Source organism: Lactuca virosa, chromosome 5, assembly GCF_052849685.1.
Source record: "Lactuca virosa cultivar CGN04683 chromosome 5, Lactuca_virosa_CGN04683_v6, whole genome shotgun sequence".
NCBI classification, from domain to species: Eukaryota; Viridiplantae; Streptophyta; class Magnoliopsida; order Asterales; family Asteraceae; genus Lactuca; species Lactuca virosa.
In genome coordinates, this window is record NC_136430.1 from 414791983 (window position 1) to 414864071 (window position 72089).

A 72089-nucleotide genomic window follows, 5' to 3' on the forward strand; every position below is an offset into this window, starting at 1 on the left:
ACCAACTGACGCTCGCAGTCTATAACAGCTCCGAATCGACTCAACCAGTCCATGCCCACAATAACACAAACATCCCCCATCGCAATCGGTACCAGATCTATCGGGAACTCAACACCGAAAATCTCAAGTATACATCCCCAAATCACATCAGTAGCAAAAATCGCGCGCTCGTCGTCTATGGAAACTCGCAGAGGTCTACTCAACGCCTCCCGTCGGATGCTGATGTGACGGCTAAATGCTAACGACACGAAAGATCGACTCGCACCCGAGTCAAATAACACTAAAGCAGGTACATAACTCACAAGAAAAGTACCTACACATATCACAATATAAGCACAACGTATCTCAACAATAGAATAAGTAAAAGAATACATACCATCCATGACATCAGGTGCTGCGCGGACCTCCTCCGCTGTCTGCTGGAAGGCTCTCCCGTGAGCCCTCGGTACCTTGGCCTTTGCTGGCCGACACTCAGCAGCTCGTGCAGTAGCAGGGCAGATCCCTGTGCTGATCCCTGTAACAGCTGCGGGCACTCGGCCTTTCGGTGGCCAGTCTCGTTGCAGTGAAAACAGACCATGAACCTCTTGGGGCAATCCTTGGCTATATGCCCCTCCTTGCCACATTTGTAGCAAGCGCCTGCTCGACAGATCCCCTCATGTCCCTTGCCGCACTTCCCACAAGTGTGGCCCTTCTGGCCTCCAGATCTCGAATCAGCGGGCTTTGCCCTCTTGGATGCCGGCTGAGACTGTGCCGGTTGCCTATCCCTCCTCTGAGACTCCGCCCCGTCCCTGGCCTGAGTCTCTAGCTCAATCTCCCTCTTACGGGCATTTGCCTGGAGCTCAGCAAATGTCCGGTATGACAAGTTCGCAAGAACTCACGAATATCCCTCCTCAGTATGCTCAAGTACCGAATCATACGTGCCTGCTCGGTAGACACGTGCTCAGGGCAAAACAACGCCCTTTCATGAAACATCCTCGTAATCACCGTCACAGACTCAGTCCCCTACTTGAGGGACAAGAACTTCTGGGCCAACCGTTCCCTCTCCACCGGGGGAACATACTCGTCTCGAAACATCGTGGTGAACCTCTCCCAAGTCACCGCGGTAAGCTCTGCAGGAGTGAAATCAGCTGTCACAAACTTCCACCAGTCCTTCGCTCCCAAGCGAAGTTGGTTCAGCGCGAACCGTACCCTCAAATGCTCCGGACAGGAACAAGTGTAGAAACATCCCTCTATGTCAGAGATCCATCTCATCGCGGCTATCGGATCCTGAGTCCCATCAAACTCTGGTGGCTTCGTGTTGCTGAACTCTCGGTACAGCAACGAGTCACCTCCCTGTGGCCTAACAGCAGCGACAGCTGCGGTGGCGGCAACAGCAACAGCCTGAGTGACAGCAGCATATCGCTCATCAAATGTCTCAATCAGGGTGGTCTTGATAGACCCAAACATCTCGGGAATCTCTGCTCGAATGGCTGCGACTACCTCCTCATGAATCATCCTCTGGATCTCATCGTCACTGGTACCACTACCCCCTGGGTTGTGGCGTGTACCCACCATGATGTCTCTGTAATACAACACAAAAGTAATCAGAGACTCACTCGAGTATACTCACACTCGATCACTTCCCCTGCTTGTTCCCTGGCATCCCAAGGATTCTTACTTGGGCTGCTCACCGATTCAGTGTTTTCAGTAGTACGGGCCCAATACTACCTTCCACACCGCATCTGTGTTCACATCAAGTTTTCCTCCTGGGATTCCAGTTCACAAGTACTCTATACATCGACAACGTCAACTACTCTCATAGTAAATCTATCGTAAGCTCCCTTCTGCTACATACTTGCACTCAAGCAAACCACAAATAGCAGAACCCCTAGGCTAAGGCATCACGAATCAGGCCACTCTAGTCCTAAATCATGAAATACCTAGCCTACTCTCTAGCATGCATAACATATCTCATATCATCTCATAATACATAAAATAAGGGTATTTTGGGAAATCACCGTTCGGGCGCTGGCTGATTGTACACACTGCTCGTCTCCGCTTTTTCTTAAAATCTCTTACTCATTTTAGAAAAATCGTTTCCTTTTGAAATCTTTTTCTTAAATCCTCAGTTTGAGTCCAAACATACCCGAAGGTGTATCCGAATCCCTCAAACCAAGGCTCTGATACCAACTTGTAACAACACGAAATTTCAAACCAAACTTTTCATTTTTAATTTGTAACGACAAGAAATCATATTCATCAATCGAGGAAGTGTACGGTCACGCCTTCGCCTTCCCGCGGTCATCCGCTGTACCTGAAACAATAATCGATAAATGTAAGCTCGAAGGCTTAGTGAGTTACCCCCAAAATATCCATACGCACAACAATACTCATATAATAACAAACAACATACTATGGGTCCAATCATCCGTCGGGATGGAATACCCCAGGCCCCTCAACCATCGAGTTGGAATGCCAACATACTATGGGTCCAATCAACCATCGGGTTGGAATACCCCAGGCCCCTCAACCATCGGGTTGGAATGCCAACGTACTACAAGTCCAATCATCCTTGGGATGGAATACTCTCGGCCCACAACCATCAGGTTGGAATGCCCACACACTACACACATAGCACATATACTATGGGTCCACTCATCCATCGGGATGGAATACCCCAGACCCCTCAACCATCGGGTTGGAATGCCCACATACTATGAGTCCAATCATCCTCAGGATGGAATACTCACGACCCACAACAAATCAAACATGTGCACCTATATAAGATAATCATGTTACGGACTATAGAGATAACATACTAGGGTCCTATCATCCTCGGGATGGAATACCCTCAACTACCAATCAATCATGTGCACACATAACAGGTAATCTCCTACCAGCATACAGACAGTCAGACCAACTACAAGTCTCTAAGCATAACCACATCCTCTCTACCAGGATACCGATCTATCATACCATACCAACATATAACCATCCTGTCTACCAGAATACTGACCTAACAGATCATACCAACATACAACCATCCTATCTACCAGGATACCGATCTAACATATCATAACAATATCAATTCCAAATACAAATCAAAGGGTCGGCCTTGGTGCCTTATACCCTTGAGTATAGTGAGGATAACTCACCTCGCAAGTAGCTCGGAAGGTAGTGTCAAACTCTTCCAAATGTAGCTCCAACTCCAACACCTATATTCACCAATGTCCTTTGCTATGAATATTCAATTTACCAAAATACCCTCAGAAAGTCAACTGGTCAACCCTTGGTCAAGGTCAACAGTCCATGTTGACCTCAACTCGCCGAGTCACTTGAGTGACTCGACGAGTTTCTAGTGTCAGTGGTCGTAAACTCCTTGGACAACTCGTCGAGTTTTCCCCTTACAACTCGCCGCATTCATACGTGTCCAAAGGTTGGGAAAACCCTAGCCGACTCGCCGAGTCACTCATCTGACTCGCCGAGCTCAAGGCAATCTTCATCGGACTCGCCGAGTTGTTCATCCAACTCGTCGAGTTCATGACCATCTTCATATGACTCGCCAAGTCCCTTCAATCCTTCAACCATACAGATGCTTTTTAGGTCATGAAAAGACTCCATACTGCAGATCTGAGTTCCTGGGGCATGTTTATCGCATAAAGTTGCAAACTTTACGTGCATGCAAGGTGATAATGGCCCAAAACAAGCTAAAGTAGTGGCTTAAGGTAAGGGAAAGGCCATAGCTCAACAAAGACTGGAACTTTATGACAAAGAGGGGCTAAAGGAGTCCAGATCTGAGATTGCAACCTCAGATCTTGACCCAAATTGGAGAACCACCACAAAAACCCTAAAATCCCAACCCATAATGAGGAGATCTAACTAAGAGAGAGCCACGGTAACAACTTGTTACCTCCAAAATGATGCCAAGACAGAGAAGAATTCGGATCTACAACAGCCCCTTGCTCCAAACTTCTTGAACTCCAAGCGTTTTACTCCAAAGATCCCTCTTCAAAGCTAAGGAGCACACAATTATAGAGAGCAACCACGAATTAGGGTTTCTGAACTCAAGGGAGGCAGTAAGAGAGGCTAAGGGGAATAAGTGGTCCTTAAATAGGGTGCAAATCCCCGGAATTTAGGGTTTCATCTTCCAGCTCCTACTCGTCGAGTCCCTTCTTGGACTCGGCGAGTAGGTCACTTAAACTTGCGGACCAACCCGCTGCTACTCGGCGAGTCAGGCCACCAACTCATCGAGTAGACCTTAAAACCATGAGAATTTATAACTATAAATTGATACTCGGGAATTGAGGCGTTACATGACTCAACTCATCAAGTCATCCCTCTGACTCGTCAAGTTCCCTTGCTACTCGTAGTCGTGATAAAGCGAGTCAACTCGTCGAGTCCCTCCTCAGACTCGTCGAGTTCTACCCTTTACAGAATCGGGACAAATCGACTCAAATCGTCGAGTTCCTCAGTCTGTTTGAGGGATCTTAATAGATTAAGCTCCTATCCTTCAAATCTAAGCTCCATACTTCATCTTCATACTGATAATGTCCTTTTAAGCGTAAAGTTTCCAACTTTACCCGTTAATAACCTTACTTAATGGGTTTGGCTCAAACCCTAACTCTTTAGGACCTAGATCTTGGTCCACAAGCCATCAATTCTCCAAGCTAAAACATACAAACTTAGATCTGGACCCTAAACACTACATGAACACGTAAAGCTTCCACCTTTCTCTCCATGCATGGCCTTTTGGAGATTAAAAGGCCAAAATGAAATCTTATAGCTTGTATGGGGCTTCAATGGTGATAATTTCATTTTATTTACTTCTTTTTATAGTTTATTTTAGCACATTTCATTCGCATTTTAGTTAATTTTCATGCATATTTTCCTTTTTGTTATTTTATGACCATTTCGGGTACTTTCTAATTTCGTGAGTATAATTGCAGATTTTAAGGAGACTAGCAGAGCGGGATCTTTGGAAAGCGATTGGACTTGGAGGACAACGAGGATTTTGGGCATGATGGCTATGGAGATGATGCATGAAGTGGGCTTGTCAATTACTTGAAGGCTTGGAAGAATTAAACTTTAAATTTGCAAGATGCGGGAGAATTTTCGAGTGTGCGGAGATTGATGATCGGGCGATTACGAGAGCTTTGGAGGATTTGGAAAAGTCAAATTGGGCTCAAATTGAAGAGAACTTGAAGAAAAATGGGCTAGAAGCTGATCGGACTCGAACTGGGCCAATGGAATAGCTGTGGGGGCCCAAGACTTGAAGAAGCCCAAAATTCGTCACACCTCACGCGGCCCGCGTAAGATTTCCATGCGGCCCCCGTGGATTCCTGCAAGGGCAAATTCGGGATTTTGTATAGAGCTCTATATTGGGAAGGTTGGTGTGCCTCTTTAGCCTGATCTTTTACATCCGATTTGGAGGCATTCTCTCTGGAGTTTTGGAGCATTTTGAAGACCAAGAACCCTCAAGAACTTCACCATTTCACCTTTTAATTCTTGCTAAATGTTTGGTACAATCTTCACTAACTTTGTTTTCTTAAGTTTAGCCATGCTTAGCTAAACAAATCTTGGTTGACTATTGTTGAATCCTTTGAACTTTTGTTGAATATTGGAGAATCCATGAATTTGTGTTTGAATCTTTATGAAAATGTTTTGTGTTTTAACATCTTATCATTGCTTGTATGTTTTTATTCATGAGTTTAAATGTGTTTGTGGTGATTAGTTGGCTAATTTCTTGATTAAGTAAAGGATCTTCAAATTAGCAAGCAACAAGTGATTTTTGTGTTAGTTTTACTTTATACAATCATAAAAACATTTTCTCCAACATGGTAGTGGAAGCTTTTGACTCCTCTTGGATTTGGTGACTTTTTAATTCTTAATGCTAGTTGACTTTCACTAATTACATGCTTATTGGAATTAGTGACTTTGACTAAGGAAATTGTTATGAGTTTCTCTAACCATTTCAACAACTAATAAAAGTCTAGGTAATCTCAAGCTCATTGGATTACTATAGCCAAATTAAGGGTTTAAATCAAGTATTGCACCATTGGATTCTAATGATATGTTCATCAAAAGTCAAAGTGAGGAAACCTTAAGTCAACCATCTTTCTCTTATTGATTTCACATCAAATTCTTATTGCTAAATTGTTCATTTAAGTTCTAGTTTAATTCTAGTTTTAATTTAAGTACTTCAAAAAGATCAAAACCCCCATTTTTATTTTTATTGTTGTTTAACAAGTATTTTCACAAAGAGATTTTCATTGAGTAACAAATTGAACCAATCTTCGTGGATTCGACCCCTTTACCACTATACACTATTTTAGTGTAAAAGATCTAGGGTTATTAATTTTGTTGGTCTCGACAACCACCAAATGGCCATAAAGTTTGCACCTTTATGCCATGAAAGCCTTCCATGGTTCCAGATCTGATGGTATACTCACTTGGAACGTCCGTATCCTAAAGATCATGCTTCTTGGACCAAAAACCCAATAAAATGATAATAAAGAGATCTAAGAAGTTACTAAGCAAGTTTGAGACTTGCTTACCAGAAAATGATGAGAATGAAATGGAGTATCTGGATCTACTAGCTTCTTATTGAATCCCCAAGCTTCTCCTTCATTCACAAGCTTCAACACACATAAAGTTTCACTAAAAATGGCTCACAAGCTCACAAATGCATTAGGGTTTCTGAATCTAGGGTTTGGGACTTGGAGGCTGGAAATGAGGCCAGCATGTGGGGATTAGGATGCTTAAATAGGGTGCAAAATCCCGGATCTAGGGTTTCCCAAACCTCATCTAACTCGTCGAGTTGGTCCCTTCCAACTCGTCAAGTTGGTCTTCCAAAACACGCGTGACAACATTCCTACTCGTCGAGTCCTCGCACTTGAACTCGACGAGTTGCCTTCTTGTTTGGAGATTTTCTTTCCTCAACTGGCCTTCTGGTTTCCGGGTGTTACACATTGGAATACGACCCACTCCCCTTCTTTTTTGTTTTGTCTCCACCCATCGGTTGGAAAATTTCTTCTAGCTCGAGTTCGTCGTCTTCATTTAAATCTAGTTCGACACAAGCATCAGAAGAAGTTGTGTATCCATGGAGCTTGTTTTGTTCTTTTTGATTGTGTTCTCCAAGTATGAAGTCAGCTTCATATTTTTTCCACCTTTACAATTTCCAAGCCTCGTTAAACTTGAATGTCTTTCCCGTTTCCTCGCGAAAAAAAATGCAAAGCCTCTTGAAGATTCTCTTCATCTTCTTGACCGTTTCTCCTATGGGTTTTTATATTGTTGTACAACTCGTTCATTTTTTAAACGACTTTTTCTATTTCTCAAAACTTTGAATTAAGTTGGTGCTTGATACAGTACTCGTCTTCTCTGAAATGTCAACCCAAGCTTGTGTCAACATTAGCTCTTCTTGGGGAGTCCATGCTTGAGGTTTCCGTTTTGTAATCTCTTGCACATGTTGTATTCCTTTGCGACGTGGTGAGGGTGAGGGGGGTTGAGTTTCTCGTACAGTTTCATCGTCCGACTCATCGAGGCTTTTGTTTTGCGGTTGAGAGTGAAAGGGCGGGGTGTTGCTTTGGGTTTGAGATTGATAGAGTGGGGTTTGGCTTTGGGTTTGATTTGGTGAAAGTTGACCCGAAAAATCGACAAAGTTGTTGAACATATTTGGACTAACATTTGGTACTTGTATGGGGTAGTATTGTCTAACATTTTGGTATTGAAATTGTGGAGGTGATTGAATGGGGGCATCAAGTTGGGGACGATAAACCGGTTGGGATGGATCGAAGACGAAAAGGTTTCGAGTTGGGTTACTTGAACTCGAAACATTAGTTTTTCTTCTATCGGATTTTGGGGATGGATTTTTGGAATTCTTGGGGTTCCTCTTTTTTTTTTAATAAAGAGAGAGGAATTGATAGAAAAATGTGTGATTTTGAAGGTGAAAGTAGTAGTTTATTTATAGGTGTGTAAAATGGTTAAAAAAATTATATATATATATATATATATATATATATATATATATATATATTCAAATTCTAACAGGGTAAAAAAACGTATTTTTATATTATAACCGTTAAGGAAGGATCTTTCAAAAAAAGGGCCAATGGGGTGAAGAGAGAGGAGGCGGGGTAGCCTCTCCTCACTTCTAAACCACACCGGTGGTGTTGTGTTTCGGTCATGGTTTCGGTCCCCACACCCTGTTTTTTGCTTCGTTTCGCTCGGCCTTAGTAGTTATCATAGTTTTCGGGTACCATTATATAAAATTCATACAAAAAAACTTTTAAGTATATAAATCTTTTATTTTTATTACCCAAATATATTTTTCATATTATATATATTCATATAAAAAACATATTTATATATGAATTTTTTTTATAATTATACATCTGTAACATCCCAAAACAATGATAAAATTTATCTTTTTAAAATCAATAGTTTCAAACATCAAGTTGTTCTAAAAGATTTACAATATACACTATCAAAATCATCAGAGTAACAATACCCAAAAAGTGCAGAAATTATGAGTGGGGCTGTTGTGCCATTACGCCGAGCTCTTCCCTTTAGTACCGGAAGTACTTAAAACCATAAGCACAAAATGTAAGCACAAAGCTTAATGAGTTCCCCCAAAGTATCACATACCAAACATACAATTGGACCTAGCCCGAGGATATATGCCAACCCAATAAACAAATATGGGCCCCGCCATGGGGTATATTTCAACCCGAACATGCCATAGTAGGCCCCGCCCTGGGGTGTATTTCAACCCGATCATACGAACAAACATATCACATGGCAGTTAGCATTCTACATAACCGAATAATGGGTTGGCATTGGTGCCTTCCATACATGAATACAATGAGGAAACTCACCTTACAATCTGATGAAAAAGCTTAAACAACACGCTGCTCCAAAAACCAACTCTACCAATCACCTTTACAAATAACAATGACCACAACTCAGACTACAACTCAACATACCCAAAATACCCCTAGGTCAAACTTGGTCAAAATCCTGGTCAACGTTAAAAGTCAACTGGGTCAACTCAGTGAGTACGTTGGGCGTACTAAACCTGTACGCGGGGCGTACTACTCGTTTGACCAAGTGATAGTTTCTTTTTATTTACTTTTTTTATAGTTTATTTTTTCATATTATATTATATTTTTAGTTAATCTTCATGCATATTTTTCCTTTTTGTTATTATATATATATATATATATATATATATATATATATATATATATATATCGGGTAATTTCGAGTTTTTGATCTTTATTGCAGATATTTGGAGAAATGGAGCGGAGCATGGAAGGAGATTCAGAAGACTAACGAAGTTCGAGCGAGTGATCGAGATTGTTGAAGGTTATCAAAAAGAGTTGGATTGAAGATTCATGTCATTGGAGCTTACTTTGAAGATTTATAGAAGAAACTTGAGCTTGGTGGATTGGAAGATGGAGTCAAATGGGTTTGAATAAGAATAAATGGAAGAAGTTTGGGCTTCATTATTTGGGCTAAATGATGTGGTATTTGAGATATTATAATCAATCAAAGCTAGAAGACAGAATTGGACCAAAGAGGAAAGGGGGACAACAAACTTTCCTTGATCAGCACATCTCACGAGGCCGCGTGAGATTTTACTTTGCAAGTCACAAGGCCGCGTGGCTCCTGCAGGGGCAATTCCGGGTTTTCAACTTTTATGGCAATTTGAAGGTAGTTTGGTGGGAGCTTTTCACACAACTTTTAGATCCGATTTTTTTTCACCTTTCTATGGAGTTTGGAGCTTGAAGAACACCAAAAACATTGTGAAGAACATCATCTTTTCACTCTAAAATATTGTTACATGTTTGGTACAATCTATTTTCATTTTAGTTTCTTGAGTTTAGCCATGCTAAACTTCTTTTGGTTGACTTGGATGTAATTTCTTGAATGATTTGGTTATTTTGAAGAACTCCATTAACTTGTGTTGAACCTTTTTGATTATATTTTCTATGAAAACTTCCTTCATGTTTATATATCTCTAGTCATGAATATTGATATGTGAATGTTATTTTTGTTGGTTAAATTCTTCGCTAAGTAATGAGTCTTCAATTTAAAAAGCAACAATTAGTTTAAATGTTTGTTTTCATTTCATTTAGACTAAGAAAATATTTTCTCCATAGTGGTAATGAAAACAATATATTACTCTTTGGATTTGGTGATTCTTAAAACCTAATGCTAAATGATTTTCACAAAATTACATGCTTCATTAGTTTTGTGACTTTGATTTAGGAAATGTGATATGAGCTTCTCTAGTCATTTTAATACAAAAGAAGAGTTGAGGCAAGTTATGCTTATAAATTGCTATAGCCAAGTTAGATTATAAACACAAGTATTGCACCTTGGTATTCTCGTGATTATTTAACCAAATGTTCAAGTAATGAAAGTCCAAAGTCAACCATCTTTCTCTTATTGATTTTACATCAAACTTTGCATTTGTTGAATTGTGTTTATTTTTAAATCTTTGTGTAATTCTACTTTTCTTTTAAACGTCTCAAAAGATCAAAATCCCCCAATTTTATTTTATTTTAGTTTCACAAGTATTTGTATAACAAGATTTTCATAGAAGTAACAAATTAAACCGATCTCCGTGGATACGATCCCTTTACCACTATACACTATTTTAGTGTGTAATATTAAGGGTATTTATTTTGTTGGCCTGGACAACCACCACCAAGGATCGTAGAGTTGACCACGTACGCGTTTGCCAACCCTCTTTTATATTAAGAGCATAATCCCTTAAGCCCTTTCGACCAAAACCTAGATCTAGTCCTCAAATGATGTCCTTAACTATAAAGTTTCCAACTTTATGATCTTGCATGACTGATAAGTGCCCAAATCTAAAAACCCTAACTTCATAACTCATTAAGACAACCTAGATCATGCATGAAAGGAAACTAGTGCCCAAGATCACATTTTTATGACTTAACACACCCTAAAACATCTGAAAGGACAACTCAAAGGTCCTGGAGTATTCCATACTCACAAGGATCAAGATTTGGGACAAAAGGTGCAACTTTTAAGCTAGAACAAGATCTAAAGGAATACTCATCAAGGTTGGAGCTTCATACCTCCAGAAGATGCACAAGGGAGAGTAGTTGTTGGATCCAAAGGCTTAAGTGAAACACCACCACACCAAGAGTCTTCCTTCACCACCAAGAGCACCAAAATGACACTCAAAAACTTCAAAACATACTCACGCACATTAGGGTTTCGAAATGGAGGCTAAGAGGGATGGATGCTGGAATTAAGAAAGGGTATGGGGCTATAATGATGCTTAAATAAGGTCCAAACCCTAAAATTTAGGGTTTGCACCCTGGCCATGTACGCCCAACGTACGCATGCATGCCTCAGTATTACAAAAATGCCACTCGGGACTAATTTTGCAAACAATACTCAAACCAAGGGTCAAAATGGAATACCTGGAAATCAAGATGTTACAACATCCTATTTACATTTTTTTAAAATATTATTTTTATATATACAGTTTTTGTTTAGCCAATTTATACGTTTTAAAACGTAAAAACTATATTTTTAATAATTTAAATGCATATTTAGAAGTATATATATATATATATATATATATATATATATATATATATATATATATATTTATGTTTTCTAAAAGTATAAATATATTTTTTATTAATATATAACTTTTTAGAATTATAAATACGGAAGTGTATCAAAAACATGCTTATATGAAGAAAGAAAATAGTGTGTATATTTCTAAAGACGTAAAAATATTTATTTATATTTTTAAATATACATATATATATATATATATATATATATATATATATATATATATATATATATATATATATATATATATATATACTTCTAAAAATGTATTTATCCTTCTAAAAATATAATTATATTTTTAAAAATATCAAAACAATAACAAACTTCGATCTTTCAAACAAACTTGAGCCCCTATCAATAAATCAAAAAAGAACTAAATCAAATGTCATATTCTCAAATACTATTAAACTTGTGACAGGGTTCTAATATGAACCAAAACAATAAACACAATTGTTATATATAAGATTTTCATAAACTCGTAATAGAAGTTCTAAAAAATAACTAACATAGAAAACTCATTTCATGTCATGCAATTACTCAAAACCATATTTATAAACATTTTTCATATTTTTCCAACTTAAAACGAGTATTATAACTCTTTTCTTGCAAATAATCATAATCATATGAAAACTAACATTTAATTCATAGAAAATAACTTGTTAGCGACCATCCCACGATAAAAATCAACATGTACTCATCTCAATAGGCAGATCACTAACTATAATATTGATATCACCATATTTCACTATAAGAAAAATCTGAAATACCTACAGAAGGTTTCTATGGAATGTATTTGCAACTGAGGATTTCGAGGATGAAATCTAGTTCAAGTGGGAGAGAATTTGTAACAACCAGTTCCAGATAAGCATTTCTTTCGAGTTATTAATTAAATATTTAAGGATTTAAACCTTGGTTACGACGTGAGCACTTGTGTGTTACGACGTGACCACACCCAAGAAAATGTGCATCCCATTTAACTGTCACGACGTGACCACATGAGGGTCATGACGTAACATCCTTTGCGTGCCAAAACTCTAATTTATGGGATTGCCCCATATTTAAGGGAAGTGAGGACTAGGGTTTTCTCACCCCAAGCCTCCATCACATCCCTTCAAACTCCAAAAACACTAATATCCCATTATTGAACTTTGAGCTCCATTTTTGGTGATTTGAAGCCTTGAAGAAGAAGAGAATGCATTTGGTGCATCATTTCAGCTTGCTAGCTACTCCATCATCATCTTGAGTTGCATTAGGACTCTTATAAGTCCTCAAGTTCCTGCATTTTTAACTTAAGCTTGCTAGATCTAGTGTTTGGCTCACTTTTCTCATAATTTACGGAAGTTTGAGTGTTGGGATCTCATAAAGTTGGCAACTTTATGAGTTCCCAAGACCCCTTTGCTACATTTTTTCCCAGATCTGAAATATTAGTGAGTTTTGGGTATCATGCATGTGATTAGAGATCATTTTCCCTGTACTTTGACCTAGCTTGTGTTTAGGACATGCATTGTACATGCATGTCTAAAAAGCTATGATTTTTATGGTATTCTATGATAGATAAGGCCTTCTCGAAGGTCTGGTTGCATGGTTTAAAGGATTAAGAGCTTAAGGGTCTAGTGTGTCCAGAGCGTTCGTCACATCGTGACACTTAGGGTCATCACGACGTAACGCGGGATTGATCCACATTTATTTTGTCTTTATTATGCCACGACGTGACCAATGGGTGGTTAATGGTCAAAGTTGACTTGCCACATCATAGCCATCCTTGGTCATGCCGTGGCCCTCAAATGACAAAACACACGCGTTTTCCCTAGTCGCCACAGTGTGGCGACCTAAGCCATGCCGTGGGTACTGGGTTTTTAGCATCTTAATAGATTAAGCTACTTTCTTCAATCCTAAGGGTTCCAAATTCCAAATCTGGTCCGAAACAAAGTCTGAAAGGATAAAGTTTCCAACTTTACCCGTCAAGACCACCCAAAAGGTCAAAATCTCAAACCCTAGATTCAAATGAGCTAAATAAGACATGACTTTCTCCATTGAGCACCTAATCCAAAAAATCCATAACTCATTCACTCTATAATAGATTCTAATTCCAAATCCAACATAAAAGTTGGTGCTTTATAGACATGCATGTCCTGAAGACATAAAGAGCCAAAAATGAGGGGTTTTCCAAGGAAATATCATGCATGGATCAAAACCCTAGTGGAATCCAGATCCAACCCAACATTTATGTCCAAAAGTCATAGAGATTCATAAAGTTGCAAACTTTATGAAATCCTAACACTCTAACTCACATGAACATGAAGAATTAGGGACAAAATATAAGATCTATCAACCTAGCATGATAAAAATCATGTCTTGGAGACTTACAAAGGTCCAGGAGATTGCCAACACAAAGGATGAGGACCAGCTTGCTGAATCTTGGATTTCTTCTTCTTCTTTCATCCTCCCAAGGCTTCAAGAACACCAAAAAGGCTTAAAATAAGAGATGGAGGGATTTAGGGCTTCGCAGATCTCAAAGAGGCTGATGGAGGCTGAGGGTAAGCAAACCCTAGGCTCTCAATTCCTTTAAATATGGAGCAAAACCCAGAAAATAGGGTTTCTCGCTTTCCAGTTGCCACGTCGTGGCCTATACTGCTACGTCGTGGCGGCTTAAAAGAAATATACGGCTTGAACTTGACTCGCCACGTCTTGACACATCCCCACCACGTCGTGACAAACCTTAAAATGCCCAAATTTGAAAAATATAAAATACCTTGGGATCCAAGTGTTACAACCCTCACCACAACGTGGAGTCCTCTTGGCCACATCGTGGGAATATCATGACAAAACAGTCGCGAAGCTGAGAACCACTACATCGTGGCAAGATCATTGCCATGTCGTGGAAGCTGGCAGAAAGTCATATTCTTCATTAAGAGCTTAAACGTTACATATCTAAACCCTTAACTTCAAATCTAGTCTATTTCAATGACTTAATGGAAAAAGTTTCCAACTTTATCCATTAGAACTCCACTACAAGCCAATATCTACTATTTTATGTTCATTAAGTCCTTAACGAGGTTATAACTTGAGCATGGACACAAGGAACTCCAAACATGACTCTTTTTCTTATTCACCAGAAGTTCATTGACCTTAGAAAGCCATCTTAAGCTCTGGAGTTCTTCAAACTACAAAAACATCCAAGGAAAGGACCCAAAATCAAGCAAAATGAACTTATAGTTGCATTAAGAAGAACAAAGGTCCAGACAAAATATTTATACCTCTAACAACTCAGAAATCTGAAGAAGATGATGGATCCAAGCCGATTCCTTGCTTCCTTGCACCAAAATGATCTTCCTCTTTCCTCAAGTTCCACCAAAATCCAAGAACGAGGTCTTCAATCAAGCAACCAAGCTCTTAATCATCAATGGAGGCTAGGGTTTCGTGGTGAAGGGTTGGAGGTTGAAGAGGATCCCATAATTCTTGAGATTAGATGCTTAAATATGGAAGAAACCTTAAAATCATGGGCTTGGGTGCAGCCGCTGCCACGACATGATGGCCATCCGGATACGCGTTTTATGCATTTGGTATGCCACGTCGTGGTGCTCCATTCACCACGTCGTGGCACAAGGTTTTTCCCAAAAACCTTACATTGATCCTTCAAATCCCTCAATCGATCTATTATGGAAAACATGTTTTTGTTTGACAGCTAGTTCTTGATCGTCTTCATACTCGAGTGAACTTGGATAAAAGAGGGATTGAGGTTGACTTAACTTTGTGTCCTATTTGTTCTAGCCATTTAAAAGATGTCGATCATTTATTCTTCACTTGTGATTTGGCTCGGAGATATGGAAAAAATGCGCATTTGGATAGACATAAATATTCCTTATTTTTCGAATGTCACATATATGATTCAATGGATTGATTTGCATATGATAGTCTAGTTTAAATGGAAAATCTTGGAATCGGGTTTTATGATACTTCTGTGGGGTTTGTGGTCTCATAGAAACGATATGGTATTCCGGAAAAAATAGTATAGAAAAGCTATTATGTTTGATAATATTATAGCTTTTGCATTTAAATGGTTTTGCCAAAGAAATACTAAGGTCAATCATAGTTGGAGTGTATGGGTAAAAAATCCGAACATTTCTACCAAACTTAAGGGCTTTAATAAATCAGAAAACCAAAATTAATGGTTCTTATGAACCAAAAAAATAGGTAAAGTCAAACATTTATGCATAACGCAAGGGCTTTAATGAACCATACACAAAAAGATAAAATTAAAAAAAGTTGCAAGTATCCCATATTAATAAACTTAAAATCCACAAATCGGTATATTTCTACCAAACTAAAAGGGGTTTTTTCGTCATTATCCCTTATTTTAATTTAAAAGTTTCTGCCGTTTAAAAAAAAGCATAAAAAACAAAAATTTCGCCTCGACATAATTAAAATAGAAGAGATAAGATAACTCAACACGATTATATTCACTTCGATACCTTTTAACATTGTAAAGCGAATTTAACACTCATTGTGGAATTGTGGTTTTGATGATTGTCCCATTTCTATTTTATTAAATAGACAAGACATAACATGCTAATTGGCAGCTATATAACACACTACCGACGCTATACTAAGAAAAAACAAATAAATCTTTTAAGTGGGTAGGGAAGCATTAAAGCCAATGTTGAATATGTATTATTAAACTTTGACCATGGTTGGCAAAAAGTCTCTAATTGAAATGTGATTAGTATAACAATTGAAATTTGCTTTCGCTTTTTGAATTTTGAATGCTTTGTACAACCACGTAGCAATGACCAAACACCAACTTTAGACCCCACATTCACCCCTTGGTCCCCTTATTGTTTCCTCAAACTCCAAAAATTGTATTAATAGAATTCTCCAAATATTGACTACCATCACATTATATACCATTTAAAAAAAATGAAATACCTCGTGTTCAATTTTGGTTGAGTTTATGTGATTTTATATATTTTAAAGTTTTATAGTTAATCTTGTCGAATATATTTTCCAGCCACTAGTTAGTTTTGTCAAATATATCATTGATCAATTAAAGTTTGACATATATATATCAAGTGTTAGGTTATCAATTGTCTGATGAAATAAACTTCTCTATTTTCATGTATTTGGTTTGGGGCCTCTATTAGCTACTTGCTATTGAGGTGTTCCCTTTATAATATCTTTCTAAAAAAAAAAAGTTGTACACTTCACTTTAATTTATTAATTATAGAGGATGAAAACCCTTTATTTATGATAAAATATCAAAAAACTAATACTTTTATTAACCACAAAAATCATAAGAAATCTGACTGCATTTATTAAGCCCTTCATGATTTTACGACCGTGCACACAGCCACTTTAATAAGCTCATTGAATGAGTACACACCTACTTTTGAATATAATCAAAAATGATTTATGCAAAAAATATTCCATTGACATGATACCCATGTATCATGGTCCATGGATGAATTGGATATTGGTGAAAAGATAAGGTTTGTTCCCCTCCCCTCGTGTGAATAATAATATGGTTGTCCTCCACCTCAAGAAATCACCTAACTTATTCCTTTGTTTGGTATGCCAAAAGGACAAGAAGCTAAAATTTCTTACAATATATACACCCATCCATAATTGCACTTATATTCTGTCCCACCCTATGTCACAAAAGTTGCATAAAATATTTGGTTATGTATGTATGTTACCATATATGAATCATGGAAAGGAAACCGAATGGATCACGTTGTGGTCCTAGCTGCATATGGTTTTTGAAGAATGGTAAATGAGGTAAGGTAGCAAAATTAGATGAACTCATGTTCTATGTGGATGGAAAAAAAGAAGCTAACGGGGCATATATTTGTAAGGATTATAAACAAGATTATAAATTTCTTTCGTATTGGTTGGTGAAATAGACGAAAATGGTAGTTTGGGGAGAATCTTTTGGAGAGACGGTGAAAGAGCTTATTGGATTTTCATATTTGTGTTTTTCTCATGCTAGTAATGAATTGTTTTTTAGATGATAGTTGAGTTTTTTTTTTTTTTTTTTTTTTTTTTTTTTTTTTTTTTTTAAATCTTGATCTCAAAATCATTTGCAAAGTAACGTAACAGAGATTGGGGTTACGGTTAATGAGGTTGAGGAGATAGCGCTCATTGTTGTTGTCTATGTACATTAGGATTTCTGTGATAAGTAATATGTCACGGTCGAAAGGGTGGAAAATCATTACTGACCGGTTAAAAAAAAATTCAATTGGATGTTAAGATGAGTCGGTAAGAGGAAGAACCCACTTTTAAGAAGTTTGAGTATCTATATATGTCTTTATTTATATAAAAAAATTTCCACCGTTCAAACAAAAATATATATCGTTATCTAAAGTCCCGAAAGTAGTGATTAATTTGGAAACCTTAAGAAGTTGCTTTTTGAAGGAGACGTGAGAGAAACCCAGTTTTCATTGACTAAATTGAAAAAAAAAAAAAAAAAAAAAACTTTGGTGAGCAAACACAAGGGTGGTCTTGGTTTAACCGGACTTCCTACATAAATAACGATGGAAATTTTGTGTTGAGCCTAATTCTTTATGGATTGTTATTATTGAGGGGGGGGGGGGGGGGGGATAATCAGTTCGGGTAGATCGTTATTGGATTTTTTAGAACGACAAAAACTTACAAAGATATAAAGACAAGCTAGACAAAATAACAAATTACATAGAAAAAATAGCAATATCAGGTTATGTAACCAACCAAACCAATATATTTTAATTTTTTTTGTTTCTATTAAACATAAAAAAACATCTGTGAAATAATGGTATCGAAAAACGATGCCTTTCTCATTTTAACTACTCCGAAAAAAGTATTGTTACGAAAATTCCAAAGAGCCCATAGAGTTGTGATAATGACCGCATCAAAACATTTTTTTTGAGTCACGTTTAAGTTTATATTTTTCGCCCCATTGATCAAATCGGCACACATAAAAAACAAAGGATGAACTAACTTCCACCACTTTCCAGTTTGACTCCATATCGCAACTTCATCCAGACAAAAAATAAAATATGGTATATATGGTCTCAATAAAAGCATCACAAAGAGGATACATACTTAATGAACATTGATACATTTGTCAACCAAGTTAACATGCATTGACACTCGGCTTAGACACAATCTCCAAGCCAACACATTCATCTTGATATGAACAAAAAGAATTTTATCGCGTACGAATATTTCCCCTCATCAAAATAGCATTTTTTTTTTTAAAAAAAAAGACCTCACCGAAGACACCAAAAACACATGTAGCATATAAATGTCACACCCATATATTCATTTGGTTTGAAAAAAAAAATATAAGATTTAAGCAAAACCTGAATTTTGTCCACTCATCTTCCTCGGTGCCACCCCTCGACACTCAATGTACAAAATGAGCCCAATAATCCACTTATCCACATGAACCCTTTTTTAACAATACAATCTTTGTATTCCTCGCGGTAGTAAACTCGAGAGAATCTTTGCTTCAATAGTATACCCCTATCAAATATCATCCAAAAACTTAGCACAATGCACATTTCCCAATTTAAGATTGCAAAACCTAATCAAATCCAAGCACAGGGCCGGTCCATTGTTTTTTGCTACCCGGGGGAGATAAAAATTTTTATGCCCTTATATAGAAAAAATTTAGAAAATCAAAAATATAGTAAATTTTATAATCAAACAAACAATACAAACAAAAACCTACAAAAATCACCCAAAACGATGTCTTCGTGCATTTTTCGAAGCAAAAACATCTCTTATTTTACAATAATCAATATTTTGTAAAAAATCACTTTCAATACTTAAAATTGATAATCCATTCAATCTTTCTTGAGTCATAGTACTCCAAAGATACGATTTCAAAAGCTTCAATTTTGAAAAACTTCTTTCCGCGGAAGCAACCGTAACTGACACTGTCAACAAGATCCTATATGCAACCAAAACATTAGGGAACATATCCATTCTTCTTACATACTCCATTATTTGAATAGATGTCCAAGCACTTTCACATTTGTATGCTTCAATCGGTAACATTTTATGCAAAAGTTGTAACTCAATAAATAAACCAATTCCATAAATATCACAATCTTCACCACTTGTCAAGTTGGACTCAAGATTTAAACAACATTTTTTTAATTCATCATCATCTAAAGAAACTAATTTGGAACCATCAAATAAGAAACCAAATATAGATTGAAAATATTGCATTTGTTCAAATCTACTTTTCAATTGAACAAGAGCCATATCTACTATAACAATAAAATAATCTCTTCTAAATGCTTCTTGAGAAGATTGATGTTCTCTTTCGGTATTTGGAATTTCATCAAAATGTTTTTTCCTTTTATAATCACGTTTTAAAAAAAATTCAGGTTTAACTTTAACAGTATTTGCTATTTCTTTAGCTTCACTAATAGCAAAGTCAAACCCATTTTCCCTATATCCTTCAAAATAATTAATTAAGCCCTCCAAATTTTTTACGGCAACATCAATAAGCATTTCTTTGGATTGTAACTTTTTACTAACCAAATTAATTTTGTACAAAACTTCATACCATATAACTAAACTTAAAATAAACTCAAAACTAGAAAATTCACCATTTACTAGTGAATCAGCATCTCTACACACTTGTCCATTATCACGTTCTTTAGATAATTTTTTTAAAGCTTTTCTTATTTGGGAAAATTGTGTTTTTATTGCTTTAACACTTTAAATATGACTTTCCCAACGAGTAGATGATAATGATTTAAGTGTTAGATCATCTATAAATTGAAGTAAAACACTCCATCTTTTTGTTGAATTAGAAAAAACATTATAAATCGTTTGACATGTACCAAAAAAAGTTTTTGCCTTATGACAAGAATTTGCCATATCACACAAAACCAAATTTAAAGTATGACATCCACAAGGCATATAAAAAGCTCTACTATTTATATCAAGCAATCGTTTTTGAACACCTCGGTGTTTTCCTTTCATATTTGCCCCATTATCATACCCTTGACCACGAATATAATTAATATCCAAATCAAGAGATTTTAGAGCATCCTGTAAAACATTAAAAAGACCAAGACCGGATGTATCTTCTACATTTAAAAACTCTAAAAAAACTCTTCTACTTTTAATGGAACACTTTCCAAATCTACACATCTTATAATCAAAGTCATTTGTTCTTGGTGACTAACATCCGGAGTGCAATCAAGAATTACAGAAAAATATTTTGCCTTTTTTATTTTTTTAATAATTGCACTTTTTACCTCGGATGCCAACATTTCAATTAATTCATTTTGAATTTTATGACTAAGATAATGATTACGTGTTTCTTTGTCTTTAATCATTCGAAAATGTTCTTTCATTATCGGATCCCACTCAGCAATTGATTCAATTACACTTAAAAAATTACCATTTGAGTTTTCATAAATTTTTTCATTTGTACCACGAAAAGCTAAGTTATTTTTTGCTAAACACTTGACAGTAGAAATAATTCTAACCATAACTTCTTTCCAATGTTCGGTATCTTTTTTAATCATTTCTTGTAGCTTTTTATCAATTGTTTCATTTTTATTTAACCTAATACGCGTTTCAGTCCAAGTTGTTAAACAAATCATATGATCAGAACTATTTTCATGTTGTTTTAATGTTTCACTAAGACGCTTCCAATCTTTAATTCCTCCGGTTGCCAAATTACTTTTAGTTCGAACGGTTTTAAAAAGCTTACAACAAAAACAAAAAACTTTATCAAGTTCTTTTGAATACACTAACCATTTTCTATCAAAACAATCACCATTTTTTAATTTTCGTATAAAAAATCACAAGAAAAATGTCTACCAAGTGCATATTTTGGAAAAATTGTGTTTGTATCAATTTCTCTATTTGGCCCTTTTTTCTATTAGTAAATCTTTCATTTCTGAATCTAAATCATCCCATACTCTAGGATCAAAAATATTAAAATCACTTGGTTTGTCTTTCTCAACAAAGTCATTTTTTTCAAAATCATTAGAAATATCAACCGAATCATTGGAAGTACTTGGTGGAATATTAAAATTATCATTTTTTTCAAAATCACTATCATTTTGATTTCTAACCAAAAATTTATTCAAAGACCCTCTTAATTCATTAGCCTCTTGTTGTTCTTTTTTTTTTCGTTTTCTATTTTGTGCACCGGATGGTTGTTTTCGGGGAATCATTTTAAAAACACAGCAAATCTAGTTATAAGCAATAAACAAGGAAAGATACAACCTGAAGAACACACAACAACAAAATTTGAACAACCTTCACAGAATCACAGTTGTCAAATATCATAACAAAGAAACCTCCTGATTCCTGATTCACATCACAAAAACAAGAAACAAAAACACAAAAAGTTTACAAAATTGAAATTACATAAATTAAAATGAAACAGTAAAATTAAAATCAGAAGAAGAGTAGTAAAGAACTCACCCAAATCAAAAAAAAATCACAATCACATTGCTTTTTCGTTTTCCAGATTTCACCTTTCAGAATTCTGATTCAATGGCTTCTGATTTCAACCTTAAACATGGGAGAAATCCAATCTTAAATCGAAATCACTCAAATCAGATAGAATGAAACACGTAATCAGAAGACAAGTAGAGAACTCACCAAAATTTAAAAAAAAAAAAAACGAAATCAGATCATGGTTTTTCGATTTCCAGCTTTCAGTATCCCTTCAAGCCTCCTGATTATATATTCACATCACAAAATCAACCATTGAATCAATCACTTAATCAAATACTGAGATACAATGAAGATATGATGGTTGATGTCGGGAATTTTAGAAAGAAATAAGAAACAGACAAAAGAAAAAAAAACTCACCGATTAAGTATACTTACGTTTTCCTCTTGCTTCAGGCAGAAAAAAATCGAAACCAAATCAAAAATCAAACCCAAATCAAGCACAGTAATTATGAATCCTTGATACAACTCAGAATGAAGGAAAAAAATTGAATGGTACTAGCAGGCAGCAGCAGTAGTCGATTTGCACAAATTGGGAATAAGATAGAGAGAGATATAGAATAAGAAATAGAGAAAGAGGAATAGAAATCGGACCACACTTCAACGATTATGACTTATGAGTCTCGATCTCCACGATTTTCAAGGGTTCCCGTTACAAATTTGACGATTGAAGTTCTCAAGAGTTATCTTGGCGCTCCATAGTTACTTTCCGCTTTCGCCTTCAGCTCCTCGTTTAGAATCCACGTTTCTTCTTGGACTGGTGGTGTTGGACTTAACTTTTGGGCCAAATGTTCCGAAATATATATATATAGCATAACTTGTTGGAGAAATATTATGCCCCCTTATTTTTGATGCTCTGGGCCTAGGCCCAACTCGCCCATGTATTGGGCCGGGCCTACCAACTTTCTCTCACCAAAATCTTCATCCCTACAATTTGATTTCTAAAGGAGTCCAATAAATTTAGAATCATATCTACGACTTTAAAGATAGACATGTAGTATATTCCCAAGCTACCTAAAGTCGTGTTTATAAGGGTGAGCCTACTTCCCAATAGATAGAGTCATAGCCTTCCAATTATAGAACTTCTTGGTGAATTTCTCCAAACATTTCTTCTAGCCTTCATCTTGTTTCACGTTTTCTCTAAGTCGTAGACAAGGAAAATAAAAGGTAATCGAATCGCAAACTAATGATCCTCGTGTAATTTTCCATCTCTTTAAAATTGACAACCACACTTATCAACTTACTTTTTTGCAAAATAATTTTCAACTCAGAAGCCAAGAAAAATTATCTAAGAATCCAAACTAAACCTCGTGTTTGATCAATGACCAATCACAAAGAAACATGACACCATCCACATGAAAATAGGAACCTCCATACTTTGTGCTTGACCCTTAAGAAACCATTTTTTGGAAACGGCTTTCACTAATTGATGCTTAAAGACCTTTGAATTAAGAACCATATGGTAGGGTGGGAATTATTTGGTCCGGAACCAAAAAACCCGAAAACCAAATCGAATCGAAATCGATTTTAGACCGAACCATATACAAATTCGGTTTTTGGTTTGGTTTGAGACCAAACCGAATTGTAAATTTGGTTTTTGTTTCGAATTTTGGTCTCATGAAGTTTAAACCAAACCGAACCAAAAAACCGAATTTCAGAAGTCAATTAATTAAAAAATATATTTTATATTTATATTAAATAAAAGTATACGTTATAAAGTAAAAATCATTTTAACCCATTTACTCTTTGGATCATTTTGTATAAAAGTTTAGATCTTTCTATTTGCAACTTTAGTTTTATTTCAGTTTATGTTTGAAATTTTTTTAAGTTAATATTTGGTTTCCTCGGTTTTCAAACCGAACCAAACCGAATTAGAATTCGGTTTTCGGTTTGGTCTAGAGAATTTGAATTTGATTTGATTCGGTTTTCAAGTTGGACTAAAAAAAATTTCAAACCGAGGAAACCGATTCGAGGAAACCGAAAAACCGGAAAACCGAACCGATTCCCACCCCTATTTATCCAACAACGTCATTTAATTTGAAACTCATTTGTCGGGGATCCATTTATCAAAATAGAATCCATGGATGAATTAAGAGCCATATTTATCCAACCACGTCATTTAATTCCAAATTTCATGTTTTCAACAGCTTCATCAAAATATTACTAAGACAACAAATCGTAGGCTTTTTTTTTGAAGTCGAACCTAAACAATACTAATTTTTTCAATGCTTTCTATACCAACAATGTAAGAATAATTTTTTCAATGGTTTCTATTTTCTAATATATTGACAATTCATAAAAGTATTTTATTTATAGTCATTAGCGGTTTGAGGCTTGACTTGAGCTTTCCGTAAGCCAGCCCATTTTACTTCAGCCCACATATTAGAAAGTTAAGCTGTCGTTTTGTCAATTCTGTATAGACATTTTGACGAAATCGGAAAGAAGAACGAGAGAGATGAGTGGGAGAGAAGTTCCTCGGAGGGAGAGTCCGTGGGGATTACCCGACGGAGACACCCGACAACCCAAGGCTCACAGATGCAACGATCGCATTGAAGATGTTGTCCAAGTTAGTTTCTAATTTTCCTTACTTCTCCTTTCTTTGATTTGCCTGCAAATCTGTCATTGCTGTTGCCTCGATGGATTTGTGAATTTGCTCCTCACCTTTTAGGGTTTATTGATGTTTTTCAAGTGATTTGTGGACTGTGGTGTTCCTTTTGTGGTTAATTGAGAAAATTGGGGTTTCGTTCTATTTGAAACTGTGGTTGCACTGTATGATTTTAGTATAAACGAACTTGTCGAATAAGAAACTTCTCAGATTCCTTTATTGTAGTTGGATAGATCTATAGGAACACCAGGTGCAATCTGTATAAATCAGTTCATTGTAGTGTAAGAAATCTATAGGAAAACTAGATGCAATTTGTATAAATCAGTTCAAATTGTAGTGTAAGAGATCTATATAGGAAACTAGGAGCAAGTGTTATCATTTCATTTGTAATCTGAGTAGCCTTAAGTGAGTGATTGCATGATCTCCAGAGCTTAATTATTCTTACATTGAGTATACATATTAGAATTAAAGCTTTGAAACTACTTTTAACTCCTATACTAATACTTTTCTAAATGACTCTTTTCATTGTTCCATTGACACAATTAGATTGGTGAACACTTCCATGGGTTTCCATATATTTTGGTACCTGAATTACTTGAACTTGTTTGGCATGTAGGCTTGTTTTGAAGGTAACCCTTTTAAGACAGTTCCTGGCCCTTTTAAGCTTTTCTGGCGTTGCATGCAATCCAAACCCGGGTAGGGAGGGTATTTGTATTCCTTCTTTTTGATTGGCTGTTTTCTTTTCTCTTTTTTTTTTGGCTAAATATGTTTGTTATATATTCGCAGTGAAGAGCCTACTGAACCATTTTACTATTTGCAATTAGCACCACCAACTAGAGAAGTCAAGCTCGAGTAAATGCAACAAGATAGATAGTTTCTATCTCTTCTCTTCTATTCTCTTTATAGGGGATAATAAAATCCTTTTGTGCTTTTGTTCTGGGATCATGAATAAAGTTTCTATCTCTTCACCTTATTCTTGTCCGATTTCATTACATGATCACAAACACATAACATCACAACCGAAAAATGTACACTTGCATGCCCTCCAAATATTACATCGAGTGGAAAAACGTTATTTATTATATGGTATACATTATATTATATGATCACAATGACCCCATTGTTTTAAAGATACAAAACAAAAAGACTAAAATGGCTCTCTTTTTTTGGAAGTGGTTATGATAACCAAACTTCGCGAAGAAGTTCATAACGTGAGTTGACTGCAACACGAGATGTTTGGTTTGTATGTTGACCGTTTCCATTAGTTTGTGATGAAGGTAGTTTATCGATAATTGAACTGAGTGGTGAATCGAGTTCTTGTAGTTCCTCATCACTTGTATAACCTTTTCTTTGAACAACGGATGCGTTTCTACTCAGTTGAGATTTTCCACCAGCTTCTGACACCTTCTGAGAGATAGCGGTGGTGGAAGGCGGTTTGTATTTGACCGGAGCCGCTGCGTATGGGAAGCTGCTTGAATCGTCTCCTGATAATCTACGCTCTATAATGGACTACACCACAAACACACACACACACAAAGGCCTTCAATGCATGTTAAATACAACACAACATGTTATGTCATGTCGTGTAAAAATGAGATGTTAAACTTGTGTTTTTGGGTTTTGAAAATGAATACAAGTTGTACCTCAGCATTTACTGCTTCCAAAACAGCACCAGGAACTGAATCTGGACAGAATTCGTCTGGAGTGAAGTTGCAGAGAATCCGTTTAAGCAATGGAAGACTAATTGATGGGCATACCTAGTAATTATGGAAGAGATGGATCAAATGAGATGGAGGTTATTTTTTATGACAGTGATTAGATGTTGCAAAATTTGGTATGTCAAACTCAGTATGCATAACAACAAAATGGCCTTGATTAACAGAGAGATAGAATTTGTAAAGTGAACCTCGGTTCTAACTGATCTGTCCATAAGCATGTCTTTAGGTAGCATTAAAAGATCACTTAATGCATTCAACAGATGAAAACATTTGAGTTCACCATCATCTTCACCATGCTCATCCTCGGTCATCCCAAACCAATCAGAAAGCCATCTAGACCAATTCCCAACCTAAATAAAAAAAAAACACATCCATATCAAAATATCATTATATCAATAAATAAATAAAAAAGAATCAGTTTTTTTATTTTGTTTGTTTGCATACTGCGTTCTTGAGTTGTGCCCCAGAACCAAAATTCAAATCCCCAGCTGGAATAGGCAAAACCCTTGGTTCAACAATAGGATCTGACACAGGATCAGTTGGGATTTCATGGACTGATTCACGAAGAATAGCATTAAACATGGCTACATCAAGTCTAGCTACACATTGTTCCATTACCTAACAAAAAAAAAATGGAGGATTATTATATAATTTGAAGAATAGAATGATACCAAATCAAGATAACACAATAATACCATTCTTGCCAAAACAGGCAGACAACCACATTCATGGCCACCTGCACGAACAGGACAAAGTCTCTTGAAAGCATCATGGAAAGCAATCCTCCATAAATTAATGGAAAAGTTTCCCTGTTGTTGGTTTCCCAAATTCCCATTACATTTATTCCTATTTGTATCAGCTGCTAGAGATTGCATATTAGGAGTCAATGTCTGCACATATCAAAACAAAAATCATATCAAAACAATAAATATTACAATAGCGTTGATATAAATTCAGATTTAATAATTAATACCTACCTGCCACCAAATAGACTCAACAATTCTTGAAAAGATCCATGACTCAACTTTCTCAAGTGCAGATGTGAAACTTCTTGTTTCTTCCCAATCATCAATAAAATCCATAAAATCAGGTTTATTGATTTCTTTACTTCCAGAATTAGCCTTCCATGCTAGTGGTGAAGGGGTAGAACCTTCCCTTTTATAACTTGATTGACATGAACTGCCAAAAGCTTGTGTTACTATTTCCCTCAACACAACAGCGTTTGACCACCAGAAAGTCAACCTGTAGTAGTTACTAAATTGTAAGAAAAGATAAAGGAGAAGATTATTGGAAATCTGATTGAAAGATTGAAATCAATTACAGTAATTAATTACCTTGGAACATCATTGCCACAAGATTTTGCTATCAAAACAAGCCCTGAAGCAGTGTTCTTAGCAATGGTGGAGCGCTTTCCTTGAGAGTAGTGTTTGGCTGCATGAATATAAAGCCTGGAAAGTCGGCGTGCAGGTGTGTGGACTTTATGGGCTGAGCTACCATGCTCTGGTACTACAGAATATAAAGAAATTTCCAGAGCAGCAACTTCTCTCAACTCCTCTTCAAGTTTCTCAATTCTCATTTCCATTTCTTCAATCTTTTCATCCAAATTCTCTTTCGTTTTTTCCACTTCCTTTGGCTCTTCGCAAGTTTGATCATCTATTCCTTCGGATGACACTGATGAAGGTGCAGATGATAGCTTTGGATGAACTTTCACACCCCCTTTTGAATCTTTTATGCCATTAGAAGAAGGTGCTCTTTTAGTTGATGATGATATTGTTTTGTTTTCAGGAGGCTTTTGTGAGACTATTGGAATGGTTTCTAGTTTTTCATCCCCACTTGTGGTGGATACAGAATCAGTGACTGTTTCAGAGTCTGATTCATCTCGTTCTTTCTCTAAGTTTATGATGTTTTGTTGGTCAACTGATGATATAACAGTTTTGGGATTTTGAGATGCTTCTTCAGACTCCATGTTTGTGTCTGGTTGTTTTACAGGCAAAGGTTTGGCATCTGTGTTTTTTGTTCTTGGTGGTTGGTTTGCCTTATTCTCTCTGATTTGTGATCTTACAGAACGTTTTGGTTGATTATTTGTTGTTGATTTCTTGTCTGTCTGCTTCATACTTGCTATGTTCTTTCTTCAACTGCAAACAGAAAAGAAATCTCCAGTTACTGAAACCCAAATCCATTAATCTACTAAATATTATTATAAGTATAAACAGGGAACATGTGATGCAATTAATTCATCCATCCAGTAAGGCATTACCAACCACACAGTCCTCTCATCAAATTACTATAATAATCTGAGCTCATATGTGAAATACCTTTTATAACCCTGAGTTGTTGGTGCTGAGGAAGTGAAGATCAACAACGAACAAACCCAAACTTATCTTTGTTCAAATCTATAGATTTGAAGAGTGTAAATCTTTGAACTGCAAAAGGTTCGAATTACAAGTTTACAACAGATCTGAAGAAGACATAAGCGGAAACAGAGCAATGGCGGAATTCTAACCAGACATTGGCTCACAACAGAGCGAAATGTATGATCTTGTTTTCAAAAAGTCGGTTTCATTAACACGAAACCAATAGGTCATTAAAGTGAAAATTTAACAAAAGCAAAAAGTTGGATTGAACTCCAGTATCTATCAACACTTTCGGCGGAATTGGTAAATCGAATCGACTAGGAAGGAGTATATAAAATCTACTGAAGCATATCGCAAGCGAAATTTCAAATGGAGAATGAGAGCAACTTTGTTAATGGACAAAAAATCATATCCGCAACAGGACAATATGAAGAAATAGTAGCAATACAGTGCTAATGGTTGTATGCGTTCAATAAAGAACTACATGCCGAAAAAGAGAATCCGAAAATGGAAGAGAAGATCTAATCCTGAAATAGAGAATTCATAACACTTTGTTGTCAAATTTCGGAACGTAAAACGTGGAAGAAGACGACGACAGACGCGACAAAATGATGTGTATCCATTTATAGATTTTAGTAGCTAGTGCAATGAGCGTTGAACTAACCAAAAACTTTTTTGTTCTCTGAATTTCCCCTTTTTGTTGAGCTTCAAGCTTTTGAGGACGATGACAGAAGAAGCATCAAATGATGAATATAAAGCTGGCCTTGTGGTCCGCCATTGAAGAAATACAGAATCTTCGGGATTGGCAGCACAGCTCCTTGGACTCCAAAAACTTTTAGATATAGTCCTTAAATTTCCTCTCTCTCTCTCTCTCTCTCTCTCTCTCTCTAATCTATATATACAGGCGTATGTATGTATAGTCTCATCCTCTCTCTCTAATCTATATATACAGGTGTATGTATGTATAGTCTCATTCTCTCTCACACATAGCAGTCCTCGATGGTTTCTCTCTCTAGAAGTACAGTGCTGTTGCTGAATAAAGTGATAGTGAAAGATGAGAAATGCAAAACCAAATAAATCGTACGGCTATCACCATCCAAACTGGTCGTAATAATGATTTTAACAAATTACAGTTTTGGTCCTATTGTTTACAACCATCTTCACTTTTAGTCTACCTTTTGAATTCTTTACATGAATCATCCATATGGTTTCCAATAGTTGCACATATAGTCCCTGAGACTAACTATGTCAATTCCTCTCCGTTAAATGCATATAAAATGTCTTGATTCTTCATCTTCTATGGTGAGGATTAGCACCTCGACAGTCTAGTAGTAGCACCTTTGTAACATCTTCTTTTATCTTCTTTTTAATAGTACATTTCTCCAAAGATTTTAAAGGGTAGCATAGGAACTCTTACTACTAGCTAGTTCCGCCCCTACCACCCACTCAGTGGCGGACGCAGACTGTTTTAGTATGGGTGTCCCTCGTACTTCAAGCGGGTGCACCTAATAGAAAAAAAAAAATTACACTGCGTGTCGGAAATTGAGCAGTGGCCTGGGACCCCAAATGCCCCACTAAGGTCCGCCACTGCACTCACTATCTCTATATTGTTTTATGACGCACCCTGTACCATGGCGTCGCGACTTTCGTCATCTACTCCTCACTAAATCTTTCTCCCTCTTCTTCTCCTCCTGCTGATTCTCCTACCACCTGACAATCGTAAGGTTTACTTCTTTCTGTCTTCTTCTTAAGTTTGCAATCTAGGGTTAATATTTATCAAGAACTTCGATAACAATTACAATGAACAATGTTTCTTCTTTATGGGTAAGTGATTTAGCGTAGAGTTTTTCAAGAACTCTTGATTAGAAAAGAGTTTGTGTGAAATTCAAACACACGAATCAAGACCGGGATTTTGTTTATGTACTTTGTTATCAGGGTGGTAGTGATGGTGGTGAGGTTGATGGTGGTAGGGTTGGTTCGGTTACAAGTTACGATATTAAGTTTGAACTGATATCTTAGTTTGGTTACAAAAATATGAATTATGACAAATATTGAAATTAAGTAAAGTTGAGAGAACATTCCAACCTTCTTTTATAAAATGAAAAAGTAACGGTTTTTATACTTATTTCTCATAGAGCCCCACCAATTTTGTAGGCTCAATCTGCAGAATAGTTATTGCGGACTACAAATTACCAAAACGATGTCATTTTTGCAATTTCGTAGGTCCCAATAGCTATTTTGCCAATTGACCTTGCAAAATTTGCAGCTAATACGAGAAATATGATGTTGCCTTCCCTCCTTGAGGTTGAGGGTTCAAGTCCCGTTGTGGATATATGTGGATTTAAGGAGTAGTTTAGGAGTAGGTTAGATTTGTCGTTTCAATATATATATATATATATATATATATATATATATATATATATATATATATATATATACACACACACGAGAAATCTTTAATTTTTTTTTTTAATTTTTGAAAAATAAAACTTAATATTCTAGCTTAACCTTTTCTTTTTTCCTTTGATCAAAATATCTTATTGATGACGAAATATCTAATGTCTTTTGCGAATAAAATACAGAAAAAACTATGAATCCTAAATTTATCCTGATTATTAAATTTTAAAGTTTATGATTAATAAAGTTAAATTGTTTTAAGATAATAATAAAAAAAGAATCATTTTGGGTGTACTACTTTGGAACTTGAAAGCAATATACTTAAAAGAGAAGAAAAAAAAATAGGAGGAATTTGAAGCTAAATGCAAAATAAAATAAAATAATGGAGTAAATGAATAAACGGGGTGTTGGGAAAGTAGAGGAGTTACCGGTATAAGTGTATAACTGTGTCGGTGGAAAATAAATTACCGGCAACTCCCGGTCACGCTACGCGTTTCTTGATTCTTACGGTTACAAATATTGGTCGCTTCTGAGTTCTGTGCATACATCTTTTTTTAAGAATGGTCGCTTCTGTGCATTTGATTCAATAAATAAACTATTTATGTTTTGCCTTTTATAGTAGAAAAAGAATATATGACGTCAGTGACAAAGTATACTATAATACAAAAATCTTTAAAATATTTTAATATGCTGCTTACGGAGTTACGGTCTTTAAAGTTTGAAATGCTATAATGTCAAAGGTGTAAATATGCAGATATGAAGGTGCAATTCAATTATTATTATATATATATTAAGATTGTGAAAGTTAGGAACAGTACTTGAGTACTTGACCAGGGTATTGTTCCTTGGGTTAGTTAGTATACCTGAGTTAGTTTAATCCCACATTCCCACCTATCCACTTTCCACCGCCTCTTTCTACCTTCCAGTTGGAAGACCTTCTACATCCAGTTTCGCCTCTTTCTACCTTCCAGGATCTTCTACATCCAGTTTCTTCCACAACTTCATTTTCCTCTCCCAGATTCTGAATGTCTCTCTCTCTCTCTCTCTCTCTCTCTCTCTCTCGGCTTCTCCATGGATGCTCTGCGTTTTCTAGGTCGTCTTTGTCATTCATCGGCAACCTACTCCACTACTCTATGCACCCATGAGCGGTCCCTCTGTTTCCTTCACTGCAATTCCTCTAAATCTACCAATGGTCGCTTCGGTAAGCATCGATTGAAATCATCTGTTCAAACGTTGGTGATGGAAGGAGTTGATTGCAAGCGCTCGTCATCTACCCACTCTAGAAATCGACGTTTGTTTGCCTCATCTATCTAAGAGAAATCAAGTTTCGCCAGGTGAAACACATACAAACACACTCCGTCTTTCAATTTTGAACAACAAATGGTAGGGCATCGTCGCTCCTGGTACGACACCATCTCCTTCTTCTTCCCCCCCCCCCCCCCTTTTTTTTTTTTTACCTTTTTGATTGTTTGTTTTTCATATTCCGTACCCTAATCTTGCATTTTTATAAAAAATGGTAGCCCTCTTGCTGTACAGATATGCCGAAATACACAACAGATCGATCAGGTAAATCCCACTGACCTCAATGTATCATCTTTTGGTTTTGGTTGTTTTCGATTCTGAATCATTTTCATGTTAGTTTCCTTCATATTTTGGTTGGGGCTGTTTTCAAGAAAAACAAACGATTACAAAACCAATTTCAGGAATTCAAGGTCATGATTTGCTACAAGAAAAACAAACCCAATTAGGTATGGACATCGGTTGTCCCTGTTTAAGGTTTACCACAAAATTTACCTATTGTAATATTGACTATAATAATTTATTGGTTATTTTACCAATTTTTTTTTTCAGCAGTGTCATTTGAAAAACACACTCAGTTTGTTCATCTGTCATATTGTGTTAATAGGCATGTTAGATTTTCATTAATATCTGTAAAATTTTCAGACACATACGTTAGGGCATCAATACAAAAGTTTATAAAGCCCAAGTACATATATGAATTCATGTTTTTAAAAAAATATTGATGGTTATATCTAATTTACAGGTGAAGAATGAAAAGAGATGACAGGATAGGAATCGAAAATGGTGCTACAAGCTCCAGATCTTCTTAAAATAGTTCACACCTCATTTCTTATTTTTCTTATCTATAAAAATATTTTTTGTTGTTAAACTACAAAAAATGAAAATATTTTACTTAAATATTGTTTTTTATTTTCTTTTTCAGGTACCCGTTATGGTGGTAGTCTGCGAAAACAGATAAAGAAAAGGGAGGTCTGTAATAACTGCACATCGCTATTGAATATCCAAAAGTATTGATTACCTTTATATAGTTCCATGTTTGATTTTTTAATAAATAAAGCTTTTAAAAAAATACTTATTTATTCATGGGTAAATTAGTTGTAAGATCCACCAAATCTCCACCATTTTATTCTAAACAGTTGACAATTCATTGATTTGGTTGTCGTTTATAAGTAATTTCACTTCAACATAAATATGGTGAAGGACAAAATTGATTGATTAATTTCATCGTGCATTTGTATTCTTGAAGCAGGTAGCTTTGGGGCTTCAACTTTGACAATGGATAGCGGCTGGTATTATCCAATCAAGTAATTTTTGTGTAACCAGCACTATATACGTACAATTCAACGTTTTTATGGGTGAACATCTCAATTGAAGGTTTGTAGACTTTATTAACATTTATTTTCTTAATTTACAGATGGTGGAATCTGTGGGCAGATTTGGGAATCACACCATCATCTCCATCTTAACCTCCACGTAACAGACCCGCTTTGGAGCTGGCCACTTCCTCCTCCATACAGGTTTGTTTTCATATTGGATAAAATCGGTAAGACCAGCAACAATTGAAATATGTCTATGTGTGTGTCTATGTATGTGTTTCTATATATATAAATATTTGTGTAATAGTGTATATATGTGTGTATCTTTATATATACATGTTTCTATTTCTGTATGTGTTTTTATGTGGGAGTGTTTGTATCTGTGTAGGTGTATATATTTGTTTATTTGTGTAGGAGTGCATACCTTTGTGTATTTGTTTGGATTTATGTGTTTGTTTGAATCTTTGTGTATTTTTGTGATTGTATGTGTCTGTAATTATGCTTCTATTTCTATATATCTATGTGTCCAGATGTGTGTATTTGTGTATTTATTTGTGTAGAGATATGTATTACTGTGTATTTATATGTTACTTTTGTGTAATAAAAAGTATATTTCTAAAAAATGTATGTATTGATATTGAAAAAAAATAGCATGCTAAAGCTGACAAATGTGCCATCATTTACAAACCGTGGTCACTACCACCGTCTTCCGGAGCTGTCTGTTACTCAGGTATACATTTGGTACTCTTCTCTTCACCGGTAGATATGTCTTCTGTGAAACTGATTACTCAATGATCCGAAGGTAAATTTGAATTTTTTATACAGATGTCCTCAAGCAAACTTCAGATGATGAATCAAGAAAGAAGAAAGATGACCACTTTCTTTGCATGAAAGACGAAACAAATTTAATGTTTCGTTATGAATTTAATATTTCAGGTTCATATTCGCATTAATTCTTTAATTTTGATCAAATTTAACAACATTTGTATCCCTTTCATCCAAGAGGAATCTGATTAATTTAATCAAAATATTTTTTTTTTCTATTTTCTATGACAGGAAATTGTTCGTATTATGTTTGAATTTAGAGATCAATGTATTCTGGAAGTTGTAAATGTAATCTCTTATTTCTATCCATAATAAACCGGTCTTAATGAGACAAAATGACCATTTTACTCTTTACCTCTGCCCTTTTTTTTCTCCCAACACTTTTCACACTAAAAAACTCATAAGTATCTTTATAATTGATGAAATACAAGGATTTTTTTTATTTCGGAGTGCAAGGGTAAAATGGTTAATGAATAGTGATTTTTGTGTTCGCACCAACATAATAGCATCAGAACACATGGTTTCATTAATTTCATAAGCGCTTTGTACGTCATCTAACACATTATCTTCACATTTTGTAGGCTGACCATTGTCAATTTCAGAGAGGTGTATGTACAATGAAACCAATTTTTCTTACAAGCTGATTTGGAAGACGGCGTGACATAGGAAAATGCAAAACTACAATATGTTTCAGGATATATATGAAGGGTATTTCGGTAAAACTATATATTTACTTTTGAAAAACATAGAGTTTTGACTGAAGATAACGTTTTGGACACATTTTTAATAATATTTGTGTGCTGGAAGGAGGTGTTTATGATCCTAAATTGTAAGTTGTTCATTTTGAGTTCGTGGGCTCTTTTTGTTTTTGTTTTTTGTTTTTTGTTTTTTTTTGATAAACAAGGATTTTATTATTTGGGTAATTGTTGTTTATTCCCAAAACCCACCACATCAGTTGCTCATCTATTTCAAATTCTTTTATGCCACATAAATGGAAGGATGTTGATATATTACTGCAATTTGAATAAATTTATATGATTTATGAGTTTATGGATTTTTTTTTTACTTTTGAGATTTTTCTATTGGAACAGGTTTTCAAGTAGATGTCGGTTCCAAAGGCTGGTGTATTTCCTTACATTAGTCTAATCAGGTAAATATTTCCTCAGTTGGACCTTAGTTCTTATTCTTGGTTACAATGATTTAGTTTTGAATCCCCTTTCACATGGAGATGTTATGTTAGAAATTGTACTATACATTCATGTGGAATACATCTTCATGTGTACTTATCAGGTAATCACTTTATGTAGTTGGATTTGTGCGTCCAACAATACCAATTTTTTAATCCAACATTCATATGAACCACTGAAACAAAATATTGTAGTTAGTTCTTGGGGATATATTGTTTCAATTTGCAAACAAGTTTCATCCATTTTCTATATTCATGAAATTTGATTATGTTTATATTTTCTTCATCTTCAGGTAACTCTGGGCAGTTTGCAGCATATATCTTTTTTATTATATATTTTGGATTCTTTTCTAAATTTCCCTTTAATATACTATCTTTATGTTAAACGCCTGATAGTTAATTATTTTCAGGAATGATAAACAACAGGGGAAAAAAAATAAAGGTTCTACACAACCAAACGGTCAGTAAAAAAATGATTTATGTAGGTTTTATTACTTTATTTTAATATTTGGTTGTAGGTTAGATAGAAAGCAGCAGATTATAGCAATTCCAGGTTGAGACATAATTATAAATTTTATTTGCATTTATGTTGTTAGCAACTGCTGCTATGTTACTATCCCCTGTTTCGCTCTGGAGGCTTAAGGTGGTTCTTTCATCATTTTTTATTATTTTCTGGTTATATGTTTTGTGTGTAATCTATATCTAATCAGACAAATCATGAGAAAATTATGGCAGATTGTGGCAGGAAGGAAAGCAAGATTAAACGAACTAATTTAAGTGGATATGTTTTGTTTCTGTGGGAGAAAGTGCCAAGAGGTGGTGGATTTGATTGTGACATGGTTAGTTGAAGTCCGGTTACTGGATTTGTGGAAGGTATGCTTTAGTTAACGCTTTTCCCCAAAAAGAAAGAAAAAGAACAGACTTTTAATTAGACCAATTACCTTTATTTTTGCTGGCTTTTTTAGTATCTTTATTCATATCCCCTAAGCAACATTGTTTTTTCTGTTGATTTCTATAGATTCAAAGTTGTAAATTGATAGCAAATAACAGATGATTACTAGATTGTTGACTCAGTCATCATCACAAAATTGTTAACACTTAATCAGAAGTTTTTCCCAAAAAAAAAGTTACATCAAATTAATCAGGTTAATTTTATTAATATAAAAAGTGTGCAGGGGCAATATGGTCCTAAAAATGTAAAAACTGTTTTTTTTTTTAATATTAAAACATTATTCAGGGGAAATATAGTCCTAAAGCTATAAAAATTGATTTTTATTTATATAAAAATAATAAAAATTTGCCATTTTTCTGACCTTTGTTGATATTGATACATTCAAATTTGTTAGTTGGGTTTTGCAGATCACAGTTTCATACGAAGGTCACTCCCTTATTTCATTAAGATGGAAACCAGAAGGAATTCAAATTTTGGAGTTGGAATCACCATACATCAGATTGATGTATGTTGATTTTTTGTTGTACTATTATGCAATTTTTTGAAATTGTTGTCATTTATGTATTTTATTAGGGACTGATCATTTCTGATGTTATTTTAAAACACGCCATCTCAACATTTTGTAAGCATGAAATATTTCTTGAAATAACTAAAAGTTTTCCTAATTATAACATTATACTTCAAAAGTATAATGCTATAACAGAAAACCGACACCTTCCGTCCCGCGCAACGCGCGGGTAACCATCTAGTTATCATTATGAAATATATACCGAAAAATAACACTCATCAACCCTCTTTCATCTACAAATTAACATCAATTGCTAAGGTGCAATTCGATTTATATTCTTGCCCAACATTTTTTTTTGTTGGTGACAAATATGTATGTCGAAATAACAAGATGAAAATTGTTTTTTTAGTGTAATCATTTATGAGGTATTGTAATCAATTCTAATGCTAATTTTGATGTCATATATTGTTGTTTCTAATATATATTAAAAAACATTAAATTTTTATAATATACTAAATAATCATAAAATATATATATTAGAAAACGAATTGTTACAGTACATTACATCAACAACCCAACAAACCAATTGAACATGTGATAAAACTTAAAAGCCATAACTGTGGGAAGTAAAAACACAAACCTCTCAACCCGGACAAAAAATTATATCTTATTTTTAATAATTATATTGCATCAATATACCCAAGTTGGGCCTCTAGCATCCTATCATAAACACTTAGGGGTCGTTTGATACTTGCCGACTGAGTTAGAAGCTGATTGGGTTAGAAATTCTGACTGAATCTACACCTGACTGAATCCATGTTGTTTGGTTATGTTTCTGACTGAATTTGCTGAATGATCAAAATGACCAATTTACCCTTACGTTATGTTTGCAACACAACATGAATCTATTTAGTTATAGCAATATCATTTAATACAAAAGCAATTCTCACAATTAGGCTCGTGTAAACTTTTGTCAAAACAATTCTCTTAATTACAAAAATTCATCAAATCATATAAAATCATTATCACAATTATATTGATTTACAAAATGATTGAATTTCTACATATACACAAACTAATTTGAGTGTTTTCCTTTATTCCAAAAACATGAGTAACAACCCAGTTGACAACTTTATATATTGCATTCTTCAAGATTCAAAGAGGGTGATGATCTCTTCTATGAAGTACCAACATACATACATAATTCTACAGAATTTCTACTTCCTCCTTAAACCAATCACCATCTAACGCCTCAAACCACTCTGCATCATTCCCATTGTCTAGAACACATGGAAGGACAATTTTGTTGATAGCTTCAGTTTCATGGCTCCCTAATAATCAATGTAGAAAAAAAAAGGGAAGAACAGCAAACAGAAACTAACAAGCTTGAACCGAAAGCATAAGATTGCATAACAGAAAAAAAAAGGAAAAACATCAAAATCTGATTCAAACACAATTCCAGATAGAGAATCAAAATCAGAAAGATGAAGTAAGGATTTTTTTTTCCACAGATTTTGCCATAATATATTTTTTTTTCCACAGATTTGCCATAATAGGAACCAAAATCAGATACAACTCGCATATTCCAGATAGATTTCACAGCAGAAAAAAGAGGGAAGAACAAAAAAAATCGATATAAACACAATTTCAGATAGAGAAGCAAAATCAGAAAAACGAACCATGGTTTTTTTCTCAGATTTCGCATATCTAGGAACAAAAATCAGTTACAAGTCACATACTTCATATAGAGATGAACAACCAATCGATCAAGTTGTTTAAAAAAAACAAGTCGAAACAGATGCTTACTGTTGACGTAGCTCTGGCCGGAGAAGGAGGAGGTCGGACTAATGCGTCGATTTGTGTTTTGTTCTCTATCTAAAAAGGGAAGCTGGAGTGAAAGAATCGTATTTTGTTGCTGCATATTTTTCTATTAGGTCACGAGGGCAGATCGGGGAAGAAGAGGGCAGCGGGCTTTTTTTTTTTTTCAGTCAGCATATATTTGGAACGGACCGAGTAAGTTCTTTGGGTCAGCAATGCTGACCGAGTCAGCAAAATTTTGGATTTACCAAACAGTCGGACTGCTGACCGAGTGAGCAGTCAGCTTTTACCGGACCCAGTAAATTCAAATCAAACAGCCCCTTAGTATTCCGAAAAATTCATTGGTCGAGTGTTGTGATATTTTTATAGAAGATCTCATAAAAATAAGGAAGATCGTGGTCGTTGAATAATATATGTAAACATAGTTACGAGCATCTTATAATTCATAGATGTTGTACCATATTTTGACTAAAAAGACATTAATCTTTGTAAGGTGCATATCCTTCTTATGCAACATAAGGATTGCTTAAACTCTTCAAATTCCTCATTATGTTCTTCTTTCCACTTTTGAGGTCCTTTAAAGTTGTTTGTTTGTTTTCTCACTATCACTAAATAAATAGATAAAAAGTAAGAGTTTGAGCATGTATAATGATGTAAAACAACAATTCGTGAATGGAAATATCCTTCACGAGTGTCTATATAGAACAAACTTTATAGATTTTAAACAACTTACTTTGGTATGCGATATTTTGGTATCATTGTCTTTACATGGTTAGTAATTTTATTTTGGTTGCTTGTTTTGTAACGCCCCGTTCCTGGTACACATTTAAACTATTAAAATATTCATTTTGTAAGAGCTACTCGACGAGTTGGTAGCCCTAACTCGTCGAGTAGATGCCTGATTGGACGCGGGGTTTAAGTGGTCTACTCGACAAGTCGAAGCCTTGACTCGACGAGTAGGTCCATCAGGAGGAAACCCTAATCTTTAGGGTTTGCACCCTATTTAAACATCATATTTGGCCTCCACCCCAGCCTCTATCACCTCGAAACCCTAATCTGCCTTGAGTGATTTTGAGCTAGTTCTTGCCATTTTGAGTGTTATTGTGCCTTTTGAAGCTTGTTGAAGAAGAAGAAGATAGAAGGCTCAAACGGGAAGAAGTAGATCCAGGAGGTACACTCCATTTTCTTCATTTTTAGGTAATCAAGTCCCTAACTTGATCCTTCTTCTCTTATATCTATTTATTTCCATCTTATGAAGGATTTGGTTCAAGAACCTTAGCCCTTGGGATTGGGACATCCCAAGTGATGTACATCTCAGATCTGGGGTCTAGGAAGGGTTCCATGGCATAAAGGTGCAAACTTTATGACCATGGAGACCCCATGCAAGTTTATATGCAAGAATATGGTCTTTTTAGCCCTAAAAGACCATGCATGGGAGGAAAGCTCGGGACTTTACTTGTTCCACAGATGATAAGAGCCTAGATCTAGTATATTGTGCCTTGGTTTAGTGTATTATGGCTTGTGGATCAAGATTTATGTCTTAAAGAAGTTAGGGTTTGGGTTAAACCCATTAGGAAGGACAAAGGACGGGTAAAGTTGGAAACTTTACCTTTAAGAGTGTATTTCCAGTATGTAGATAAGGTTTGGAACATAGATCTGTATGGTAGGAGCTTAATCCATTGAGATGGCTCAATCAGACAGGGGAACTCGGCGAAGCCCGAATCTCATAGTAGCCTAGAGTGGGCGGGGACCGATTCTCATAGTATTATTTGAGTATAGATATATGATTGTTTGGTAGATATATTTGTTGACTGTGTGATAGTTGTATGCATGTTAGTAGCGGAGTGTGGGCGGGGCCCGAATCTCCTAGACAACGGAGTGTGGGCGGGGCCCGAATCTCCTAGACAGCAGAGTGTGGGCGGGGCCTGAAATCTCGATGAGAGTGGGCAGGGCCCGAATCTCCATGAGAGTGGGCGGGGCCCGTATCTCCTAGTTGCATGTTATGTGTGTATGGTATGTGGTAGTTTGGGGAGACTCACTAAGCTTCGTGCTTACAGTTTTCAGTTTTGGTTTCAGGTACTTCCACTAGCAAGGGGAAGGGCTCGGGATGATCGCATGGCACACACCACAGTTTTAGCCTGGGATTGTTTAGACTCTGATATTTTCTCATATGGTTTGATACAGTTTTTGGACATGATGTTTGAGATACATGATTCTTGATTTTCTTCTTTATGATGATGGATGATTTATGGTTTTACTAATAGTTTTTAAAAAGAAATTTTTGGTCTGTATTTTTGGGATGTTTCAAGTTGGTATCAGAGCCTTGGTTTGAGGGATTCAGGCACGCTCTCGGGTGTGTCTGAACTCAAACTAAGGAGTTGGTATGAAAATTTTCAAAAGAAAATCATTTTTATAAAAAAGAACTGTGAGAAAAAGAAAAGAAGTTCTGAAAAGAGAAAAGAACTTTGAAAAAGATAAAAAGGGTGTGGTGCATGCAATCAGCCGAGCTCAAGTAAGTACTCCCAAATTACCCATACAAGTTTATGTTATGTTATGCTTATCAGCTTTATGAGAACAACATGCTAGATTAGGACTAAGGATCTAGGAAGGATGCCTTATTTGCCTATTATGTGTGTATCAGCTTTATGAGAATTGCATGCTAGTTTAGGACTAAGGGTCTAGGAAGGATGCCTTATGTGCCTGTTATATGTATCTCAGTTTTATGAACTGCATGCTAGTACAGATTAGTCAGGGATAACCTGAAAGAGATATGCTTGATTATGTTTACTCGATGCTCGAATGCTGCTTGCTTTGTGCTTTTAGGAGTTCTAGTTGTCTTTTACAAACTAGTAAACGAATATGTTAAGTTACATATTGCAAGAACTAAATAATTTCAGAAGGTTAGGTCTAACTCTATGTCGCAGCTGTTGTTTGAGTCCAACCGTTGTAGGGTAGGATCTCTCATTCGAAAAATTATCTAGCTTGAGTAATATGTAATTGTATTCGCAAGCTGGTTAGGGAAGGGTAGCAGGGACTTCTTATGCAGCTGATGGCGGAGAGTAGGTCGGATATTACCCTAGGGCAAGCGTAGGAAGAAATTAGCGCGTGAAGCATTAGCAGTAGAAGGGACTTGGTGGAGTCAAGGCAATTGTTGAGGAACGTACGGATAGATGTGGAAGGTAGTATGGGCCCGTACTACTGAAAGCAGAGGATCTGTACTCGAATCAACGGAGGCTGAGATGAATCCAGGAAACTTGTAGTATGTTAAATCCCTCGAGATATGATGAGTATACTGATGTTTGTTATGGTATATTTTCAGTATGGTGGTTCTACGCACTAGGCCAGTGGGCACTTCAGGCAGTGGTGAGGGATCAGGCTCGGGCTCTGGAGCCGGGCAGTTGGATGAACAAACGAGGGAGTTTATTTTGTCTGAGGTTACACGCAACATTCTAGAGCAGACTCATGTGATCTTTGGATCGGTCAAGGAGGGTATTTTAGAGCTTCTGGATGAGAAGTTGAGCGCTTTCCGCACTGAGATGGCGGCCATGATGGGGTCGCGCACACTGACTTTCAGGGAGTTCAGAGCTTGTGGAGCTCCCGACTACCATAGGGCACGGGACCCCATTGCTAGCAGCAGGTGGTTGCTGATGTCGCCAACGCGTTCCGCACCAGCAGATGTCCCGAGGGGGACAAGGTTAGGCTTGTGTCCTGTCTTCTGAAGGTCAGGGCACGTGACTGGTGGGAGGAGGTTGGGAGAGCTATTGGTGATGATACAGTGTTGGATGCGATGACCTGGGGTGATTTCACGACCAGGTTCAGGTCCGAGTTCGCACATGTTATTGAGGTGCATCAGCTTTATAGGGAGTTCCAGGATCTCCGACAGACGACTGAGACAGTGGCGGAGATTACCGCCAAGTTCAGGGAAAGGGCCCTTCTCGTTCCGAAGTACGTGGCGAACAAAGAGATGAAAAAGGCCCGATACCATGAGATGTTGAGGAGTGATATCAGACAGTTTGTGAGCCGGTCCAGCTGCAAGACGCTGGAGGATATGATAGCGAGGGCTCGTGAGAGGGAGATTGATTTGGAGATGGGAGGAAGAGGAAGCCAGAGGAAGTGTCTGGCATGGAGGGCTCGGTCAAAAAGCCCAAGGTAGATTCCCGAGGGAAGGGCCAGCAGGGCCGAGGCCACTGTGGCAAGTGCGGCAGGGTACATGAGGGGCCGTGTAGGGCGGGTAGTTCGGGCGGCTTCAAGTGCGGCCGAACTGGACATGTCAGCAAGGATTGTACTGCTACTACCACCACCACTATAGCATCTGATTTGATTTACTTTCAGTGCAATCAGAGAGGACACAAGAAGTCCCAGTGTCCGATTCTAACATCAGCAGGACAGGTGGTGGCACCCGCTCCTACCACTTTGAGGATTACAGACGGCCGTCAGGGCCGGGCAGAGGCGCCTGCGGCGAAGAGCAGAGCCTTCCAGTTGACATCAAAGGAGGCACGTGCAGCCCGTGATGTGGTTACGGGTATGTATCTTCTCCATTATCTCTTTATTATTTTTTATTATTACTCATGTTTGTGTGTTTGCCTATAGGATCGTTCTTAGTGAACGACATATCAACTATGGTACTGTTTGATTCGGGGGCTACCCGATCTTTTGTGTCGCTCGCACTTAGCAAGCGATTTAGTAGAGCTCCGGGGGAGCTAGATTGCCCACTGGATGTAGAGATAGCCGATGATAGGACCGTCAAGGTTGCGAGGGTTCATAGAGGATGTACGCTACAATTATTCGATCAGCAGTTTTCAGTGGATCTGGTTCCTATTCCCCTGCGTGGGAATAAGGTTATAGTGGGTATGGATTGGTTGAGCTCCAATAGGGTAGTGATTAACTGTGACAACCTGAAATTTACTCCGTCACTGTAACCCGTTTCCGTTAATAAAAGTTAGTTTTATTAAAATTTTCCGTTAACTTATATTTATCTAAATAATTCATTTTTGAATTATTATTATAATATATTTATTGACGGGATAAAAACAACTAAGTCGGGTTACGGTTAGTTTACCCGGTAAAAACATTTAGCTCCGTTTAAACGACAGTATAGGGTGGGTTCCCACTTGGCAGCCAACCCAAGTACTATAAAAAGGTGGAGTGACCACCTTTAGAGCCTTTTCCCACCTTGGAGCTTTCTCTCTCTACTCTCTCTCTCTAAAATCGGGTTTGGCCAAAAGATCACCTCATTCAAGCTCAAAAATCAAAGGTAATCTTCCTAACTTGTTGTTTAACTTAGTATTCATGCCATCTCAAGTTTGAATCATCCAAATGCCTCAACATGCATGTGTTTGCGGTTTGGGGAGCCTCCCAAAACCGTGAACTCCCAAAAAGGGGTTTAGAAGCCCCAAAAACACTTCCAAACCTCCCCTAATGCTTAGATATGGCTTAGATACTTGCATGTATGGACTAAGGACCCCAAGATCATGTCTTTTTGGCCATAAACATGAGTTTACGGTTCTTGAACATTCAAGAACCGTAAACCCAAAACCGTAAACACCTCAAATGGTGTTTTGGTGCCCCTAACCCCTTCCTTAGCTTGTTTGATGAACTAGAAACTAGTGTAAATGAGCTTAGGACCTTGAAACATGAAATGGTTGAAGTGGTCAAGGGTTTACGGCCGTAAACCCTAGAGTTTACGACCGTAAACTCCCAAGGAGTGGTCCAAGGACCGTAAACTCCAAGGGAGTACCCATTTGAACCCTAATCACTTCCCAAGCCTTTGAATTGATCCTAGAAGCCTTCCTTGTGATGCATGAGACCTTTAGACACCCAAACTCACCATTTCCATGAGTTTACGGCCGTAAACTCATGGGGGAAATGGTCTCCCAACCGTAAACACACTTAAGGGTGGCCATTTGAAGTGTAAACTCCATAGTGAGGCTATACACTCCTTAGATGCAACCTTTAGCACTCCTAACATTTGAAACAAAGTGTTTTCATTCATTAAAAGTGCCTTTACTCACCTAATTAGTGATTACACAACTAATTAGATACTTTATACATCACTACATGTTACATAGGATCCGTAGGTGTGTTCAAGTCCTCACTTGACGCCTAGCATCCTACCCGGCGTTTCCATCCACTTCACTCACTACAGGTGAGTTCATACCCCTAAATTAACCTTTTAAATGTTTTTAACTGTTTTATGGGGGAGAATACAAGTTGAACCAAATAAGTTATAGTAACAATCGCATGTGAATTATAACTTGCAACCAAAAAGGATTTTTCTACACTGATAACTGTTTTACCACCAAAAAGGGGTTTCTATATTTCCAACTATATTGCCAATTAAACTGTTTTCAAATGATTACCAAATTCATTTTCATGTTAAATCATTATAAAAACTATTTTCAAAACTCTTTTAAACTATTTTTATTCCCAAACCATATCTGCACCAATATATTTATATAAGTAGGACTTGAAGGACTTAGGACTAATAACTCACCTTACTTCCTGTTCTTGTTTGATTGTGGGCTTAGGGTATTTTGTTATTAGTCCGACTCTCGTTGAATTCTTAGTTATATATCTTATATATTTGTGTCAGATATAAAAGTTTTCATATCAGTTCAATGCCTTTGGATATCAAAGACATGCAACCAACAATACTATTTAACTATAATAGGTATAGTTAAGGGATACTACTCAATACTACTATTGCCATGACAACTACCAGGGTCAGTTCAGTTGTGAGTCAATATATGATATGTACTATACAAGAGAACACTATATACTATACAAGGAGAACATTATATACTATACAAAGAGAACACTACATACTATACAAGAGAACTTACTAAAATAGAATGTGACATACTATTTCTCGATACGACACGTCTTAGTGCTATCACCGCGTAACCAGAGTCTCCTGGAGGGAGAGCGGGCATTATGTGTATAGATCTATACGGGACAGACACTCCCACATCCCGACTGCTAGCTACAGTCCGAGCCGCCTAGGCCCAGGGGTGACAAAATGTCACATCACTACATATGACTTGGAGGGTCAAAGGGATTCAATCGTCAATCAGCATGGTTACGTACGAGTTCACATTCAAACCTTTAATTAATACCTTAAAAATTAAAGGCAAACAGACTCCCTAAGGTGTAATGTACATTTAATACTACCTGGAGCCTGCATTTCATTACATATGGCCGACAGTGATACTGTTGGGGTAAAACGTTTTTCTCATTACTATACATGAATAAAGTCTGAAAACTATATTTTCATACTAATAACTACTAGGAAAACTTGTACATTTTCGAAGGAACAAACAAACCATCGGGTCTTGGTAAAGGCTACTTTTCTGGAAAACATAGGGTTTTCTAGGGTTCATACTATTTTCAAACACCGAAATTTTCTTTTACAATGTATAAATGTGGATATTTTTATACGGGAAATGACACTAAATACTTATGAACTCACCAGCTTTATGCTGATAAACGTTTTCAAAATAACTTGTATTCTCAGGTCATCAGTAGACAGATACGGATGCAGCTTTTGAGAAGACGGAGCCCACATAAGACTCCACTTTATTTTGATTGTATTTTCGGTGTCTAACATTTGTACTGAACACGTTTGTATTACAATTATTATCTTAATGCAATGGATGTTGTTGCTTGTCTTTACTATTATGCTTTGTTATGATACTGTACATGACGTCCTCCACCCCGGAACGTATTTCGCCGTTCTCGGTTTTGGGGTGTGACATTAACTGCGAGCAACAGCTAGTGAGGCTTCGTACTCCTAGTGGGGAGAGCTTGTGATTCAGGGCGAGAGGCCACAACGCGAACCGATTTTATGTTCAGCGGCGAGGGCGAGGCGCCACCTTCAGCAGGGTTGCACAAGATACGTCGCCTATGTCATGGATTCCCGGGATAAGGGTAAGGTGACCGTTGATGATGTACCGGTAGTGCGAGAGTACCTGGACGTATTCCCGGGGGATTTACCTGGGGTTCCCTCGGAGAGACAGGTTGAGTTTAGGATTGACCTGGTCCCTAGTGCAGCTCCGATAGCCAAGGAACCATATCGGTTGGCTCCTCCTGAGATGCAGGAGTTGTCTACGCAGCTGCAAGAGCTGCTAGACAAGGGTTTCATCAGGCCGAGCAGTTCACCATGGGGAGCCCCGATCCTGTTTGTGAAAAAAGAAGGACGGATCACATCGTATGTGCATAGACTACCGGGAGCTGAACAAGGTAACGGTGAAGAACCGTTACCCACTTCCGAGGATAGATGATTTGTTTGACCAGCTTCAGGGAGCATCTTGGTTCTCGAAGATTGATCTACGGTCAGGATATCACCAGATGCGAGTCAGGGATGATGATGTGTAGAAGACAACTTTTAGGACTCGCTATGGTCATTATGAGTTTGTGGTGATGCCGTTTGGGCTCAATAATGCTCCAACCGTGTTCATGGGCCTCATGAACCGCGTGTGCAGACCGATGCTGGATCGGTCTATAATAGTTTTCATTGATGACATATTGGTTTACTCCAAGACTCAGGAGCAGCATGAGGAGCACCTGAGGGAGGTGCTGAAGACACTGAGGAGGGAGAGACGTTTTGCGAAGTTCTCCAAGTGTGAGTTCTGGTTGCGCGAGGTGCAGTTCCTTAGGAATCTTGTCAACCAGAAGGGTATTCTGGTCGATCCGGCCAAGATAGAGGCCGTGATGCAGTGGGAGATTCTGTCACAACTGGCATTTTTAGCTAGGAAATTCTATTTTCATGTAAACATCAGCTATTGTAAGGCTTGTACTCTAAGTGAATATCATGCTATAGACTAAAATGAAACCATCCATTTGAATCCAAACTCGTGAGTGAAATTCAAAACCTAATACAATACATCCCATATATTCAACTATGGGTTGAAAACCCTAAAAATCCCGGTTCAAGTTTATTATGGACTAGGATCCTCTTATTGGGCCTAATGAACTAGTAAACTTTCAACTTGGCTATTTTGGGCCAGGGAACCCTATTTGGGCTCTAATTGGACCCACATTCATGAAACTAAAGCATTTTGGGTCATGTGGGCCTAGAGTGATTCATCTTGTCTCTAATGGGCCATGATGGGTCGTGAATGGTTTCATAAGCCCTAATGGGCCGTAAACTATCTTCATGGGATTAATTGGGTCGTGAACCCTCATAAGGGCCCAATGGGCCGAAAATCTTCATCTTGGGCCTCATAAATTCGAACTAAATCAAGAAAGGGCCCAAACTCATTCATCATCTCTCTTCTTTTCCTTTATACTCGGCCCAACAAAAAAAAAGAGGATTAGCTAACTAATGCATGCCACCTCAAAGTAATCCACCATGTAAACATGCAATATCCAACATATCTCCATAAGGTTCACATCACTAGGGTCAAACCCTACACTCACTCCTCTTCTCCCCTCCCTCTCTCTACTTACGACCATAAGGGCCACACCACCACCATCCTTATTAATTTTCAAACACATTGTTCTCTCAACTCTCCAAAGAAAGTCCCTCTATTTTCCTCCTAGAAATCGTGAGTATTAGGTGGGTTTTCAAGAAGATCACTTCAAGCTTCACATTGTGGTAAGATCTTACAAACTCAAGTTGATATACTTCCTTTTAAACTCAATCACCCATCTTACACACATGTTTTTCGTGAATCATGTTTCCTAGAACCTCCTAAGTTCGAAAAGCTTCTCAAGAACACATCTAGGGCCAAAAGCGACATTTTTAGGAGGAAAATGTTATTTTGACAAAAGTGAGCTAAAAATGTTATTTTTACAAAAACTAGCCCTAAATACAAGTTTTGTCCAAAAAGGGGCCTAAAATGTTATTTTTACGAAAATTGGGCCTTATTGGTAAATTTTTGGCTTAATGGGCCAAGAATGTCATTTTTACAAAAAGGTGGGCCTTTTATGCGATTTTGGTAAATAATTGAACTAATACTAGCAATATAATAACAAACAAACTAATTTGCCATTCTCATATTGTTGGGCCTTAGTGGCCCGTTTATATGCTTGATAGGTCCTGAATTCTATTTATATGTTTATTGGGCCTCATTGACCCATTAACATGCTCGACGGACCTTGGATACTCTTTGCGTGCTATTTGGGCCTATAAATACCTTACATGTGAAATGGGCCTTAGTTGTCCTTTTACATATATTTTGGGCCCATGTTATATAATCTCATTCCTTTCGGGCCTGAAAATGACTTACATGTTTAGTGGGCCTTAGTTACTCACTTACATGGTTCATTGGGTTGGAATGTGTATTATATGTTTCTCTTCGCATAAATTCGATTAAGGATCTAGTGAGACGTGTCGGTTGACACCTATTGAGTGTACGATTGTAGCCTGTAGTTATAACCAAAGTCTCTTGGAGGGAGAGCGGGGATTTGTGTATAGATCTATACAGGGATGACACCCCACACCTGAGATGTTCGCTACAGTTATACTAAACCAGTCTAGGGTGACGAAAAACCTTATTCTATGTTCCGTCGGCGTTTAACAACGCCAAGACCGGCGAAATTATCATTATCTAGTATGGTTATTGTTGGAGATAGTGTCTAAGTCCATAACTATATTTGGTATGTACTTGACCCGACCCGGCATGGTCCATTTGGGTTGCACTTCACCCGAACAATTTACGGATAATCTTTTGAGAATAGTATAAGTTATGATTTATTAATATATTATAAGTTCTAATATATTAATATAAAATCATATTATTTAATTAGTGTTGATCTATAATTAATTTAGAATTAATTTAGAGATCAAAAGTATGACTAATTAAATATGGGCTCTTGTATTTATATAGTGTGGACTAATGCTTATTTGGAATGGGCTAGGCTTGCATGGAAAGTCCATGGATACTCCATGGAGCTTTAACCCATGGATCTCATATGAAAAGACATGGGTATTAGGGTTTACATGGATGTAACCCTAATCCACCACACTATATAAAGGAGGCTTTGGTTCTTGAAATTGCACTAGTTGATGTGTGTAAACTAAGAGGGCCGATTTCAAGAAGTTTGTGACTATTCTCTCAAGTTTCCAAGTTTGTGGTGATTTGTGACTTCCATTTGAGGCATCCACATTATTGGTACTAGGCTCTCAAACTCCAAGCAATCAACTTCTACTACAAGGTAAGTAATTCTACTAGTTTTATTTGATTCATGTACCCCATGCCATGCTAGTTAGGATAAGAACCTTGGAAAAATAATTATTTGCATGTATCTTAGTCAAACATAGATCCAAGGTTTCTAGGGTTGCATGTACACCATAGGAGTGTTAGAATGCTCTGAAAACTCATCAGTGGTATCAGAGTCTGGTTTGTTTATTTGATACTTGATGCAAAAAAAAAACTTGAAAATCGAAGTTGTGTTCAAAAGCTCGTATCAAAATTTCAAGTTTTGTATATGTGCTTACGATTCTTGAAATTTTTGATATGAACATTCATAAACATATGAGTTTAGAAGATCATAGAAATTATGTGCTAATAATTGATTAGATTAATTCTTGATCTTTATGTGTTTTAATGGAGTCCATAACTAGTTCTTAAGTTATGGATAACCAAAAGTCACATTTATAAATAACCATTAAATGAACACATAGGTTACAAAAAATGAAGAGTCTTCATTTTTAATAACCATTAACTCATAAGTTATGAGAAATGAAAAGTTTTGAAAGTTTACAAAACTTGCCCTCAAGTTTTGGAACATGTAAAGTCATATTAAAAACTTTAGTTCCAACCCCTAGAATTTTAAAAGTTAAAATTCAACCCATATACTTTATAATATTATAAGTTTAATAATATTTATATATGTATAAGATCAAGTCGTCTTACCGCTAGTACGCCTCATTCACGAAGTCGGTCTATAAGGGGGGTATAAGGTTGTTGCCTATAAAATGGCAACTTAATGGGTGTCCACTCTCACCCACCGCTTCCTTGATCGGTGGAGGGTCGTTAGCCGAACGGGTAGGACAAGGACTTATAAATTCTCATTAAAAGTATAATGATAATGCTAAAGTAACTAAACTTTATTAAATTCCCAATCTTAGTTATTTTAGGAAAATGTGAATAAGGTGCTAATCCATGAAATTACACTTTACACTTTGTTTAAGTCGTTAGTGGAGCGTGTGTGGTTAACCGGCACACTAACTTGAACTTAACAAGGTAGGTAAAGGGTGACTTAATGTTTATCATAGTATCGATGGAGCGTGTGTGGTTAACCGGCACATCGATTGAGGGGTAATACATTAAGGGTACCAAGTAATATGCATGGTTACTTCACACCTTGTTTTGTGATCCTCGGCATCCCAGTCACAAAACTTGAAGGGCACACTCGAGATTGAAACATGCCATTGAAGAAAGTTCAATGAATCTCAAAGAATCTAGGAGTTTCTAAACCAATTAAAACCTAATTAAATATTTCGTTTTTCATGGTGGAAATTGGTGAATCGTCATTCACCTACCTTCAAATATCTTATAGCTTAGATTACGACATCCCTCTTCTAAGTTATAAAATATTGTGTTGGGTCCTAGCCTTAATATTACATTTGGGTGTTTTGTTAAGGACTATCTCTATATCTAATCTAATCTATTCCCTCTTCTTTTCAGATGTCTTCCAATAACAATGCTTCTGGCTCAAACCCTACTAGCTCCTTCTCTCTCATGAATCTTTGTGGGAGAGTCATCTTTGATGGGTCCAACTTTACAGATTGGATCAGAAACATCAGGATGGTCACTCGGTATGAGAACAAAGAATATGTTCTCGACAAGGAGCTGAAGGTACCCGAGCCAACTGCTACTCCTGAAGAGCTTGCTGAATATGAGGTACATGAAAGAGATGCTACAAAAGTGGCATTATCATGATGGCCACCATGACAGCCGAGCTCCAAAAGTCCTATGAGGACTATTATCCTTTTGAGATGCACCAGGACTTGATGGACCGCTACCATCAAAGTGCTCGTCAAGAGCGATATGAAATAATCTCCTCCATGATAACAACCCGAATGAAGGATGGTGAACCCATCACGGGCCACATGCAGAAAATGCAAAGGTATGTGGACCGTTTACTGAAGCTGAATGTGAACTTCCCTGAGGAGTTAGCAATAGACATCATTTTGCACTCCTTGCCATCGTGTTATGATCAATTCTGCATGACATATCACATGAACAAGGAAGAAGTCACCCTCAGCAAACTTCAAGGACTCTTGAAGACCGCCGAAAGTGGTCTAAATGGTAAGTCGGTTGTTACTACTCCTACTCCTACTCCAACTGCGGCCAATGTCTTGGAAATCGGGCATGGCAAAGGGAAGAAGAGAAAGAACCCTTCTAAGGGTACCAAGGGTAAGACCCTTGAAGGCTCCTCTTCAAGCAAAACCAAGAAAGGTTTTGTCACTCCTTCTGCTAACCCTAATGAGGCTGAATGCTTCTATTGCCATGAAAAGTCGCACTGTAAGCGAAACTGCCCAAAGTACCAGCAAGATTTGAAGGATGGGAAAGTAAAACCCAACCATGCAGGTATATACACTATATTGTCAAATAACTCACCTCATTCTAAGTCTTGGGTCCTTGATACAGGTTGTGGTATTCACATATGTTGTGATTTGCAGGGACTAAAAAGAAGTGAGAATGTGGAGCAGGGAAAGATAAACTTGATCATGGGAAACAGGAAAGCTTCACCTGTCACCAAGATAGGAGTTTATTCCTTAGTGCTAAATAGTGGGTTTACATTAGATTTGAATAAATGTTATTATTCGCCAGAAATGGCAAGAAATGTTATTTCCTTTCATGCATTGTATAAACAAGGTTTTACCTTTTATTTTGATAATAATAATGGTAGTATTGATGCTTTCTTTAATAATGTTCTTTATTTTAAAGCATTACCTTGTGATGGCGTGTATGAAACTGTATCTGTTGTAGATAGTCTAGGAAATAATGTATTGTGTATTAACTCTTCCACTAGCTTAGATAAAGCATCCTTATGGCATTGTCGTCTTGGACATGTAAGCAAGAAACGCATAGGCCAACTCCAAAAGGATGGAGTCTTGAAGTCGTTTGACCTAAAGTCAGATGATAGTTGTGAATCTTGTTTGCTTGATAAAATGACAAAGTCACCTTTTACTGGCACTTGTGCTAGGGGTGAAGGTTTGTTGGACCTCATACACACGGATGTGTGTGGACCCTTCAGAACCGCCACAAGAGATGCTAATCGGTTCTATGTGACTTTTACTGATGATTTTAGTAGATATGGATATGTCTACCTAATCAAGCATAAGTCAGAAACCTTTGAGAAATTCAAAGAGTTTAAGCAAGAAGTGGAGAATCAATTGGGCAGGAACATTAAGATGCTTCGATCCGATCGTGGTGGTGAGTATCTTAGTACTGAGTTCCTTGACTATCTTAAGGAATGTGGGATTGTCTCACAATTGACACCTCCTAGGACACCACAGTTGAATGGTGTAGCTGAGAGGCACAATCGGACCTTGTTGGACATGGTTCGTTCCATGATGAGTCGAGCTTCGCTACCAATCTCATTTTGGGGGTATGCCTTAGAGACTGCCGCCCATATCCTTAATCTAGTCCCTACAAAGAAGGTTGCCAAAACACCTCACGAGGTGTGTGTTGGGTTTTGAGCATTCTAACACTCCTATGGTGTACATGCAACCCTATAAACCTTGGATCTATGTTTTCTCTATTATACATGTAAATATTAACTATTCCAAGGTTTCATCCTAACTAGCATATTATGAAGCACCTATACTACAAAGTTCTAGTTAGATGACATACCTTTTGATGTAGCTTGATGTCTTCAAGCTTTAAGAGCTTAGCCCTAATAGTGTGGAAGCCTCAAATGGAATCACAAATCACCAAAACACATTAGAAGAACTTGAGAGAATATGTATGCACACTAAAATCGGCCCACTCTTATTTTCACACGCTTGTTCCAATTTTGTGAGCCAAGGACCCCTTTATATATTATGGAGGATTAGGTTTACATCCATGTAAACCCTAATACCCATGACCTTTCATTTACATAGGATCCATGGGTTAAAAGCTCCATGGACCATCCATGAAAGCTTAGCCCAACCTAAATGAACTTGGCCCATTCCATATATATAAGAGTCCATATTTAAGTAGTTCTTTTTTATCACTTAATTAATTCTAAATTAATTCTTGATCAATACTAATTAAATAATATGATTCCATATTAATATATTAGAACTTATAATATATTAATATAAATCATAAATATACTATTCTCAAAAGACTATCCATATAAATTGTGTCGGTGAAGTGCAACCCAAATGGACCATGCCGGGTCGGGTCAAGTACATACCAAACATAGTTATGGACTTAGACATTAATCCAACAGTCTCCCACTTGGATAAGTCTAAAACTATTATTGAGTATGACTTCAAAACCTAACTGGCAATCGTAGCTCTTAAAGCCGCTGTTGAACTCTGACCTTGTCAATGACTTGTCCATTAGATAAGGGATCATATATTCCTCCATTCTAGATATCATATGGACTGAGACGTGGATTATAATCATTCTCTCTGTCCATTTGTTGTTTCCCGATTTTCGATTTATGATGACTGACTGATTGAACAAATCAAATCAGTCCTGGCTTGGCCAAGCACTCACATGTGTCATCGCTAAATCATCGAGGGGCCCACATATATCGCTTTTATCCCGAAGGTAAAAGGAATGGATAAACTTCGACTCATATGGCTTGTTCTACTACTTGTTGAATCATACACAAAGGCACGTTTTATAACATCGAGTTACCAAATGCGTTTTCGTGCAATCAATGTATAACCAACTCATAGGAACAACTCATATCTCTAGGTTTGAAGAATATAAGATATTATCGTCTCATGATCACTCGTGATAAAATCCATGAAGTGATTCAAATGAGCGCGGGTTGAATCCAATACTCAGAACTTATGAGCACTCATGAGTGTTGTAGCACCACTTTGTCCAGCAACTTGGACCTCTACAAACCAACCCATGACAGTCTTGATTCATATCTACTTCCAACATATGACCGACTGTGGATGGTTTGAATAACTTAATCATTCAGGAAGAGCGACTTAGTTATTCTGGAAGTTAAAACATGCAAAGTGAAACACAAGAATAAATGAATCAAATATGGTATCAAACCCTATGAATATAAATAAACACTTTTATTTATCACCATACTGATTACTCATTATTCATTGTTTCGGTTTTATCAACTTTATACTTGAATTAAAAACACTAGTTGTCCCATGCTCCAAGCATGTACACTATGTTTTTCTTAAACAATAGCTTTGCCATACACCAAGTATGCACTTTATGTTTGTCTATGATCCTTACTTTGTGAAATAAACCAATTGAACATAATTTCAATGATTCTAATTTCACACTCCCAAATCCTTATCGAAAAATGTGAGAATTTCAAATTCCTATCATTTATCGAAATCTGTTTAGATTTTAAACTTATATGCACTGACCCTCCTGTAATGAATATGTACAAAGTCACAAAGACTTGTCAACAGTCATTATAAGGTATGCCAATGGAGATCAACTCCATGGAAACTAAGTCTCATATTCAAAGTACATTGCTTTGGACATGCTTCTTGCATTAAGTTTTCTAATCTTACACAGATAACTTCCACCTATGGAGACAACTCCATATTCTCATTTTGACTATCACTTCTGAATAAGAGATGCCTCTTTTCAGAATATGTCAATATGGTCCTTCCAAGATTAGCACTATACTTCCAACTGTCCCTGAGCAACCAATCTTTGGTAAACCTCAGATTGTCCTCGACAATTGCTTAATCATTTTAGTCATATCCAATTCTAGACCTTTTCCCTTCTTAATGCCTCTGGGCATTTGGAAAAATTTAGAAATGATAAATATTATAGCACATGCAATCGATCCTGTACCCAAAGCAAATGGTACACGATTCATGATGTCTCACATAAAGACATGATTCTAGACCAGTCTTTTGCTACAATATTTTTATTTGCCATGTTTTCAAAATTTGACTATGAAGAGGGATGCCGTAATCATAATCGAATTTTGAGAACGCAATATATAGAATTTCCTTAAGTTGAACAATTCCAACATGAAATTCATATATATATTCTTGACTAAAGATGATTAAGGTCTCAATCTAAGCCTTTAGAACTGAAATGAAGTATATCCTCTCCCTTAATTATAGCAAAACAACTTTTTCAATCCCTGCAGCCTCACGAATTGAAACTTTTGTTTTCTATAATTAACATTGCTAACTTGCAACACTAACAATAATTATCATGCTCCCACTAACATGATGATTATTAGCATAACACTTATGCTCCCACTAGCTTTGACATGTACTCAGAAATCAGCTGGACTTCTAGAAATCAATACTTTATTGACTTTCTTACCAAAGTTCAGATTTCTGATACGAGATGCTTTGATAAAACTTTATCAAAATCATACACCTTTCCTTAGATAGCATGCATATGTGTCTAAACAATTTCAGAACTATGAAAAGGGATGCCGTAATCATAGTCTCAATTGTTTAGACCTTTTGCCATCTGCTTCAAATCTACTTGGTGGAAGTGTTTCCTCACCATCATTTTCATGAATCGGAGAGAAACCTTATGACCCTTAGATTTTATGGTGTATGTGTTCTTATCCATGTGAATCGTCAAAACCATAGTCACAAGACAAGGATAATGACAAATCCAAACTCATATGGACTGAACTTATGCAATCTTAACTTCTGGCCACCTGGCAGTACAGGGCCTGCCATTGCTTCCAAGTTGTTATGCAACCAATTGAGAACTTTCAGAACTCCTATGCAAAGCCAACTTTAACTGGAATGGGCACATAATATGTCAACACGATAGGTTATAAACCTCAAGTCGTGTGCTAGTGAAGAACCTCAGGTTTTATTCTTGATTAGTTCTTGAAATTCTTTTTAGGATCTTTAAGACTCCCACTATCCTCTTGACATATAAGACTATCTTGCCAAATATTCAAGAGATAGTGCGGATTCTTTATCAAGACAAACACTTCACACAATTGGCCTTAGTTGGTCTTTGTTTTATCCAAAACATCACAACTTACCAATTTCAAATGTACAAGAGTAGGACACTTTTACTCTTACATTTGACAAGTATTTTAAACCTTTCTTTAAGATATGTCACTCAAGTTACAATCTTGGAGTATGACTCTAAGAATTGTTTTGGAACGAAGTATGACTCATCTTCCTGATCTAACCATTTCAACTATTCATGACTCCTCTTCTTAGTCATAAGAATGCACTAAGATGACCTTTAGAGGACTAATTGTGATATGATTTCTAAATCATTAAGATGATCACAAACATGATACTAAAGTACTCTCCCATCTTTTCAGATTTGAGAAACTTTTATCTTTCTGCCTAATTTGATTCTTCCCATTCGTTCTGCCATACATTGAGACTTTTCCAATGTTTCAGAATTATACTTAAACTTGTAAGTATAACCATATTTACTAAACTTTAGTCAATCAAATAGTCTTAACGAGCTTTGTGGTGGACATGACCAGTGCACAAGAATGTGTACTCGATCCCTTTAGTCCTTCACTTGACTCACACATCCATGTGAACAAGTAATTAGTCTTGATTTTCCAATGCTTGAAAGTTCTCATTCATCATACTATTCAACTTGCATGATTCCAAGTTTCGGTCCAATTGAAACTTGGGTGATGAGGAACTTTCCTGATTTGGTAAATTTAGACACTACCACAAATGAAAGAATCAAATCCATTTTCCAATATCGCTGTCAGTGGAATCATATAAGCAACAATTTTCCACAAATGCCATTGTAAGGCTTCAAATAAACAAAATTAAACAATTTTCTTTTATTTTAAAACTTTGCAGAAAAACTTATCCTTACAATCCACATGTAAAATTGTTGTTATCTATTCCTTAGCAATATATCATAACTTCTTAAGCAACTGCTCAAAATTCTGATGCGATCGAAATCCACCTTCGCGATCAGAATCATCATATACTTCCTTTAAGATTTCTCTTTATTCTTTGATTCTTAAAACATCAACATGTGACCCAATCACATCATGTAATGATGATCTCAGAATAGAACTTAACAAAGTTAGATAATGGGCTCTACCTGATGTAGAGTCAAACTTATTGACTTAACATCCTTAGGTAAATTTGGCAGCTTTGCAATCAACGCCCCTTCCTTTGGCAAAATAAACATATGGACCCTTTGGTAATGGGACTATCTCAGACTTAGCCTTTCTCTTTACCATTTGGTCAACCGGGTTGACTATGGCCAATCCCTTTCCATTGGGAAGAGAATGTTTTTTCTGGATTTCCAGTGTCACCATTGTCACTGTCCATAAAGTTTTTAGGAAGTTGATCTTCTAATCAAATTTGCTTCACTATCGTTCCAAATCATTGTTGATTCAACAGAACCAAGCAAATAGATATGATCATTAAGGTTCATGTCATATTCTGTATCATAGTAGTCCCAAAGGAACTCACTATGTGACTTAGAAAGTGATTGAACATCCAACTTTCTCAAGACTTTGAAACCCAACTCTCCCGGCTTGTCAATATGTGACTTCATCTCTAAGATGTGATCACACATAGACCTTGCTTGCCATTAGGGCTTGAGTGACCTTGAACTTGTGGGTTAGGGAGAATAATTGGAGGAAGTAAAGTTCCAAGAGATTTGGGAAGATCATAGATGTCTGAACTCGACATCTTTTGGGAGATATTCAAGATAGTTGATTTAAAGTCCTTAATATACACCCAATATGAAATATTAAGGCTAGGATCCAACAACCTATTTATAACTGGAAGAGGGATGTCGTAATCCGAGTTATAAAATAGTTGAAGGTAGGTAAATGACGATTTACCAATTTCCACCATGAAAAACGAAATAATTTAATTAGGTTTTTTACTTGGATTTGAAACTCCTAGATCTTTTGAGATTCATTGAACTTTTCAATGGCATGTTTCAATCTCGAGTGTGCCCTTCAGGTTTTGTGACTGGGATGCCGAGGATCACAAAACAAGGTGTGAAGTAACCATGCAAATATACTTGGTACCCTTCATATTTACCCCTCAATCGATGTGCCGGTTAACCACACGAGCTCCACCGATACTATGATAAATATTAAGTTACCCTTTGCCTACTTTGTTAAATCCAGGTTAGTGTGCCGGTTAACCACACACGCTCCACTAACGGTTTAAACAAAGTGCAAAGTGTAATTTCATGGATTAGCACCTTATTCACATTTTCCTAAGTAACTAAGATTGGGAATTAATAAAAGGTTTAGTTACTTAGTATTTATCATTAATACTTTTAATGAAGGGAGAATTATAGTCCTTGTCCTACCTGTTCGGCTAACGACCCTCCACCAGTCAAGGAAGCGGTGAGTGAGAGTGGACACCCATTAAACTGCCATTTTATAGGCAGTAACCTTATACCCTCCTTATAGACCGGCTTCGTGAATGAGGCCTACTAATGGTAAGACGACTTGCTCTTATACATATAATATATTAAACTTTTAATATTATAATAGTATAAGGGTGTATTTTAGACATTTAAAATACTTGATGGTTTAATCTATTAATTAAACTAGACTTTTAATTTAATTAAACTCAAACCATATATTTATGGATTAATAATACTCTTTTAATTAAACGCTTTAATTAACTATTAATAAAGTCCATAAGATTTAATTTGAACTATTCAACAAAACATCATAATTCCAATTATTAAACTCAAAATTAAAACCATTTAATTAATTGTTTAAGTTATGAACCAAGAGTTTTAGAATTCAATTCTTTTTTTCATAAAAAACTTTTCTCAAATTCCAAAACTTGAGGGCGAGTTTTGTAATTCTTGAAAACCTTTGGATTCCATAACTTATGGAATTAATGGTGTTTTATGATGAAACTTTCCATGTTCCATAACTTAAGAACAAGTTATGGAATTCTTTAAAACATTAACACCAAATTTTGTAACTCCATAAAAACTTTGAATCAATTTTTTTTTAAAAAAAAACTTTCATATCCATAACTTATGGAAGTTTCAAAAACCCTTAAGATCACAACTTTAAAAAAAAAACTTTTGAGCTCCAAAATTTTATGACAAAATATGTAACTCCTTAAAACATTTAGATCAAACTTTTAAAACTAATAAAATAATCATATCATTTTATCTTTTACTAAATTTGACCTAATTCAACTCATATAACAAATGATTCAAATTTTACAAATAATTCGTTTTTCACAAAACAAGTAATTATCTTAAAATTTGACAAACGTCATGTTTTTTTTCCTTTTTTTTCCAACTTGAAAATAAAACATTTGCATCAATATAACTAGAAAACAATCCATGGCTCTGATACCACTGTTGGGTTTTGAGCATTCTAACACTCCTATGGTGTACATGCAACCCTATAAACCTTGGATCTATGTTTTCTCTATTATACATGTAAATATTAACTATTCCAAGGTTTCATCCTAACTAGCATATTATGAAGCATCTATACTACAAAGTTCTAGTTAGATGACATACCTTTTGATGTAGCTTGATGTCTTCAAGCTTTAAGAGCTTAGCCCCAATAGTGTAGAAGCCTCAAATGGAATCACAAATCACCAAAACACATTGGAAGAACTTGAGAGAATATGTATGCACAATAAAATCGGCCCACTCTTATTTTCACACGCTTGTTCCAATTTTGTGAGCCAAGGACCCCTTTATATATTATGGAGGATTAGGGTTACATCCATGTAAACCCTAATACCCATGACCTTTCATTTACATAGGATCCATGGGTTAAAAGCTCCATGGACCATCCATGAAAGCTTAGCCCAACCTAAATGAACTTGGCCCATTCCATATATATATATAAGAGTCCATGTTTAATTAGTTCTTTTTGATCACTCAATTAATTCTAAATTAATTCTTGATCAATACTAATTAAATAATATGATTCCATATTAATATATTAGAACTTATAATATATTAATATAAATCATAAATATACTATTCTCAAAAGACTATCCATATAAATTGTGCCGGTGAAGTGCAACCCAAATAGACCATGCCGGGTCGGGTCAAGTACATACCAAACATAGTTATGAACTTAGACATTAATCCAACAGTGTGGACTGGAAAAGTTCCCAATCTAGACCACATCAAGATTTGGGGTTGCGAGGCTTTCGTGAGACGCGAGACTCACGATAAGCTCGAACCCCGAAGCGAAAGGTGTATTTTCATCGGCTACCCATAGAAATCCTTTGGTTACATCTTCTACAGACCCAGTGATAATGTGGTCTTTGTAGCAAGAAGAGGATTCTTTCGAGAGAGAGAATTCATGAGCCAAGGAGACAGTGGGAGGCAAATTGACCTTGAGGAAATTCAAGAGTCAAGTGGTGAAGGAACCTCAAACCCTAGCCCTCAACCTGAGGAGGAAACTCCTGTTTAACCGACTGAAGAATCTATACCTCTGAGGCGTTCCACCAGAGTTAGGAATGCACCTGAGCATTATTATGGTTTTCATATTACTGCAAAAGGTGAGACACTTATCTGTGATAACACACTGGTAAATCTGGATGAGCCTAACAGCTACACGGAAGCCATGACAGGCCCTGAGGCTGCTAAATGGAAAGAGGCTATGGATAGCGAGATACAGTCCATGTATGACAATCAAGTTTGGAACTTGGTTGACAATGTACCTGATCGTAAGATAGTTGGGTGCAAATGGATCTTCAAGAAGAAGACCGACATGGATGGTAATGTACACACTTATAAGGCACGACTGGTTGCAAAGGGTTATTCTCAAACTTCGGGAGTTGATTATGATGAGACCTTTTCACCAGTGGCCAAGATTAAGTCTATTAGGGTTCTGTTAGCCATTGCTGCATTTCATGATTATGAAATATGGCAAATGGATGTCAAAACCGCTTTCCTTAATGGAAAGTTGGCTGAAGATGTTTACATGGTTCAGCCAGAGGGTTTTGTCAGTACAGAGTACCCCAGTAGAGTGTGTAAGCTCGAGAAATCCATTTATGGATTAAAACAGGCACCTCGCAGATGGAATCTTTGCTTTGATGAGAAAATCAAAGAATTTGGCTTTTCAAGGAGTGAAGATGAATCTTGTGTCTATATCAAGGCTAGTGGGAGTATAGTCAGCTTTTTGGTACTGTATGTGGATGACATACTACTCATAGGAAATGACATCCCAACCCTGCAGGAAGTAAAGTCCTGGCTTGGGAAGTGTTTCGCTATGAAGGACCTTGGAGAAGCTGCCTATATCCTAGGGATAAGGATTTTGAGAAACAGGAGTAAAAGACTAATTGGACTTAGTCAAAGCACCTATGTGGACAAAGTGTTGAAAAGGTTCAACATGCATAACTCCAAGAAAGGAGAGTTACCCATCCAGAGTAACGCCAGATTGAGTAAGACACAAAGCCCTAGTACTGAGGCTGAGATAGCATAAATGAGTCGAATACCTTATGCTTCAGCTGTAGGATCGATCATGTATGATATGACGTGTACTCGACCTGATGTAGCCTTTGCTTTGAGCATGGTTAGCAGGTATCAGGGGAACCCTGGCAAGGCACACTGGACTGCAGTAAAGAATCTCCTCAAGTACCTACGGAGGACTAAGGACTGGGTCCTTACCCTCGGTGGCAGTGAGGACTTGAGAGTTATAGGGTACAGTGATGCTAGCTTTCAGACTGACAGGGATAATTTCCGCTCTCAGTCGGGCTGGGTCTTTACTCTAAACGGAGGGGCAATTACTTGGAAAAGTTCCAAGCAGGAGACAGTGGCTGATTCCACTTGTGAATCAAAGTATATAGCAGCAAGCGAGGCAGCAAAGCAGGCTATATGGCTAAAGAACTTTATCGGAGACCTTGGAGTTGTACCAGCTATAAAGGAGCCAATGGAGATTTTCTGTGACAGCAATAGTGCGGTTGCCTTAGCCAAGGAACCAAGAGATCATGGGAGATCCAGACACATTGACAGAAAGTATCACTTCATTAGACATCGAATAGAAGAAGGAATCCTCGTGGCAAAGAGGGTATCATCGGATGAGAACCCAGCAGATCCCCTCACGAAGGGACTGACTCGGGCTAAGCATCTCCAGCATGCTCGGAGCATAGGTCTGAAGGATGATATTAGTTTTAGTAGTTAGATAATCTTGAAATTTGTAAAATGTAATTGACATTTGATGATAAATAAAAGATGTTATTTATGAGTAAAGTGTTGCTATCTCTTGTCAATCGTTTACTATTATTTCTTTTTGCATGTTTTGACTTCCAGAATAATTATGTTATGGTTTATATCATATTATTCAAACTCTCCACAGTCGGTCATATGTTGGAAGTAGATATGAATCAAGACTGGCATGGGTTGGCTTGTAGAGGTCTAAGATGTTAGACAAAGCGGGGCTACAACACTCATGAGTGCTCATAAGTTCTGAGTATTGGATTCAACCCACACTCACTTGTATCACTTCATGGAATTTATCTCGAGTGATCGTGAGACGGTAATATCATATAAGTCTTCAAACCTAGAGATATGATTTGTTGCCTATGAGTTGGTTATGCATTGATTGCACGAAAACACATTGGTAACTCGATGTTATAAACCGTGCCTTTGTGTGTAGTTCAACAAGTAGTAGAGCAAACATATGAGTCGAAGTTTATCTGTTCCTTCTAGGATTAGAAGCGATATCTGGGCCCCTCGATGATTTTGTTTTGACCTATGTATCGGGCCCGGTCAGAACTACATTGATGTGTTCAGTTAAGTTCTATGTCAAACAAATCAGAAATCGGGAAACAAATGCTGGACAATAAGCAAGACCATGTTCCATGTATTTGTTCGGCTGATATCTTGAACAGAGGATTATATGATCACTTATATAAAATGGCGCTTCATAGTTCAACAGAGTTTTAAGAGCTACGATTGCTGATCGGTTCCTGAAGTCATACTTGCAACTATAGCTATTAGACTTATCCAAGTAGGAGACTGTTGGAGATAGTGTCTAAGTCCATAACTATATTTGGTATGTACTTGACCCGACCCGGCATGGTCCATTTGGGTTGCACTTCACCCGAACAATTTACGGATAATCTTTTGAGAATAGTATAAGTTATGATTTATTAATATATTATAAGTGATGGGTTTTTGCGCATTCTAACACTCCTAAGTGTACATGCAACCCTAAATACCTTGGATCTATGTTTTCTCTATTATACATGCAATTATGAACTTTCCAAGGTATTACCCTATCTAGCATACAATACTTGATACTTGGGTAATCAAATGGATAGAATACATACCTTTGTTTGATGTAGCTTGTCTCCATGAAGCTTGAGTGCCTAGTGCCCCAAGTGTGACACCTCAAATGGTTCACACAACACCAAATGCACATGGAATGACTTGAGAGAAATGGAACACTCCTTGAAATCGTCTAGCCCTCATATTCACACATTAGTGCACGATTTCTTGAGCCATGGGATTCTTTTATATGGTGGCTATTAGGGTTACACCATGTAACTCATAACTTTACCCATTCCTTATGCTCCATGGATTTTAACCTCCATGGAGTATCCATGGGTCACCCCATGGACTTAGTCCAACATAAGGAATCTTGGATCACAAGCCCACATATATAAGAATGAATGATTTACACAATCAACCCATATATTTAATTAGTCTCCTTTTGATCACTTAATTAATTCCAAATTAATTCTTGATCAATACTAATTAAATAACCTTATTAATATATTAGAAATTATAATATATTAACCAACCTTAAGTGTTATTTCTCTCATTATAGTCTATCCAAATGCATGATGCCATGCAACCCAAATGGACCATGTCGGGTCGGGTCAAGTCTTACCAATTATAGTTATGGACTTAGACATTAATCCAACAATAAGTTCTAATATATTAATATAAAATCATATTATTTAATTAGTGTTGATCTATAATTAATTTAGAGATCAAAAGTATGACTAATTAAATATGGGCTCTTGTATTTATATAGTGTGGGCTAATGCTTATTTGGAATGGGCTAGACTTGCATGGAAAGTCCATGGATACTCCATGGAGCTTTAACACATGGATCTCATGGAAATGAAAAGACATGGGTATTAGGGTTTACATGGGTGTAACCCTAATCCACCACACTATATAAAGGAGGCTTTGGTTCTTGAAATTGCACTAGTTGATGTGTGTAAACTAAGAGGGCCGATTTCAAGAAGTTTGTGACTATTCTCTCAAGTTTCCAAGTTTGTGGTGATTTGTGACTTCCATTTGAGGCATCCACATTATTGGTGCTAGGCTCTCAAACTCCAAGCAATCAACTTCTACTACAAGGTAAGTAATTCTACTAGTTTTATTTGATTCATGTACCCCATGCCATGCTAGTTAGGATAAGAACCTTGGAAAAATAATTATTTGCATGTATCTTAGTCAAACATAGATCCAATGTTTCTAGGGTTGCATGTACACCATAGGAGTGTTAGAATGCTCTGAAAACTCATCAGTTATAACGGCTCACGTAGAGGAATTAACATTATGAAATTTACGGGAGACCATTCTCTTTTCTCTTTGGATTACTCGGGAACATACTCGCGCCGATACTCAACCTTGGGGGTTGATGTACCAGCATTCTCTTTTTCAGGCAACATAGGGTTGTCTGGGGGCATTCTCTTTACATTCTCTTCATTCAATTTTGGAATTCTATTAAACATTAACACACATACATTAATACAAGATCGGACACAAACATACTAAACTCTTTTAAGAAAATACAGGATTTTCTTGTGATTACAATGTTATACAAATCATTTTTCTCAAACATGCTTATGAACTCACCAACATTTTTATGTTGACCTTTTTAAATTAACTTGTATTCTCAGGAAACCGTTGAAGCAGGTTGGGCTGAACAAACTAATGGATATTTTGTTATATTTCTATTTAATCAGACTTTAATTATTTTGGTATGTAATATTCAAACACAATACTCGATGTAAACTATGAACGTTGTTATATTACATGTGTGGTGATGATGATGTTATGTTTCAATTATATACTATGTGATGATACTACAAGGATGAAGTCACGTGCAAGCCCCCGGACGTTTCCGACGTCTGGTTCGGGGGTGTGACCTATTCTGAGGTCTCCAACTGAGATTCGGAGTTTCCTGGGTCTGGCAATGTATTACAGGAGATTTATTCAGGACTTCTCCAAGATTGCACACTACTATAAAAACAGCCTTTTACGACGCGCAATGCGTGTCGTAAAACGCTCAGACGACGCGCAAATGCGTGTCAAGGAAGACCCTGTCATAACGAGAGACGACGCGCATTTACGACGCGCATTTATGACACGCATTTACGACGCGCAGTTATGACACGCAATGCGTATCAAGGAAGGCCCTGTCATAAAGGAAGACGACACGCATTTGCCTGTCGTAATTCTACGACGCGTGTGTTTATGACACGCAATGCGTATCAAGGAAGCCCCTGTCATAAAGGAAGACGACACACATTTTTGCGTGTCATAATGTTAAATGTTTTTAAAATTATATATTTTTGATAGATTTATTAATTTTCAAATTAAATAACACATATTAAAAGTTTCATAATACAAAATAAAATACCATAAACAATAAAGATAATTCATTGCATTAATATGTCAAATACAAAAATCATTCCAATAGTAAGTAAATTTTGCTAATATTGCATAATATTTATTATAGAAAACAAAACATGTACAACATTAAAAAAAACCCATGACTAAATATGCATTGCTTGAATTATGTTATACTAAATCAATATGAACCTTTTGCTGATGAGAATGCTTTTGGCAAAAAGACTTCAGTCTTGGAGGTCTTGCTTTTCCTTTCTAAACAGATAGCCCCTCCATCTCAGCTTCAAAGTTATCGATTTGAGATTCCAGCTCAGACACCTAACCAATAATAAGCATTGTCATATATAATGTCTAAATGAGGATCCACATATGTAAATAATAAAACAAAAGGAGGCCTTTAAAGTACTAGTATAATGCTATAAAGGCAGTAGTAGAGTGTACTGTTATACCGTATTGTTCAACTAATCTCTAGTCTCTGACTTGGCTTTCTCCTTTGGATCCTACAAAATATCATCAACAAAGAAACTTCACTATACAGTGACTGAAGGTTATTTCCATGTATCATATGCAAAAAAAGCAAAGCAATAGATACCGTTTTGGGTTGTTGTCCTAGGCCTTCTTTGGAGAAAGCTTTTGTCTGGTTCCATTTCTCGCTCAATAAGCTTGCGGGCGTCCATCAGAGCCTGCTCATAAGAGGCACTAACCTACGTCAACACGTATCAGAAAGAAGAACCAGATGTCAACAAGGAAGTAGAAGCTAAAACCAGATTAAATTTGAGATAGTGTGGCAGCAATAACAGAAAGTGTAAGTGCCAACAGATAATGACCAATGGAAGATAACATATGTATGTGAACCAGAGAACACAACAAGCAAGTAAGCAATTGTTTTTAATCTGGTCTCGCTGGACTGTATCCATGTCTTAATCTGGTCTCTATACCTCTGAAGTTTCTTAATCTCCTTCTTCAAGTCGGCCTCAAACTTCTCCTTCTGATTGGCATTGTCAGTATCGTATACCTAAAATACGAAATTCAATACGCGAACAGGAAACTTCAGCATTCAGATTACACAAAAACCAATAACGTCAATAATTCAAAGAAAATTCAAAACATTTACGCATGCTTTGTTCCATATGGAAGATCAAGAAAGTGCATATCATAACAAACTTAAATAAGTTTCTTAAATCATATACAAAATATATTTTACATGAATTTTATAGAATAATTTATTAACCCAAAAAAATGATCTATGCATTATTTCTACGAGTAGTACAATACAACACAACAAAGTATACAAAGTTTTTTTTTTTTTACTATTTTGCCCCTTGTTACATAAAAGGAATATTCATGTACAATTTCCAAAGAACGTATAAAATACTCACAAGCACGTTTATATGCATGCCAAGGTGTAAGCATGCTTAAAAATCTGTCCCCGGGCCCCGCAGGGACAATGTCCCACAAATTATTAACCTAAGAAAGTATAAAAACATAACCATATGTATCGTTTGTAGTCTCATGAATTCAATGTATTTACCTTGATCAGCAACAAGACATCTGCATGAATTGTCAGCAAAGAGTGCAACTTTTTCACATGGTTTGATTCCAATAACTCTTAAACCTTCAGAGAAATTCAAAATATCCTCCTCTACCTGCAAATAAGGTTCAAATTAAACTAATTAGAGTTTTTAGTATTGAATTATATTTCATTTCCTGCCAGCTAAATGCGTGAAATTTTATAATTTTTAAAGATTAAAAGGGAAGACCTGGTTGTATGTCATATTTGTAGGTGGGTCATGATGTGGACCCACCAATGCAACCCGATCACCAAATCTTTCTGCTGAAGATCTCCAAATATCAGGAATTTCTTCTTCTTCATCATTTCCACTTAGCCGTGCTCAGGGACACACTCTTATCTTCTGTGTCATTTTCTTCTTGCACGTTCCTCAGTTTTTCCTGTAGTTGTAGTCATAAAAAATAATAATAATAATGTCATTTTAACAAGTATATAATAATGAGATTTGGATTATGTGTCTTACAGTTAGTTTGGCGTTTTGAAGCTTGAGTTTCTCTGAGTTGTCAGTGAGTCGGTTAATCTCAGACTTAAGGGTCAGATTTTCACTAGTCAATGCAAGAATTGATCAAATAAGAGCTAGTCTGGGGCTATCTGACTCACAGAGAACTCCAATGGTAATTTTTAATTGCAGAAATATTTTTTTTTTTTAAATATAAACATTGATTCTAAGATTGCTGAATTATAATTATTATTCTTTGTGTTAAAAAGCCTGGGGAAGCTTTGAAGGACTTCTATAAGCGGACAAACAGTTGCAGGGTTAACACAAGATATTACTTTCATTTTATTACTATATATTAATTGCAATATAGTCTTTGCGCTTTGCACTAACGAATTGTATTTTCATTTTTTTCCTTATTAAAGCATTGTGTAGTTTCATTTTTCTGTTATTGGGACATTGTAAATATGCAGTGCTTACTCAAAAGAGGCAGTAAGCCGAGTAAATCCACCAAAGGAGCACCACATTGACTGCCAAAAAAGGAAAGACCAATGAAGATTGCAAAATATGTAAACATATCATATCATACTAATTACTAAAGGTATAAAAGAAATGCAACTTACTGATTCAGAATAGCTGAAATCATACAGATCTTCATCATGTGTCCAGTCATCCATACTGAATTCAGGATATGGTCGACAACCATATGCATAAAGCCACCGACCTTTCTCAATTTTCCTACAGTTTGGACATTGCATCACTCCCTTCACATTAAATGAAGACCCAATGCCATAGAAAATAAAAACACAAACTTTTCACTTACTGGCTTATTAAAAGCATCAATGGAGGCATCACGATCTTCACCTCCAGTGTTTCCATCACCTTTACAGAGTTGGCAAATCCCAACATTTAATAAATGCCCTCTCACTCCATATTTTAGCAAGTTATTATTCAGAGACTGTTTTGCTATCTCTTCATATATCTCTATAGCTTTCTGATATCTGTAATAACACATTTTTAGGGTATTATTACTCATGATTTTAATCCCGTATTAATATATATGAAACTTACTGTTCCAATTGAGCTGAAAATTGTGCGATTTTCTGCTTGCATTGGTTTGCAGAAGTTGTTACTTCTTCACCTTGAAAAAGATCAGATGCTTTATCATAGTAAGCAATAGCTTGCTCCAAATTTTGCTCCTGTTCATATAACTCAGCAATTTCCTACAGAGTGAAACCAAATTATATAAAAACTAAATTAAAATAAATAAATAAAAAACTAGAAATAAATGATAATCCTATGATGTATGTACCTTGCACTATCTGGCAGCCATGCTGAGTCTTCCAATTTCCATGAAAATGTTTAATGCTTGCTCTAGGTTAGCTATGCACGCTGCAGACATTTAAGATAACAAGAAAAAGAAAACATTTTTTAAATATCCAGGAAAAATAATGGATTAAAAATCATTATCTTTTTAGTTTATACCCTTGGTGCTTGTTTTCTTGTATGAGTGAGCTGCATCAGCATAAGCACTAGCAACTTCATGTTTGCTATCCATCTAGAAAAAACAACACAAAATCAAGATTATAATTGGGTTCAAAAACTGATGATAGAATTAACTATTAAGCACTTACTTTCAGATGACAGTCAGCCAGCTTGACATACACAGATCCAGCTTGGTCCCCTGAAAATATTATCAAGAAGTAATCTTTAAGAAAATTACGGTTTAAAAGATTAAAATACATAAATGAAAGGTTTTTTGTAAGAAAGAATGATATAAATGTTTCAGGATTAATATTTAATACTAACATGATTTGGCAAGCTTGTAAGAATTGGCAGCTTTTTCGTATAAATCACCAGCATCTTCAAACTTGGACCCAAAGAAGCCCCAACCATTGAGCTTCTTGTCAGCTTTCTTCTCAAATTCCTAACCTTTTGCTATTTGATCAGACATTCTCAGTAGATCCCTTTTGTTCTTTGCAAGATGTTTTTCTCACTCTGTGAGTTTTCACACAGAAGAATAGAAAAAGAAGAAGATTTTAAGTGAAGAAAAAGAAATAGAAAAAAAAGGAAACTGGTTTGGCCTTCCTCTTTTCTCTTTGCAAGTTTATACCTTGATCTTAGCTAGAACCAAACTAGAACTAACAATGAGGTAGTTTTGGGGAGCATAGACATATCATAGGAAGGAGGCAAGTTTACCACATCAATAGATTCAATCATAACACTTCCCCACCTAAAGACAGGTGAGGGGTCACACTCTGCAAGCAGAATATTACCCATCAGAAAATGCTAATATTAAAAAAATGAAATATAATAGATGAGGGATCTTTTACCTGGATATAACTAGCTCCAAGGAGGCCACCATTTCTTAGTTTGAATTGTGTCCTGTAATCACTACCCTGCATCAAGAAAAAACGATTCACCATAACAAAAATGGACATTTGCATCAAAACAAATTAAAGTGTATTTGAATTTTGAAGGTACAATGTCATGCAAGAACATAAACTACAAGATTTCTAGATATCATAACCATAAAGAGCCACAAGATGAATAATGTACATTATAGTCAAAGTTGAACATTCCATGTGACCTGTGAGGCTCATTCGTAAGCAGATATAAGTCCAAAATTGAATTAACAACATACCAAGTCAGCTAATTGAGAAGGGAGTTCTGTAGGCCCCATAACAATACTGTAAATTAAAACAGAAAACTCATCAAATCAGAAGTAGATTAATCCATACCAAGTCAAAATAAGTTAAATGTGTAGCTGGCTACCTGTGACTTAGTGAGAATCTCTGATTCAGACCCTTGGGAAAGTAGACACGCATACCCTCAAAAAGATTAGGCTTTAATGACACTGCATAGGAGTAAGTGTGTTCAATATAAGGAATAATAAACATATTATTGATGAGAAACATCATAATGCCCACAAAGCTGATAAGAAAATAAAGGGTGATTGATGAAAAGTACCAAAAGTTGGAAGAATAAGGATTTAACCTTGAAATTTCACCCAAAAGAATGTGAACAGTGAACATTAAACATTAATATGAATATGATACTCCTCAAGAATGAAAATTAATGCAATTTTTATCCCATGTATGGAGTATAATGTGTATTTTCGAAACAATTTTGACACAATTCTACCCTTGGACTTGATAACATTCGTCACACAAATCAAATAGAATTCACCAGGATATTTCTAAGTACACATTTGATCGGTTTCGAGGAATTAACTAATCAACAATACAGTAGCGTCCGATTATTCAGGAAAAACTAGTATCAGTCTCACCGAAGATCCATAATTAATAAGATCGAGAACGGTGTATACGTTTAACA

At 36.5% G+C, this 72089-nt stretch overlaps 3 protein-coding genes and 3 long non-coding RNA genes across 10 annotated transcripts; 3 read left to right on the top strand and 3 right to left on the bottom strand.

The window, feature by feature from the left end:
• Positions 1 to 19314: 19314 nt before the first annotated feature.
• On the bottom strand, positions 19315 to 23530 carry LOC145114009 (uncharacterized). The gene is made up of 7 exons (XM_079050033.1): positions 23420 to 23530; positions 21838 to 21921; positions 21361 to 21366; positions 20856 to 21311; positions 20436 to 20646; positions 20156 to 20246; positions 19315 to 20038 (listed from the first exon to the last, which is right to left on the bottom strand). Exons 1-7 carry the CDS (start codon positions 23528 to 23530, stop codon positions 19315 to 19317), a joined length of 1683 nt encoding a protein of 560 aa, XP_078906159.1.
• A 939-nt stretch (positions 23531 to 24469) lies between these two features.
• On the top strand, positions 24470 to 25649 carry LOC145112074 (hexokinase-1 protein). Its single transcript, XM_079048291.1, has 3 exons — positions 24470 to 24637; positions 25293 to 25372; positions 25463 to 25649. Exons 1-3 carry the CDS (start codon positions 24527 to 24529, stop codon positions 25530 to 25532), a joined length of 261 nt encoding a protein of 86 aa, XP_078904417.1. The 5' UTR covers positions 24470 to 24526; the 3' UTR covers positions 25533 to 25649.
• Positions 25650 to 25684: 35 nt separating this feature from the next.
• Positions 25685 to 29803, bottom strand: LOC145112073 (uncharacterized). Of its 4 annotated transcripts, none has more exons than XM_079048287.1 (9): positions 29413 to 29802; positions 28710 to 28817; positions 27729 to 28529; positions 27372 to 27636; positions 27090 to 27284; positions 26839 to 27012; positions 26583 to 26744; positions 26320 to 26433; positions 25685 to 26185 (listed from the first exon to the last, which is right to left on the bottom strand). In XM_079048287.1, exons 3-9 carry the CDS (start codon positions 28505 to 28507, stop codon positions 25853 to 25855), a joined length of 2022 nt encoding a protein of 673 aa, XP_078904413.1. In that variant the 5' UTR covers positions 28508 to 28529; positions 28710 to 28817; positions 29413 to 29802; the 3' UTR covers positions 25685 to 25852. The 4 variants fall into 4 exon arrangements, with proteins under 4 accessions (XP_078904413.1, XP_078904414.1, XP_078904415.1 ...); XM_079048288.1 differs by having other exon boundaries at positions 28710 to 29275; XM_079048289.1 differs by lacking the exon at positions 29413 to 29802 and adding an exon at positions 28898 to 29387.
• A 2509-nt stretch (positions 29804 to 32312) lies between these two features.
• On the top strand, positions 32313 to 33210 carry LOC145114010 (uncharacterized). Its single transcript, XR_013710901.1, has 5 exons — positions 32313 to 32548; positions 32666 to 32711; positions 32785 to 32893; positions 32997 to 33076; positions 33190 to 33210. It is a non-coding gene; the product is annotated as an uncharacterized LOC145114010 (long non-coding RNA).
• Positions 33211 to 35284: 2074 nt separating this feature from the next.
• Positions 35285 to 36091, top strand: LOC145113779 (uncharacterized). Its single transcript, XR_013710846.1, has 3 exons — positions 35285 to 35296; positions 35680 to 35738; positions 36068 to 36091. It is a non-coding gene; the product is annotated as an uncharacterized LOC145113779 (long non-coding RNA).
• Positions 36092 to 38202: 2111 nt separating this feature from the next.
• LOC145114023 (uncharacterized) lies at positions 38203 to 39265 on the bottom strand. 2 transcript variants are annotated; one of them, XR_013710905.1, is made up of 2 exons: positions 39041 to 39265; positions 38203 to 38565 (listed from the first exon to the last, which is right to left on the bottom strand). It is a non-coding gene; the product is annotated as an uncharacterized LOC145114023 (long non-coding RNA). The 2 variants fall into 2 exon arrangements; XR_013710904.1 differs by having other exon boundaries at positions 38203 to 38941.
• Between the last annotated feature and the right edge of the window lie 32824 nt (positions 39266 to 72089).

What these genes read in the sequence shown, in the direction of transcription:
- LOC145112074 (XM_079048291.1), top strand. Translation starts at nt 24,527, where the DNA reads ATGAGTGGGAGAGAAGTTCCTCGGAGGGAGAGTCCGTGGGGATTACCC. An exon ending in GCATTGAAGATGTTGTCCAA is followed by an intron (nt 24,638 to 25,292) that starts GTTAGTTTCTAA and finishes TTTGGCATGTAG; the next exon opens with GCTTGTTTTGAAGGTAACCC. An exon ending in TGCATGCAATCCAAACCCGG is followed by an intron (nt 25,373 to 25,462) that starts GTAGGGAGGGTA and finishes ATATATTCGCAG; the next exon opens with TGAAGAGCCTACTGAACCAT.
- LOC145114009 (XM_079050033.1), bottom strand. Translation starts at nt 23,530, where the DNA reads ATGGTTCTTAATTCAAAGGTCTTTAAGCATCAATTAGTGAAAGCCGTT. An exon ending in TAAGGCAAAAACTTTTTTTG is followed by an intron (nt 20,247 to 20,435) that starts GTACATGTCAAA and finishes AATTATCTAAAG; the next exon opens with AACGTGATAATGGACAAGTG. An exon ending in ATTTTAAGTTTAGTTATATG is followed by an intron (nt 20,039 to 20,155) that starts GTATGAAGTTTT and finishes TGAAGGATATAG; the next exon opens with GGAAAATGGGTTTGACTTTG.
- LOC145112073 (XM_079048290.1), bottom strand. Translation starts at nt 28,507, where the DNA reads ATGAAGCAGACAGACAAGAAATCAACAACAAATAATCAACCAAAACGT. An exon ending in TGCCTGTTTTGGCAAGAATG is followed by an intron (nt 27,013 to 27,089) that starts GTATTATTGTGT and finishes TTTTTTTGTTAG; the next exon opens with GTAATGGAACAATGTGTAGC. An exon ending in TGGAAGCAGTAAATGCTGAG is followed by an intron (nt 26,186 to 26,319) that starts GTACAACTTGTA and finishes TTTGTGGTGTAG; the next exon opens with TCCATTATAGAGCGTAGATT.